Source organism: Andrographis paniculata, unplaced genomic scaffold (genome assembly GCF_009805555.1).
Source record: "Andrographis paniculata isolate CXL003 unplaced genomic scaffold, ASM980555v1 Contig66END, whole genome shotgun sequence".
NCBI lineage: Eukaryota > Viridiplantae > Streptophyta > Magnoliopsida > Lamiales > Acanthaceae > Andrographis > Andrographis paniculata.
Window position 1 is genome coordinate 1,433,291 of NW_026137602.1, and position 71,904 is coordinate 1,505,194.

The 71,904-nt window shown below is 35.7% G+C and overlaps 5 protein-coding genes across 32 annotated transcripts; 4 read left to right on the forward strand and 1 right to left on the reverse strand.

Moving 5' to 3' along the window:
- The first annotated feature begins 6,651 nt into the window (after nucleotides 1–6,651).
- LOC127262766 (uncharacterized) lies at nucleotides 6,652–7,702 on the forward strand. The gene is made up of 3 exons (XM_051291576.1): nucleotides 6,652–7,375; nucleotides 7,471–7,543; nucleotides 7,696–7,702. The coding sequence occupies exons 1-3, from the start codon at nucleotides 6,652–6,654 to the stop codon at nucleotides 7,700–7,702; spliced, it is 804 nt and encodes a 267-aa protein (XP_051147533.1).
- A 3,216-nt stretch (nucleotides 7,703–10,918) lies between these two features.
- On the reverse strand, nucleotides 10,919–15,653 carry LOC127263165 (uncharacterized). 20 transcript variants are annotated; one of them, XM_051292154.1, is made up of 9 exons: nucleotides 15,197–15,653; nucleotides 15,044–15,093; nucleotides 14,636–14,786; nucleotides 13,346–13,398; nucleotides 12,734–12,810; nucleotides 12,088–12,153; nucleotides 11,961–12,014; nucleotides 11,745–11,818; nucleotides 10,919–11,550 (listed from the first exon to the last, which is right to left on the reverse strand). In XM_051292154.1, the coding sequence occupies exons 3-9, from the start codon at nucleotides 14,647–14,649 to the stop codon at nucleotides 11,532–11,534; spliced, it is 357 nt and encodes a 118-aa protein (XP_051148111.1). In that variant the 5' UTR covers nucleotides 14,650–14,786; nucleotides 15,044–15,093; nucleotides 15,197–15,653; the 3' UTR covers nucleotides 10,919–11,531. The 20 variants fall into 20 exon arrangements, 17 of the variants coding, with proteins under 17 accessions (XP_051148111.1, XP_051148128.1, XP_051148126.1 ...); XM_051292171.1 differs by lacking the exon at nucleotides 14,636–14,786 and having other exon boundaries at nucleotides 15,222–15,653; XM_051292169.1 differs by lacking the exon at nucleotides 14,636–14,786 and having other exon boundaries at nucleotides 13,346–13,408; nucleotides 15,222–15,653.
- A 10,747-nt stretch (nucleotides 15,654–26,400) lies between these two features.
- Nucleotides 26,401–29,285, forward strand: LOC127262767 (uncharacterized). Its single transcript, XM_051291578.1, has 3 exons — nucleotides 26,401–27,855; nucleotides 27,934–28,272; nucleotides 28,977–29,285. The coding sequence occupies exons 1-3, from the start codon at nucleotides 26,401–26,403 to the stop codon at nucleotides 29,283–29,285; spliced, it is 2,103 nt and encodes a 700-aa protein (XP_051147535.1).
- A 4,490-nt stretch (nucleotides 29,286–33,775) lies between these two features.
- Nucleotides 33,776–39,510, forward strand: LOC127262794 (uncharacterized). 9 transcript variants are annotated; one of them, XM_051291620.1, is made up of 5 exons: nucleotides 35,144–35,184; nucleotides 36,109–36,268; nucleotides 36,463–36,612; nucleotides 38,125–38,196; nucleotides 39,293–39,510. In XM_051291620.1, the coding sequence occupies exons 1-5, from the start codon at nucleotides 35,171–35,173 to the stop codon at nucleotides 39,323–39,325; spliced, it is 429 nt and encodes a 142-aa protein (XP_051147577.1). In that variant the 5' UTR covers nucleotides 35,144–35,170; the 3' UTR covers nucleotides 39,326–39,510. The 9 variants fall into 9 exon arrangements, 4 of the variants coding, with proteins under 4 accessions (XP_051147577.1, XP_051147576.1, XP_051147575.1 ...); XR_007841261.1 differs by lacking the exons at nucleotides 35,144–35,184; nucleotides 38,125–38,196; nucleotides 39,293–39,510 and adding exons at nucleotides 33,776–34,031; nucleotides 34,477–34,543 and having other exon boundaries at nucleotides 36,463–38,113; XR_007841263.1 differs by lacking the exons at nucleotides 35,144–35,184; nucleotides 38,125–38,196; nucleotides 39,293–39,510 and adding exons at nucleotides 33,776–34,031; nucleotides 34,477–34,543 and having other exon boundaries at nucleotides 36,109–36,227; nucleotides 36,463–38,113.
- A 12,168-nt stretch (nucleotides 39,511–51,678) lies between these two features.
- LOC127262768 (uncharacterized mitochondrial protein AtMg00810-like) lies at nucleotides 51,679–52,146 on the forward strand. The gene is made up of 2 exons (XM_051291579.1): nucleotides 51,679–52,020; nucleotides 52,102–52,146. The coding sequence occupies exons 1-2, from the start codon at nucleotides 51,679–51,681 to the stop codon at nucleotides 52,144–52,146; spliced, it is 387 nt and encodes a 128-aa protein (XP_051147536.1).
- The last annotated feature ends 19,758 nt before the right edge of the window (nucleotides 52,147–71,904 follow it).

Below are 71,904 nucleotides of genomic sequence, written 5' to 3' on the forward strand. Positions count from 1 at the left end.
TACAAATATCGTCATTTGGGGTATGTGGTCTTGGCCTAGGGTTTTATCGACATCCAATTACAGAATTTATTCATCTGAAGTATATTATTTAATTTTTTGGGTACATGTTCTCCTCAGCACATTTGTGCATGTGATTTGGGTGTCCAAGTAATATACAGAGGTATATATTAGAAAGTTTGAATTACCTATCATGTATACAGACGTATACATGACCATAATCTAAATACATATAAACAATCTCTTAAAATATCATGCGTTAGTTTAAAAAATCTCTTAAAATATCTGATGGTAACAAATCACATTCCAAACATTCAAATTGAATTAGACACACCCTATGGTGCCTCTGCTAAAATTCTTGTAGCAATTTTAGTCCAACAAGCCTTGATATCATCGAATTCGGACACCCAGCTGCTTGGTGGATTATCTAAAGCGTAACTCTTAGTATACATGCATACAAGTGGCCTATAATCGAGACTCTCACATTGGTATCTGTAACGGTCTCTTTACTTCGGCATCTATAAAAACTCCTCCATATAACCAAACGGTGTGAGTTGCAAAGCTTTCAGTTGTTTTTCGTTCATCCAAACTTTAAGTTTAACCATCTTTGTATAGAATAAATGTATAGAAAATCTGGAGATAAGCTCTTTGTATTTTTTTTTTTTTGGATTTGTCATCATTTCAAACAAAAATATGTGTTTATGAGTATACCAAATACAAACACAAGTTTATGGCATAACTACGAAGGTAAGTAATATTATATTTGAGACATATTAATTAACAATCAAGACACTCAAAAGACAATGGAAGACACTTGTAAACAATATAAAGAACAAACAAAATTTTTACTAATCAATAAAATTAGATACATCTATAACCAACCCCATGACAGAGACATCGCCCAACACCTTCGTACTTAGAAAATCATCCGAAAAGATACAATTTGCCTATGGTATTTGAAAAAAAAAAAAAAACACCATCTGCCTCACATCTTAATTATTTTACTATAAATATAAACTTAGAAAACTACACATTAAGGTACTTCTAAAGACAACAAGATCATTTATAATTTCAAACACATCAAAATAACTCATATTCGACCCAATACCATGTCAAAGTAAAATGACTCATTGCCAGAACTTGTACAAACTCAACCGACACACAAAATAAAAATAAATCTAAGTGCAACATGAACTCAAAAACTTGATCCTACGAAAATCATAAACTTTAACTTACTTTTTTCAAACTATGTTTTGAGAAGGAGATTTTTTTCACATCTCGAACGAGAATGGAGCTCTAGTCATTGAGTGGAGACTTCCGAAGGCGACGAATGTTTCTGCAAGAAGGCTCAATGATTATTACTTTAGTAGGGGGTTTCGAAAAAGAGGGGCAATGTGGGAGAGGACGAGTTTCGAAGAAATGACCAACCAAGCCACAATTCGGATTGTGGGTTTTAATAGAGTTTTATTTTATTTTTTAGTTTAATTTACTTTAACTTATTTCAGTACATAGATAAAATTTTCAGGTACATGACTTAACATTTTCTTTGTACAGACGGATAATTTTAGAGTATATAATTCGATAATGTAGGTTTATATTAAAATAACGGGAGTACATATAGTATTCGTTATATTATATAATAATTTCAAGGGTAAAATAGGTATTAGAGAGTCAAGTGTGAATGAAAATCAAAAGTAGAGAGTGCAGTGTACTTTGAAAATGAAGAGGGACTGAATTTAAATGTGTTATAGATTCGAGGGATTTAAATCCAAGTGTCCCTAAATAAATAGGATTATAATATTTTAGTATATATCCTCTCATTCCATTATATTAATGGATTATAAAATAATAAAAATATTTTTTAAAAATATATAAATGAATAGGAGTTAATGAAATGAGAGAAAAATTTTAATAAATTAATTGTTTAGGTAATTATGGTATAATTGATAGCTGGAATGATTTGTACTTAAATTTTTTTATATTTTGGAATTATTTGAGTTGATTTGATATAAATTCTATTATTTTTTGCATATTTAGATAATTTACATATTTAGAAGTCAATTGAATAAATTGATGAAAAATAAAGATAATTGAAAAAAAAAATTTGTTAAGTTAAACTAAATTCAGTCTTATTATTATTTTAAAGCACAAGAGTTAAGATATATATATATATATATATGTATATATAAGATTCTATCACAAAATTGGAAGTCGGCGAGTGAAAGAGGGCGACCAAATCGTGAAAAAAGAACAGACATAGAACAAAAGTATGCAATATGGTTCAAGAGTCTTTTGACAGTCCATTTGACATCAAACCCACGACACCAATAAACTTTTTTCATACTCCTTATGTCTATTTCACTTGTTTTCTTCATTGTCACGAAAATTGAGTAGACACTTCTAGTTGAAGGATTGATTATGATTGAATTATATATATATATATATTTATTGTATGAGATTTTATTTAATTCAATAGTTTAATGTCAATTCGAATAGGATACCTGTAACTAATTTTATTTGAATAGATGACACACTGGTTCTCGTAGATTAAGCAATCGAATTTTAACGGCTACTTGCAGGTAGTAGCAATTCTAATTAGATTTTTCTATATTATAATGCAATTAGGCAATTAAATTTTTACAGTCCTATATAAGATTGTTAGCCTAGTTAGGAGCAATTAGCGGATGTACATTGATTGTCTACATAACAAGAAAGATTGGATTTAAGAGCTTATTGATGTCTATAACTAGTATATCAATCACCATAAGAATTTTTTTTTAATTAAAACAATAAAATCTCATTGTGAAATCATTTATTGGACTAGGCTTCTAATTATATAAGTTTTTTTTTTTTTTTGTCTATTGCATTTTAATTCTTTAATTTATTGAATTTTAGTTTTTTTTTTAATTTTTTTTCTCTAATTAGGTTAGTTTTAATTCAAAAATCCCATTTCTTACTTTTGATTCATCAACCATGAAGAAATTATTATTACGCAAATTTCCATGGACGATCCCTTTCCAATTATCACATTAATTTTGTAATTGTAGATAAGGAGAATTATTTGATAGACCATGCGACCAATCAATTTTTAGCGTTGATGCCAGGGATTTTGCGTTTGATTTTATTCTTTCGTGTTTTTTTATATTTCTTTCTACTATCTTCCCCGCTTTATCCCTCATTCTTCTTGTGCAGATAAATTAGTATTCGATCAAGAAATCAAGAGAAATGCACGCAATTTAAAATTCTTATGTAGTTGGGAGACGAATGGAAAACAAAATTTAAAACCAAGTTTAGGTTGTACGAGTTGCTAGTCATGCCATTTGGGTTGACAAATGCGGCCAGCACTTTCATGCGATTGATGAACCATGTGTTAAGAGAATATATTGGAAAGTTTGTTGTGGTATACTTTGATGGCATACTTGTCTATAATACATGTTTGGAGGATCATCATAGACATGTTAGGTAAGTTATTTATACTTTAAGAAATGCTAAATTGTATGGTACGTTAAAGAAATGCATATTCTGCACTAATAAAATTATTTTTCTTAGTTTTGCTGTAGATGTAGCTGATCTTAAGGTTGATGCGATTTGGGAATGAAAAAGAATGCACAAGTGTGGCTGAAGTTCGGAGATTTGTTCGGATGTGTGGATTCTTTAGGCATGTTGTCCTACATTTTAGTGTGATAGTAGTCCCGCTAACCTCCCTTTTGAAGAAGAATGTTCCATTTAAGTGGGAGACAAGTCATATGACATCTTTTGAGAAACTTCGAGACATCTTGACACGCTCCAGTTTTGGCATTACCAAACTTTGGGTGGGCTTTTGAAGTTCAGTATGATGCTAGTGGAGTTGGCATAGGTGCCGTGTTGTTGCAAGAAGGACGACCAATTACATACTATAGTGAGAAGTTTCATGGGGCAGCCGTGAATTACTCGACATATGACAAGGAATTATATGCGGTTATATGCGGTTATGCAAGCTTTGAGAGTTTAGCAACATTACTTGCTGCCAAATGAGTTCGTAATTCACATCATGAGACCTCAAGCATTTGCATGGGCAGCAACAACTGATCAAGCATATATTGTCATATACTTTATAGTTACATTATAAATTATAATTAATATATTGGATAAGATTTCTAGTAATTTTAGTATAATCTCGATTAGTGGCAAGATGAAGTGATGTGCCACTTTTCCAAATTTTTGGGTCAACGATTGAATGAATTTTGGGTTTAAAGATGAAAATGAGCAGCAATCAAGGAGTAATCAGGGAGCGATTAAAGAGCTAATTGAATGCTTGATCGAGTATAAAAAGGGGGTCAAGACATTGGATAAGAATCACAACTTACACTCACATTTCATTGCTTGAAGGATTAGGCGGGGCATTAAAGAGAATTAGCCACCGGGAGATCATAATTATCTTATCTTATTGCTTTCTTTTATTTTGAGCATGAGTAGCTAGTTTTCTTTATTCTAGTCCAATGTTGAATTTAGATTTCGGATTTGGATTTGTGAGATTATATTTAGATTTAAATTGCATCTTGTTTATGAAATTGATATTTGTGCAATTATGTGATTCATAATTACAATTATTTTATTTAATCTTTTATAGTGGACGAATTTTAGATTGGTTTAGCAATTGTGTGCCAATTGAACATTTGCCTCCGTAATTGTGCGCTTGTTTGATAATGTGGTAAATAGGTTGACAAGCTTAGCCTATGAATTGCATGATCAAATAGTTTCATTTTTTTGTAATTGATTAAATATTTGAAATGGGTTTTTCTCGGGATATTTTCAATTGGGAAAATTAATTTATGGTCGTACCTGAATTATTTCTTTAATTAGGGATGCAGTTAATCGACGTACCATTTCCGCCAATAAATAAAGAAAAAATTGAGCGTTATGATCGTATCTAATGTCTATAACAAATTTATCAATTGAATAATAATATTATTGAAAATTGATGATCGAATCTTTAATCTGATTTATTATTCACTCATCAGGCTAGAAATTTAATTTTTTTGGAATCTAATTTTCAGTTGCTTGTTTTAATTATCTTAGTGAATTGCTATCTATTCCCCCAAATATTTGAAATTGTGACAAAACATGAATTAAAATTCACAGTCCCTGTAGATCGACCTCGGCACCACTTGCTACGCGACAGTTGTAGTGTTAGAGTATTTTTATTGGAAGCACCAAGGTTACCAATTTTTGGCGCCGTTTTCGGGGACTGACGTTTGATTTATTTCGTAGTTTTGTCATTCAATTATATTTTTTTACTTTATATATTATATATTTCAATATTTTATGCCCCGCTCTTCTCGCAGATGAAATTTGATAATGTAGCGGAAATCAAGGGGTTAGCGAAGACATTGCAGAAAGAAGCAAAAAGAGGGCTGGAATTTCATAAAGCTTCGAGTTTGCAACCGAGCGAATCAAGTAAGCGAGAACCCGATATGGCGGAAGAAGATAACCACACGCTCAGGGAGTTGGCCGTGCCCAATTTAAACTTACAACGGTTATGCATTACTTTTGTGGAAATTGAAGGTAACACTAGTTTTGAATTACGATCCAGACTAATACATTTTTTGCCCTTGTTTCATGGCCTTGCAGGAGAGGAACCACATAAACATCCACAAGAATTCGATGTGGTTAGCTCGAGCATAAAACCACCAACGGTTATGGAAAAGCAAGTAAAGCTACGGACATTCCCCTTTTCACTAAAGGATGAGGCGAAGGAATGGCTTCTTTGCCTACCAGTGGAAAGCATTACCACCTGGATGGGCAAGAAAAAGAAGTTTTTGGAAAATTATTTTCAAGCATTGTGGGCAGCGACATTACGCAAGGAAATTTGCGGCATCAAGCAACAACAATAAGAGACGCTGCATGAATATCTTAAGAGGTTCAACCAGCTTTGTGTGTGATGCCCGCAACATCAAATTGCAGACCAATTGTTGCTCCAATACTTTTACAAAGCATGTAAGACCGGAACAATATTGATGCCGCTAGCCAAAGTGCATTAGCGGATAAAACACCGAAATCCGCATGGGAGTTGATTGCGAGGATGACAGAGAATTCGCAACAGTTCGGAACTAGAGGAGTCGAATATTTGGAAGGTAACGATTCTCGTCGACAACAAATTTCTGAATTTACAAAAGTTGTTCATCAATTGGCTATAGGAAACACACACCATATGAGAGCGTGTGGCATTTGCACGAGCCCGGAGCATGCCACCGATGTATACCCTGCCTTGCATGAAGGAAGTCATGCCGATGTGAATGTAGCCGGTTTTAGTCCACCGAGACAACCACAATATTATTCTTATTCAAACACCTACAATCCGGGGTGAAAGAATCATCCGAATCTCAAGTATGGAAATCCGCAACATCAAGGGTTCCTACCGCAAGCACCTCCGCAACAATTCTTCCAGTCACCACCGCCACCACCTTCGCCAAACCAATCTATCATGGCACTAGAGAAAAAGATGAAGACCATGGCTGCCAACACAATCCAATTCCAACAAGATACGAGGGTGAACATTCAAAATCTTGAGACCCGCATAGAGCAAATGACGGCGGATCTTTGCCATGTCAAGGAAAGGGAATGGGGAAATGGTTGTCACAACCGTAAAGGAACACAAAAAAAAATATTAGTGCCATGACTTTACAAACCAGAAAGATAGTGGGGGCTCCCGAACCAATCATCCCGAAGGACAAAGACGAGAGCACCATTGATAAAGAAATCGAGAAGGAAAATGTGAAGAAAAATAAGGTAATTGATGAAACTGTCACTAAATTAAATACTAATCTTGCCTCTTTTCCATCCAGGTTGGCAAAGCCGAAAAATCCGAAAAAGAAGAATGAGATTTTGGAGATTTTTCGAAATTTCGAGCTCAATATACCCCTATACGCAATCCACCAAATTCAAAAGTACGCAAAGTTCTTAAAGGAGTTATGTACCAATAAGCGGAAGTTGAAGGGCGACGGAAGTATCATTGCAAGTGAGAATGTCTCGGCACTACTTCAAAGAAAGATTCCACCAAAGTGCAGAGATCCGGATATGTTCACTATCCTATGTAAAATAGGACAATTAAAAGTCAAACGTGCTATGTTAGATTTAGGCGCAGCAATTAATGTCATGCCGAAATCAATATATAATTGTTTGAATCTTGCACTACTAAAGAAAATTCAAGTTGCTAATAGGACACATGCATATCCTGAAGGTATTATAGACGATGTCCTTGTCCAAGTTAATGATTTGATTTTCCTAGTCGATTTCTATGTCTTAGAAATGCATGATGAACAATCACCCAACCCATCACCACTACTCTCTGGGAGACCTTTTATGTCTACGGCGGATACTAAGATTGATGTTAAGCATGGTATTTTGACGACGAAATTTGATGGGAAAAAAAAATAGAATTCAAAATTGATGCTATTGAACATCCCCCAGATTCTCTCTTGATTTTCTCGTTAGATGTTATTGACTTTGAAGTGCATGATGCTTTTGAGGTAAGAGACAAGGAGGCGCTAGAAGTGATTTCGCACAGGTATGTCCATGCTCCTTTATTCTTGTCCGAGACTAATACATATTTATAAATGGTCAAATTTATACTATTAGAAATATGGTCATTTGCAGAAGATTATTATAAATGCTCATTTTTTTCAACACAATAAATCTTTTGTGTCGGCTTTGTAACAGAGTTTGACCGTTACAAGAAATCGAGTAACTGACTCTCTCTAAAATGCATGGGGAAGTAACCATTCAAATAATTTTCTGTAACGAAAATATCCGTAACAAAAAAACCAATATGAATTCTCTTTGGTCGTGAAAATAACATTGTGTTATGAAATTTTCCGTAACAAAAGGACCGTTGTAAATACTTAAAACTCATTATAATAAGTATTTGTTACAAAAAAAGAATGTAACAAAACCACTATAAATTCCTACTGATTGTAACAAAATTTTTTGTTACAAAGCCCAAATAAATGACAATATTAATAGTATTTGCTACCAAATAAATTTTATCTCAAATAGTATGATACCTGTTTTTATATCAAATAAAAACATCATAATGAAACATGCAAAATAACATCAATCCAATGACGTTTTCCGACACAAAAAATATAAATACAATGTTGCTCCCACGACAACCATGCCAAATGAGCACCACATATCCAAAATATCCAACATTAGAAAGATAGAAAAATATACAAATGTATTAATGCAATATTAATTGATAATATGTTATCAATTCAAGTAAAGACAAACTAATAAAGAGACATGGTCGTGACTGCTGCAATCTACGATGAGGCACTCGAAGACGGTGAAGCAGCAGCAGTGAGATGCAAACTTAAATAAGAATTTAATTTCTAAATGAATTAAATTAGATCTAAAGAAAATATAGCTTAAAAGAAAAATTACATATCCTTATATGTCACTCGATCGGATCAACGTGGATTGCCTCGCGGAAAATATGTGCGCACCAGCTACATACTATAACTCCATAAACTGTTGTCCGGACCATCTACGAAATGAACATATAACAACATATAAACCAAAATATAACATCGCACTGTCCAATAACTATAACCAACCTTAAACTTGAGTAATTATAGCTCTTACAACGTAATATGAATTTTTTCTAATATCCAAACAGGCCAAGCCCAAAAATAATTTCTTAACGGTAACAAAAACTCCCAAGCAATAAAATATTTCTAAAACATACCAAAACAAGATCATACGTTATCCTATCATGTGAAGTAAGTATTTGAACAATTAATAGACATTTTTTAACATTGGAATAGCCGGTATGTTGTTTATCTTTTTTGTCCATTATTATAGATGATTGTCTTGCATTGCATTGTCTATTTCAAGATGAAGAATATTATTATTAGCACAATCACATTTTACTAAACAAAAAATATCATAATTTAATAATTAGTTAGAATGAAGCTAATATTTTGCAGCTCCAAAAGTCAAATTGAAGACAACTTCATGCTAAATATATAATTGGCCAAAAATAGTTTCCGTTAGTGTAATATAAACCTCAATTTTAGCACGAAAGCAATTTGAATTGATAGTTGCATCTTAAATGTCTTCTGTCATCAAAGTCTTTAATCTTTTATAAATATATATCCAATGCTAATATGAATGCAAATATTTTTTCATACTATGTACAACTTTTTTTAACTGCACAAAAACAAACTTTAAATTATATCAAAACGGGCTACATCAGTTAACATTTAGATTTCATTTTCTAACAACTAAAATCCATGCAAATATCCATTTTAATCTAAATTACAACAATACATTGCAAACTAAAACTACACTACCCAGTGCGCACTTTCAGATAGCGGTTGCGGGTTCTCACGTCATAAAAAAATAACTCATAAGTGTAGGAAACTTTCTAATTTTTCTTAGGTAAAATTGCTTATAACTTCCATACTTTAAAAATTGCATAGCACTCTGTTATACTTTAAAAAATGTTGCATGATACCCCACCGTCATGAAACTTATCTTGTGTAATGAGAAAATGATTTCATATCTATATATTTTGCATGGTGGGGGGTTTCATGAAATATTTTTTAAGTATCAAGAGGCGTCATGCAATTCTTAAAGTAAAACTGGGTATTTCCGATGAGAGTCGAAACTGCAATGGGGTTTCATGCAACGTTTTTAAAGTATAAAGGAGGGCAATGCAATTTTTAAAGTCAATGAAAAATTTACATTGAATTTCAAAACTACAAGAGAGTTATAGACAATTTTTCCTTTTTCTTACGTAGTTGTTTTGTTGTTTTTACTATATAATCAAATTATGTCTTAATATATACTAAAAACAAGTAAGTACACATATATCAAGTAGCCATAGATTCATTTGGATTAAACAGGAAGCTAATCAATTATATTAAATAACAATATATCCCCCAAACTCAATTGAATGCTGGACACATTTCCTAAAACTTAATATAACCTACACAATGGTGGCTCCAAAAATGAGAAGCCCATGTTAAATTTTAAGCTCTCTTATCAAAAAAGAAAAGGATACAGTAAACATATCTTGAACTATCAATTAACTTATACAACAAACTTTTCTAGAATTTAGCTAAATAAACTTATCATAATATTCCAAAAAAAAAAGATTAAGACCACCCCTCACATGTGAATAACATCAATTAGTATTCATGTGTAATACAAAAGCTTATGTACCTCGTGTTTACTTTCACCCATTGTTGAATAGTTAATGTATAATTGAATTCTCCCAACTTGTTCATCCTATGGTTACATTTATATAAAATACTGGCGGAGCTTCTCAACCTGTAGTTCGAACCATCACCAAAATTCAATCATAATGCTCAACTATCATACCTACAATTGGGAAAGTGAAAATAAAGCTTTGATTCCAGATAGGGTACCGATTCTTTAGCAATATCAACCACTTGAGCAACTGCATGCCCATAGTAAATACCCTTGGAATCATGGATATCAGTTATTATGTGAAAAGTTACTTTCGTATCAACAAACTATCAACTTGAACAAGATACAACCAAAGTTTTTAAAATATTTTAAATTGTTAGAGAAAATCAATCAATTCAACATCATCCTTTCTTGCATTCTCCCAACTTGTTAAGTATGACACTTTGGCATTGTGTGATGTTATCAGATCGAACAAGATGACATGATAATTAACTTATTTAGGAACTACTACAGGCTAGACTTTGGAAGCATTCAACAAAAAATACCTGAGTGAAAAGTTTTCATGTGTTTTTTCTATTTTTTTTAATACGCGGTTAAGGCATTTGAAACAGGGTAACTCTATTTTTTAAGTTTTTGCAGTTAAGGCATTTGAATAAATAACTCTATTTTGTGTAGAAGAAGGGTGGTATCATGTAAAAATATGAGAAAGAAGATTATTTGCACTGGCTGAGAGAAAAATAGAATTTTCTATTGGTATTGAAACATTAGAATTGTCTGCATTCTCTAATAATTAAGTCACATAAGCTTGTTAGAAGGATGTAGTACTTTTATCCTAGATTTGAAGCGTGCAATAACAAAAAACATATTCTTGCAAGCTAGAAAAACATAGAATTTCTTTCTATGTTACAGGTGTTAGGATGTAGCTTTTCTCTCCGGTACTCCTTGGCTTTAGCTAGCTTCTTTTTCTTAGTATTTATAGCTTTCGGAACTTTATTCTTCCGAGCCTTTCTTTTTCTTCTTGTTCACTTTCCTGGCTGCTTTCCTGTCCGTTGCTGTCTACTTAACATTTTCAGCAGATGAATCGCAATCGGAGTCATTAGTATCTTGATTACTTTCATTACTAGTTGTTTCAAATTCTTCCTCAACTAAGCCATGAGAGTTTGTGAGCTCATCTTTCGCAACCTTTTTGTTACATTCCAGCTACTGTTGCTGCTCCTGCTCCTGTGCCTCGGATGGATTGCTCAAAGAAAGAACCTTCTTAAGGCCTATTACCGTTTGATAGTACATGTCATTAGTGTCATCTTCACTGATGATATGTTGCACATCCTCCTCAGCATTCCTCACATCATCCAAGGTCTTCTGAACGATAAACCAAGTGAAATGAACAAAACTTTACTTGTTTGTTAAGAAAAAAATTTCTGTGGCACTAATATTCGATCATCTTCTTGCCAATTATTACAATACAAATTATATTTGAATGCAAGCAATGCCATACTACTGCTGAAAAGAGAGATTGTGGTCTATTGAAATCACTTATTTTGTTGCTTACATACTTGCACAAACCCAGGTCCTCGATTTCTTCCTCAACAAAGATTACATCACCTCTTGTCAAAATCATTTGTTGAATCTGTGGAAATCATGAGAGAACATGAAGATAATAAACATAATTTAGGGTCCTTTCACACTAAATAACCAATAGATAAAGTAGTAGTTGTGAACAGTTACTTAAAAAGAATTACTACTTTATCTTCTCGAAGGAAGGCAACTACCTGAGAATGGTCAAGATCAACTGCTTGTGAAACAACAATTATGTAAAGGTGACCCTGCATACAAAACAGGAAGTCTCTAACTATGCTCAGAACGCCATTATTAAAACAAAAGAGAATAAAAGCGCACCTCAAAATAAAGTATGTTATACTCACTGAGGTAGCCATGCACTAGCTTGCACTTTTGATGCAACGTCCGCATTGCCATAATTACCCGGCACAAGAAATTTACACTATCAGACTTTTCCATTTATTGTTTAAAGAAGCTTGAAGACTGTATGAGTTTGTTCACCCAACAAATGTTTTGACACAATTTCCGATAAATATTCACAAAAGATACAAGATATACACACATCCACGTAATATAAAAAATATATACTCTATTTTCCTACAAAAAATCAACAATTCAATACAAAATATTATTTTTTATATTATCAAAATACAATTTCTCATATCTTATATAAAAAAAATAAATAAATAAAATAAAAAAAAAAAAAACACGTTAAACCTTTCCATATATTGTTTAAAGAAACTTAAAGATTATATATTCCTTAAGCCTTTGAAGAAAACTATTTAAACCGAGCACATTTAGCCATGGAAATGACAAGCATTGCGCCATCTCAAGCAACCAGTTAATGAAAACATAAGCTATTCACAAAATTTGTGCGTAAAAGGACTCCCATTGTTTGGGTTTGATTAATAATAGATTGAGTAATAATTACCAAACATAATACTTTCTAATGACCCAAGAATGTAACATAAACATCCAAACTCACCTCTGCATAACATTCGCGCAACTTATACAGGGATAAGCTAGCATCTTTGAGTCTAGAAGCATCCCAACCTGACTTGCCTAAGAAAAATTAAATAAGAACTTTATTCCAGATGCAGAAAGCTCTCATATCACAAAATCCACAGCCATTTAACTTGACTCGCACTTTAGAAGTAACTTTTAAATAGTTACAACTAAGCATTATTATTTCTTGGGTTTCTACATCTCCTTGACTAACTTAAGAACACAAACAAAATTTTCCCGATATTTAATAATAATTATCATTTGAATAGCAATCATAATATATATATATCTATATATATATATATCTATATATATATATATATCCAGACCACCTCAAATATGATAAGGCCAAAATTAAGGTGAGCAAGCAGGTGTTCATTCATTGTAAGGTTGACATTATACAATACAGACAAAGCATACCAAATGATTATTAACATGCTCAATAACTACCCGAATATTTATTTGTGCAGATTTTGGAATTCAAAATTACGTTCAGAATTGTTTTTGGATAAAAAGCAGACACTATAATTTAACAGCCTAAAAAGGACACAAATAATAAATATAATTGTAGCAAACAAGCAAACATAAGTACCTATAAATTCCATGACCAAAACGTGCAGCCTCAACAGTAGTGGCACTGGACATCTGATTCATGCTGCTCTTAGTTTTCATGTGTAGAAAAATAATATATATACAATAGATTGTCAGATGGTTTAACTCATATATAGCCTAATTCTATAAAAAAAACACATTGAGTGACAATATGATAAATATTAGGGATATATGTGAGGAAGAACTCTAACATGGTGTGTTACCAAATTTTTATAAACTTGAATCTTTGTGTCCTTGATTTTAGTACAAAATAAATGCTTTTAATATAACTTCTATAATTTCAAGATATCGGTCTTACAAAAAAAGTATAACAATGTATTATTGATATAGTATAGTCCCGTAGTATCCGTGTTTGTGTCTAAAAGATGACATGCAAGAGAATACATCCTTAAGAAAATGAAATGTCTTAAAAGGAGCAAAGAAACCATTCAATACAGGTTTGTTTTTATTCAATATGCGTAAATAAATACTTACTGTATATACCTTTTAGAATGCACAAAAATTCAGAGAAAATAACATATCGAAATATTCGGCAACAATTTCAATGAATAATAACCCTTGTGTTAAAAAAGAACCATCCTGAATTTTATTTCTGTTAATTGTGCATTCTATAGGTAAACATAAGCAAAGTGAGTCTCTAGTATTTTTTTAGCCATGATTTTAACAATATTTTAATAAATTCAAACATTTCCAAAAGCCCTTGAAGTAAAAGAATTGATTATCATCTATATAATTTACCTAAAGTAATTGAAATATGTGGTTGGCTGTACCATAAGAGTTTCTCAAGATGATATCATAATCAAGAGATTATGCAATAACTCAATGTAGACGATGAATGCATTGAGCTGGCAAGTGTCAAAAAAGTATTCGAACTGAGACTAATCTAAAGTCAGAGGCTCATTTATAAAGGTTATGCCAACTCATTACTAGAATATGAAGAGAATTATTGAAAATCTAAAACAAAGAAATTTGAGCCTAAGATAAGTGTGTCTAATTATTGTACTGGAAAGTAGTGTCTTCTTGTTATATTAAACAAAATTAACTAAAAATATTTCACTAACTTCGTGTTTATTTTCCGTGAAATTAAGAATACATTATCCTACTTTCCCTATCCAAGGAGCACTCAAATGGCATGAACACATTCAAAAGGATAAAGCACCACAATTTTAATGTTAAGTATAAAAAAATTCATGAATATCAAAGGATGTGAGGTCTGCAAAATAATGAACATACAAAATAGTACCAATGATTGGCTAGAACTCTCTCCAACCTTATGAACTGCATGAACACTTTTACACGATTCCATCACGAAGGCTTTCGGTAAAGGCACCAGGGGGTACTCATCAGTTAGTCCGAACTCAAAAATAAATTTGAGAGATATAAGTTGTTGGTGCTTACTAATAAGCTTTCGTATATAATATCTGTTTGAAACAACATATACAGTTGCTCATACCCAACTTTCAGCAGAGATGCATATAAAAGTGCATCATAATAAGTGCCAAACATATCGAGATAGATCGATCAATAAAGTAAGAAACACAAAATGAACTTCCCTACCACATTGCAATTGGCTGATAATAACAAGCTAACTACAATACAACCTACGAAATCTACTAAAATGCAATAACACTATAGCATATAAACTCAGTTATAACAAAACAAAGAGCTTCAAACTCACCAGAAACCTTATCCTCTAAACCAAGAATTCGGCACAATTCGACGGCTTGCCTGTACTTAGCACTCAAAACCACACAATCAGTAAAAGCTCATTTACATCAAATCCAGCATCCATGAACAACCGGTATATGGTGAGTAACTGCAAAAACCAAACCTCTCCAAACAGTCCCATCTTTTACCTCTTCATCCCTATTGCCACCATTGTCGTTCTGCTGAGCTCCCATCCTTGCCTTCCACAATGCAGGAGAAAGGGAAAGCAGAAAACTTGCGCACAATACGCCGGCTCCGGCGCCGGCCAACGATGGTCAGACGGAAAACAAACGCTGCATATACAAGCAGCCAAGACGTGAATCACTCTACACCTACTCTACACCTAGGGAGAGACCGAACGGAGGCCACACAGTGGAATACTAAAAAAACACAGGGCTGAGCCTAGGATTATACTCCGGACCACGATGGCCGGCCATCGCTGGCGGAACTGCGGCCGACAGCTGAGCAATTGCTCGATTAGGGTTCACCAGGGATGGAAATCGATTTGGAGGGAGAAAGGATAATCGAATTGCTTTTAATTTGTATAAAAGTTCAGACTAACGAATTCTTCGTTGTGTTTGTTAGGGGGATTTCCGCCCGAATCTACTATTCATCGAATTCTTTTTCAAAAACATATAAAATTAAATTTTTATTTTTTATTTTTATATTATAATATAAAAATCAATTTTATATTCAAAACATCGCATCAAATGCTGTTTATATTACATCATATAACTATTCCAATTCAAAATTTTTACTATTCAAATTTCAACTCAAAATCTAACCCGCAAACAAACACACCCTTTGTGTATGTCTAATTTGTGAAAGCTGTGTATCACACTTTTACAATTTCTTAAAAATATATTTTTTAGTTTTTTAATTTTTATTTATTTAGAATTTTCATATTTTATTTATAAATATATTATATATTCTTTGTTATGGATCGACATGCCTAACAAATATATTTAGATGTTTCGTCATAATTGTATTTATCATTAATAAATAATTATCTTTTGCTATAAAATTATTGTTGCAAACTATAAAGTGCTATAAATAAGTCATTTTCTCGTAATGTTAGTATACTAACGGGTTAAATCAGTGCGGTGTCGACTTGCATAAGTCAATACCTTAATCAGTGTTGAATCACAATGTAATTGACCATCTATCATTATCGGGGCATTCAATTATTATTATTATTATTATTATTATTATTATTATTATTATTATAGTATGCGTTGTCGTAAACAATCGTCAGTTTAATTAGAAAATTCTATCGGAATTGATTTGTTCGAAAGATTTTCCGGCCTCCTCAAAAAAAGATCCTGGCTATCTCACAATATCCGAATAATTAATGTAAAAAAAAATAAAGTTAAAGACTAATAAAATAAGAATGAAACTGAAAAAAAAAATTGAAATTAATGAAAAAAAAATGTAAAAAATTATATTGTTCTTGAAAAAAAAATTAAAGAAAAACATGCAGAGAAAAATATTGTAAAAGATGATTTTGAATTGATGTGTATTTCGTGTGTTCTCTCAATTTGATTTTTTATCTCCCTCAATCTTGTTTGAATAAGATTTTATCCCCAAATTTTCTCCAACTTTTCCAACTTTTTTTTTTTCAAATCATGCCTTCTCTGTTTGCTTGCTAGCTTTGATCACTGGGTTGGTCGGATCCGGAGGCAAACTTGCTGATTTGAACCTTCTGTTGGGCCGCGAACCTCCCGGAGCTTGGGTTGCACTTGTACTGGGCTGGTCCAATTAATTTTGTGTTTGTACAAATGCCCCTCACAAAATTTATCTAAACACAACTTAATTTGTAGTATGGATAATTTTGTAAAATCTCCCGTAATTAGATCGACTAGTGCGCGCGAGTTTTAAATTTTCCATCATAGCCAATTCATCTGTGTTGAATCATGCATCGTACCAAGGTCATTTTCACCTCTAAAATCCTCTTTTCCGATGCTATGTCCACCTTCTGGTTACCCATTGGTAGCCAAAATCCAAGATCTGCGTTCAGGAAGGTCGATTTTTGCTAATTTGGCCTGTCCCATAGTTTTTTGCCTTCCATAAGGTCGTGGTCAACCGCAGTCTGCTCGTGTCTTTCTTTCAGCTCCCAAATAGAAGGATAGAATCTTTTAAGATGTTTTCCATTAATAAACGTCTTTAGCTCCTCCCCTTCGGGCTCCGTCAATCTATATGCGACGTTAGATAACTTGGCCGATATGATAAACAGCCTTTCCTGTGTGAGGGATCACTTCCCGAACTTCGCATCTTTGGGGCCTTCCGAGAGGATGGCCTTCTAGACCATGTCACCTTCCTTGAAGGTCTGAGGCCTCACGCGCTTTCGGAATATCGATTCGGCTTTCCTCTTTTGATTTTAAATGCGTTTAAGAGTCTGCAATCTCTTTTTGGGTAGAGCGTCGAGCTCCTAGAGCAAGGTCTGGTCCTGCTCTCCTATTGGCAGCTCCATCTTCAAGATCTGAAGAGAAGACACTGTAATCTCCAACGGAAGCACAACGTCATGGCCGTAGGTCATCCTATAAGGAGTGCTCTCGATTACGGAGGATTTGGCATTTCGATATGCCCATAAAACCTCTTCCAAAGTATCATGTCAGTCCCTCGGGTTGTCCTCCAGAGTTTTCTTGATAATGGAAATCAAAATTTTGTTCGTCGCCTCGGCTTGCATGTTAGCCTGAGGGTAGTACGAAAAGGAATGGAGCAATTGGATTCCGTATTGGGCTGTAAAAGCCCTGACCTTTGCCCTCATAAACGTAGTCCCTTGGTAGGTGGTTATCGTCTTTGAAATGCCAAATCTGTGAATGATGTTATTCTTAATAAAGCATGTGACATGATTATATTGTACCTTGGCCAATGGAACGGCTTCCGCCCACTTTGTGAAGTAGTCTATAGCTACGAGAATGAAAGAATGTCATTTGGAAGATAGAGGATGAATCTTGTCGATGATGTCCATCGCCCACCCACGGAAAGACCAAGGTTTGATAATGGAATGAAGTTCTTTTACAGGGACTCATCGAAGTGGTCTATGGCGCTGACACGCTGGACATCCTCAAGCATAATCCACGTAATCCTGCGAGATTCGTGACCAAAAATAGCCGTAACAGAGGATTGTCCACTTCATAGCGAGTCCAGCCCTATGGGCACCTCCAACACTTTCGTGGACCTCAGCCATGACCTTCATAGCATCTTCGTGACCCAGGTAGCGTGCTAAAGTTCCATCGCATCTCCGTCGATACAACTCCCCATCGATTTGAGTGTATTTTAGAAGTTGATGGAACACTGCTTTTGAAACGACCTTTTCCGGGGTCTATTAGACCTTCCAGCAACGGGGTTTACCAATCTAGGTCCTTGTCAGCCTGCAAACATTTGTATTTTGGTTGTATTCCATTTCTTTTAAACCCGAAAGCCCATTGCTCCAAATCGTTTGTTTCTAAATTCGTTTCCCGAGGTAAGTTCTCCAATGTTACCTCCGCGAGTTGCTGAAGAAGGTTGTGGGTTTCTCGAAGAAGGTCCTGAAGTCGTTGTTCCTTGCACTTGAATTCTTTGAGGGCCTTTCAGATAACTAGCTGAGAATCCCCTCGAATAACGACATTCTTAACATCTCTTGCGACCAAGAACCGCAACGCCAATAACAACGCCTCATATTCGGCTTGGTTATTCGTGATACCTTGCAAAAGTTGGTTGGCGAAGCACCATATTTCTCCTTCTGGGCTGGAGATCACCACGGCTGATCCGACTGTTCCCGAAGCGCTGGAACCATCATAAGTCAGCAACCAAGGTTCCAACCCCACGTAGTCCAAAGGAACAGCCTGAACCATCCTAGAATGTTCGGCCAAGAAATCTACAATGGCTTGTCCTTTCATGGCCTTAAGGGGCTGGTGTGTCAAAGAGAATGATGCAAACTTTAATGCCTATTTAACTAAACAGCCTCGGAGGACTGGCATGTTTAATAAATAGCGTAGGAGGTCGACTTTGCATATGACTTTAGTTTCAACCGGCATCAAATGATACTCTAATTTCTTGCATGTATTATATAATGATAAAAAAAAGTTTTTCAATGCACGAATAGAGAATTTCAACATTATTTAATGTCCTACTAATATAATAAATATCGTGTTCCTAACCTTCATCATCATCTTGGGCAAGGAGGTAGCCGGTCGTGTCGTCTGTCGTGGCTACGTACAACTTCAACTCCCTTCCACTGATTGGCGGCATTAACACTGGGGGAGATGCTAACGCCTGCTTAATCTGATCCAGGGCTTCTTTCTGGGCTGCTCCCTACTCGAACATGTCTTTATTTCCACGCAACAACACTGAGAAGGCCTTCATTCTCTAAGCCTCATTGGCGATGAATCTTCTCAAGAAATTGACCTTCCCCATCAAGCTTTCCAACTCCTTAATATTGCGTGGGGGCCCAAGGTCCTGGACAGCCTTGGCCTTATTTTTGTCAACTTTGATCCCTTTTGATGGACCAAAAGACCTAAGAAATTTCTTGTTTGTACTTCGAGAGGGCACTTTGCCGGGTTCATCTTGAGGTCGTGTTGTCTCATCTGCAAAAAAGCCTTCTGAAGATCCAACATATGGTGATTGAATGCTCGGGACTTCACGACCACATCAGGTTGTGGAAAATTGCATTCATCGCCCTCTGGTAGGTCGCTCCGGTATTCTTGAGGCCGAAGGGCAATACCATCCACTCGAAGATTCCAATTGCTCCGTGGCAGTGGAAAACTGTTTTATAGGCGTCTTCCTCGGCCAAATATCCTTGATTATAGCCGGAGCAGTTGTCCATAAAAGAAAGGATCTTATATCTATCCGTAGAATCTACGAGCATGTTCTCAATGGGCATCACGTTTTCGTCCTTCGGCATCGCTAAATTGAGATTCCGGAAGTCAATACAGATCCAAATATTTCCATTCTTCTTCACCAGTGGAAAAATGTTGGAAATCCATTACGGGTACCTGCATGTTCGAATAAAATTATCTTTAAGGAGTTTTTCGACCTCTTCCTTTCCTTTCGGCAACAATTTTTAGTTGAAACGCCTAGGGGGCTGTTTGTGTGGCTGAAATGAAGCTTTAGTATGTAATCGGTGCTCCATTAAGCTCCTTGATAACCTCAACATCTCATGGTAATCCCAAATGAAACAATCCTTGAATTCTCGGATCAAAGCAAACATTTGCTCCTTCTTCTCGACATCCAACAAGGTGCTGACCCGTGTCATCCGAGGGGCTATCTTATCCCCTAGGTTGACCTCCTCCAATGGATTCTGCGCTTCGAAATGTGGAGTAGCTATTTGAATCGGTAAGTGAATATCCTCTTCGGCTTGATCGCAAATTGGCGGCTGGGAGGATGTTCTTGCCTGCCCGTCAAGAGGTTGAGCAGCATGACTTCCAGCCCGTATAAATGGACAGGCGGACCTGCCTGCTCTCGCCTCCAAATCCTGTAAAATAAGGATGTTTGACATGATAAATACTTGAGTTATTAGGTCGTGCATCGGCCTCGACTTTGATTTTGAACCCCTTTATGGTTATATTGCACTCTTTCCATATTCCGGCGTCCTTCAGCATTATGGACAATGGGTATACATCGAGGGAATAATAAACAGCTTTTGAGGAATGCACCTCCATAGCTGGATCAGCCTCTGCCTCTACCGTCTCAACTTGGACTCCGTTCCAAAATATAACTTTTAGCTGCAATGTCGAAGGGACGCATTGTATAGTGTGGATCAAATCCCTCCCAAGAATGGCTGAATAAGTTGGCTTTCCTTCGATGACGAAGAAATCCATCTGGTCCGTCTTTGTTCCGACCGTCACTTTCTCCACCGATACGTCTGCTGCCGTATGCACATTTTCGGCGAAGTCGGTAATTCGCATGGTTGTCGGGACGAGATCGTTTATGTTTTTCTTGATATTACTTATAATAGACAAGGTCATGACATTGGTGGAAGCTCCTCCATCGACTAGGACCTTGCCGACCATCCGCCCATCGGGATATACAGTGAGGAAAAAAAGCTTCAAATTACATTTTTTTTTTCATCCGTTAATTTTTGGAACACTACTGGTTCCGGACCACTTTTTTGAATGTCGGAATTTTGTTCCACCTTACATAATGAACCGGCTCCATCCAATAGAACATCTCCCTGGAGATAGTCGGGTTGGATTGGAGGAGCTTCGAATTCTCGAGGTAACACACCTATCGTATTAACCTTGAGGTCTCCCCCATAGTGCGAAGGTCTTTCAATGTCTTGGTGGGAAGCAATGATATCCAAGCTAGCCTCCGACGCCTCATCATAATCGAGAGCACCGATCATCGGCTCACCTTCAGGAATATGACCAATCCCGAGTGTTGCAATAAAATGAGGTTCGATAGGGTATTCAACCATTGAAAAAACTTCTTTTTATCTCCATTCCCTTCGGACCTGAAGCTGGTGACAAAGATCTTCTCGACCAAGCTTAGGCCTTCCAGCGACAGCTCATTCTGGATCCTGGGCTGCTATCCCGGCTTAATCCTCGTGGTTATCAGTCTGCTGCCCCCTAACCTGGTAGTCTTGGGAAAGGCGAGCGGCCAAGTGTTATCGCTGCATTCTTCTCTTTGGAATTTTATTAAGAGGTCACAACATCTGCTCCTTCTTGTTCCTTGTCCAGTTTCCATCGTTTGGAGCCTTCCCAGGAACGCGGGTTTGATGGGGTGTGATTACCACCTGATCCACGGAGGTCACTCGCCAAACCTCACATTCCTTTTCGAAATTTACTTCCGCAACCGTGTTCGTGGGGAAAGTTTATCCCACACTGAACTCCTCATCGGAGGTTTGATCGATGTTTCAAGTCTTTCAAACACTGGTTTTTTACGGCCTTCTCCCCTACTATCTACTCCAAACCCTGAATTTGTCTTCCTGGACCTGTCTGGACGCACTCCGACAATGTTTATAGGCGCGGGGAACAGCTCTGTGTCTACATTCATGTTAGGTTTTTTTGGCCAGCTTGAGACGGCCTTCTTTGATGGCTTTCTGGACTATATTTCAGAAGGAAATGCAATTCACGATCTGATGGCCATATACTCCATGCCACTTACAAAATAATTTTCCATTCAGCTCATCTTCGGTTAGCAATTTGTGACCTTCTTTGAGGCGGAGCTGGTTGTCTTTCAACAAATACTAAAAAATCTGCTTCGTCTTCGCGATGTCGAACTAGCAAAATACCTTCGGATTCACCTCCTTCCGTCGGGTAAGCTTAAGAGCCGGGCATATATATGTCTTCCTTTGTGAAAATTCAGCCAATAAAGTCTCCTTTTGCTCCTCATCAACCTTGGCAGCCCCTTCTTGAGAAAACACGCAATTATTTCCACTCCAGAATTTTTTATATTTAAAAAGTATAAAAATTCTGATTCTCCTTCCGAAGCCAACACTATGGGACTCGAAAATTCTAAAACTTTATAAACTGTGATTTTTTTAGATATTTTAAAAGTATAGAAAGTTGAACCTATTCCATGGTAAGTGCTATCTCTTAAATATAATATTTTTAATATTTAAATAAGTCTCAAAAATTTTAAAAGTAATATATTTAAAATCTTAAAAAATAAAAAATTTCAAGTCTATTCCGAAGCCATACTACGAGTCTCGGAAATTCTAAAATAATTTATATAATAATATTTTTTAATATTTTATTAGTATAAGAGGTTTTTGAATCCATTCATACAATTAAAATATCTTCAATTTCTTTTGATTAATAGTATTATTTTTTATTTCTATATAATAATTTAAATAATAAAAAAAAATCAATCCTAATTTAAACAAATCAAACCCTAAAATAACCTATCTTTGCCGTTGTGCACCTTCTTCCTCTTCCATTTTTTTGTTCTTCGTTTCCTTCCTCTTCCCTACCTTCTTTCTTCTTCTTTTTCAATCATGTGGAACTAAGATAGAACATTTCTTCGTAAAAATGAATATGCCCTATAGTGTCTCCGGTTTGTGGCACAATGTTTTAAAAAATAAAACGATGTTCATCTCCGAATTAGGTGGCACTCCAATATTTTGGAGCTCTAATGAACTGACCGGAAATTCGTTGGAATACCTATATATACTAAATATTGGTATATATTAGTATCGTAATATATAGTGAACATCGATATGGTATCGATAAACTATGGTATGCAAAATTTATACCGCTACCACACCAAAATTAATGGTTAACTTTTGTACCATTGCAAAATTTACAATATACTGGAAACACGATTTAATTATGTACGATATAAATGGTATACTGTATTTTCGGTATTTTTTCACCCTATAATTTAGAATATAAAATACTCGTGCATAACACGGATTACCTGCTAGTTGTATATTTATTTGTTTTTATTTGAATATCACATCAATACTTATTTATATTACATTAAATTATTATTTTAAATTAAAATTTTTCCAAATTTTAAAATATAGCAAAAATCAAAATACAAAGAGTGTATTCATCTAATACTATTTTTTCTAATATAATTCTCAATTAATACTATAAAGAATAAAATTTATACACATATGCACACAGTAGATATACTCAACTTACTCAAATAATAATAATAATAATAATAATAATAATAATAATCTTAAATAAAATATTAATTATTATACTACAAAAATGCCTTTTCATCCTAAAAACACACATCTCAAACTAAAATACTAAAGAAACCTACCTATATATATAACCAAGCAAATCCTAAAATATAATGTAAATAAAAAATATAATAGTAAATAAACGATGGGGCTTACAACCAAGCAAATCCTAAAATATAATGTAAATAAAAAAATATAATAGTAAATAAACGGTGGGGCTCACAAAAAATATTAAAAAAAAGAAACAGAGAATCACACATCTCAAATGTCAAATATATATACACACATGAAATTTTAAATTCTAATTAGACAACAATCAAACCTCACATAATAGAAAAAGTCTTCATGGACTAAGCTTCATTAATTTGATTTGAGAATAGATTAAATATTAATTATTATTTGATTTATTTAAACTTTTAAAATGAGAATTTCTACAATCTTCCATATGTGTAGAAATAGAAAATGATAAAGTTACAAGGACACAACTCTCCTAAAAAATATGTTATCACATAAAGCAAGGTAACTTTTAACATTGAACCTTCATTTTTCAATTTCGTCCGGTACACAGGCAACCTAGTGAACTTTGTCTTAAACTATTCCGCCACAATGTTCACTTAAAGAACATCATCGAAAGTTAACACCTCACCTCTCTGTCTATTCTCACATTTGTTCATTTTGGGTCATGAAAAATATTTTTGTCTTCATAAATACTTTACTTGAAGCGGCCCCCACTTCGCACTTGCATAGGTGACTTCTCAAAAATATCCTGTCGTACATTGCCTATGATCAATAGGGAGTCATTAAAGTTCAACGCTTAGCCTTCACTACTAACAAGATAATCAACGTTCATTGCTTGCTCTTTTCATTCTCGAGGAATGGTGGAAAACATATCTTCCAAATGTTGTAACATGAACTTATGTAATTTAGTTTTCTTATCGAACCAAGTTTGTGGGATTTTCACTCTTCTAGGTTAAGTGTCCACTACAATCGTTCTTAGTTTTGGTTTTTCAAAATTATTCGTTTGAGCAACTTCAGAAGTTGATCTCCGTTTAACCTTTACGTTAGCATATTCGTTAGGTTATTCAAAGACTTCATGTAGTCTAATGAGATTACCCTTCATGAAATCAATTATCGCATGATATTATGGCGACGATGGATGTATTGTGACTTACCGTTGTACATCACATTTTCTATCCTTTTAATTACCGCAAGGCCATCACAATGTATCATTACCGTAGGCACAAATTTCTTCCAATATGGAATATCCCATAGTGGTTGTCAAAACCATTTGATATATGCGATATTAGACAAATATTTTGCTATATTTTAGACGGTTTTTGGATGCGAATTTTGTATATATGCTCCTAATGATGTGTTTTTGAACTTTCTACTTGGCGTTGAGGAGTTGACAAATTTTGGGCATATTGGAGAGAAAAGCAGAACGCAGAAAGTCCTTAAGCGTGATCACGAAGCAGAAAAAAATGAAAATTGCAAAAAGGTCCTCCGGGGTTAATTAGCAATTTTAGAATTGTTTGGTTTAAAGTGCAAAGGGGATCTTGGGATAGACTTGAAGAGACACGATTTTCAATTGAAGAGAAGAAGAGAGGGGACTACCACGTTCTCTACCACGATCTCTCACCTACAACCCATTTTCTGAAAGAGAAGAGAAGCGAAGGAAGATACTACGTACGGGAACTTTGGAGAGCAACGCAGAAGAACTTCCGGGCACCATTTTTTTCATTTCTAGAATTGGTTTGTTGTCGATTTTTAAACTTGAAGGCATGATGAACTCTTTGATTTATTTTATATTTTTAATTGCTATGGATTGTGAGTAGTTTCATTTCTAGTGTAGGTATGAATTGATTTTCGGGATTGAAATTGTGAGACTTGGTTTCGATTAAAATTGGTGTTCATCGATGTTGGGTATTTTTAATTCTTCTAATTGATGAGTTTAGAAATCTTGAATTGATTATTGCGCACGTATCAATTTAGGATTTCATAGCTATATTGGGGATTGACATATGTAATTGTGTAATTTTCCAATTGGCGTAGCAACCTAGAGAAGAACACTCTAGGGAAGAATTAAGATCAACTTTAAAAAAATCCTCGTAGGAGCTTGTTAAATTGAATTGGGCCTTTCTAGTTTTTACTGCTGTCGAGTTAGAAAACTACGGTCGTACCTAGGATTCTTTCCCGATTAGAGAAATAGCTAACGGTCGTACCTTAGCTATTGAAAAATTAAGGAAAGGTTTGTTATGAACGCGTGTAGATCAACTTTAACCAATTTATCCAACTAGTCGATGAATTTGACTTTTAGTCGATGATCAAATTTCATATCCTGAATGAAAAATTCATGCCTATGCTAGAGTCTAATCATCTTTGGTAATCTGCCGTGCATTTTATTTTATTTTATTTAGTTGAGCGAATTTATTTTCTCTTATTTTAGTGTGATAAATTCAACCCCACCATTATATATATAGTATAATTTTAGATAACCGAATATTCAATATTATTATTATTCCCTGCGGAGATGACCCTACTCACCGAACTACTACATTTTGCAAGTTTTTTTGTGGTGTAGGAACTGATACTTTATTTTGCAGCTTTGACAAGGCAAGCAATTTTGGCGCCGTTGCCGGGGATTAGTATTTTGATTTTTGATATTTGGTTGTTTCTTTTATTTATTTAGCTCTAATTTTGCTTAATGGTTTATGCCTCGAACTAGTCGTACAGGTCAATTAATCTTTGCCTCAGAGATTGAAAGAACTGCACGTCGTTTGCGGAAAGAAGCTAAAGAGCGAAAGAGGGCCGAGAAAGAAGTTGAGTCACCGGGACTTAACTTAGCTATCCAACTAGCGGATACCTCTAGTTCTGAGGAGGGTGAAGAGCATAAGGAAGTTGAAGAAGTTTTGATAAATCCAATGGCACAAAGAACCTTGAGGGAGCTAGCTGCTCCCGACTTAATTCAGCACCCTTTATGTATTACTTTTCCTGCTATAGCCGATAATACGGCATTTGAACTTAAATCTGGACTAATTCATTTATTGCCGTCTTTTCATGGCTTGGCAGGGGAGGAATCACACAAGCACTTGCAGGAATTCGATGTGGTATGTACGAGTATGAAACCTCCGGGAGTCACTGAGGATCAAATAAAGCTCCGGGCTTTTCCATTCTCTTTGAAGGATGCAGCTAAAGATTGGTTGTTTAACTTGCCGGCCGGGAGTGTTATCACATGGATGGATATGAAGCGCAAATTTCTTGAGAAGTTCTTTCCCGCATCCCGGGCTGCGAATTTGCGAAAAGAGATTTGTGGCATCAAACAAGCATCAGGGGAGTCCTTATACGAGTATTGGGATAGATTCAATAAATTAATTGCTCGATGTCCCCAACATCAAATTTCTGAGCAACTTTTAATCCAATATTTCTATGAAGGACTAACTTCTATTGACATGAGGATCATCGATGCTGCCAGTGGAGGAGCTTTAATGAATAAGACTCCGAGAGAAGCTTGGGAATTGTTGAATGATATGGCCATGAACTCTCAACAATTTGGGCCGAGGGATGTCGTGGGAGTGAAAGAAGCTGTTGAGGTAAGTTCTCCTATGCAACAACAATTGAATGAGCTAACTGTTTTTGTGAGGAAACTTGCTATAGGTAATGCTCAAGTGAAGCCGTGTGGAATTTGTGGGAGTGTTGAGCATCCCACGGATGCTTGTCCCACACTAAGAGAAGAGGTGGAAGTGAGTGCTGCAGGTTTTGCACCAAGAAGGGCTTATGATCCATATTCAAACACATACAATCCGGGATGGCGAGACCACCCCAATTTTCGATATGGGAATCAGAATCAGCAATCCTTTGGTCAACAACAACCACCGGGTTTTCAACCACAAGCACAACAGCAGCAACAAAGGACTATGCACCAAGCTCCCGTTCCTGGTAACTCTTTGCATGATATGGTGAAAACAATTGCCTCTAATGTTTTGCAATTTCAGCAAGAGACGAGAACAAACATAAAGAACTTGGAAGATCAGATGTCTCAAGTCGTGAAAGAGGTGCGTGAGATGAAAGAAAAGGAAAAAGGCAAGCTGTCAGCTCAAACCCACATGAACCCGAGCAATATTAGTTCAATGATCTTGCGGAGTGGTAAGGAACTGAAGGGTTCGAAGGTGATTACTGAAAAAAAAAGAGGTGGAGAGGAGATTGAGAAGGAGATTGAGCATTAAGTGAACAAGACTACTGATCAGGTAATTTCTGATCCTCTTATTCAATCAAATGCTAATGTTGCTCTATTTCCTCACAGGTTAGCAAAACCGGCTAAAAGCGATAAAGACAAGAAGATCATGAAGATGTTTAAGAAAGTGGAGCTAAGCATTCCTTTGCTTGACGCAATTAAGCAAGTCCCCCGTTATGCGAAATTTCTGAAGGAGTTGTGTACCAAGAAGAAGAAGTTGAGAGGAGACGAGAAGGTGCTAGCTGGAGAGACTGTGTCCGCCGTGCTGCAAAGAAAATTGCCACAAAAATGCGAAGATCCAGGTATGTTTGTCGTCCCGTGCAAAATAGGTAAGATGGAAATTAAAAGAGCTGTAAGACGTAAGACGATGTTTTATTCACAACAAACCTTTTATCCGTGCTAAAACTTTGAATCTCAACTGTACCACACGGAAACACATTAGTTACTACAAATGGACCTATCCAATGATAACGAAGTTTACCCAGAAAAATCTTAAGATGAGAATGATGAAGCAAAACTTTTTGACCAACCTTAAAATCTTTTCCCAAAATATTTGGATCATGAAATTTTTTACTATTTCCTTTAATAATTCTCGCATTCTCGAAAGCTTTTTTCTAAATTTCCTTCAACTCTTGCAACTGCAATTTCCTTCTTTCTCCAACTTCAAAGACTTCCTGCACATTTTGATCAAGGACATCTACATAATACAAAGCATGAGGTTCCACGGGATCATTTGATTCATCAAAAATATTGATATGAAATTTTACACCTTCAAATTCCATGGTAAGTGTCCCTGTCCTAACATCAATTTTTGTGTGTGCAGTACACATAAAAGGGCGTCCAAGCAGCATAGGTGAAGGATTAGGCGAATTTTCATATTGCTATAATTAAGTCCTAATTTTTTTTATTTCCATATTGCTATAATAGTTATCCGTTATTATTATTATTGCTATATTTATTATTATTATTATTATTATTATTATTATTATTATTATTATTATTATTATTATTACACCCTTTAAACCCTAATTATTTTTGTCTCTCCCTCTTTCACAGCCGCCCGATGCGCTCTTCTCTCCGCTCTCTCCTCAGGCCGGTTCGAACCGTTGCGCCTCCGCTAGCCGCCGCAGTCCAGCCGGTTCGTGTATTACGCCGCCAGTAGCAGCCTCCTCCGCCAATCCTGCGCACCTCCTCCGCCAAGTCGGCGCGCTGAAGCCGCCTGCCAGTAGCAGCCTTCTCCGCCGCGGGCTGCTCCCGATCTCAAACTGCTGTTGTTTTGCGCTGCCGCTGACCATCCGCCGCGAGTCACCGGTGGAGATTTCAGGGAAGTCATTTACTCTTGATCTATTGCATTCTCTTGGTTAACCTCTATCGATTATTGCCTAAATATTATATAAAATCAGTTGATGATGAAGAATTTTAATTTGGGCGATTTTCATAGAAGTTCTTTGATGCAATCGATAAATAGATGCATATAGATGATTGAGAATGATGTTGTGATGGTGAAATTGTCGACACATGGAATACATATTTGAGATTTATGTTTGGTGTCGGGTATAATTGCTAGTGCAAATGTTTTGTGGAATTTATTGAGGAATTGTAATTTTATTGTTGAATTCTTTTGCGTGAAGGCACGATGGGCAAGGTGCAAGAGTTGGATCCCTCTTACTGCCCCGACCAGTGCGAGTCTCGGGTCTTTTTCTAATGGCCGGTCGCCCCCACCTATTCCAGGGAAGTTTCTTTTCTCCTTTCCTTTATTTCATCTTTGTTCTTGCAATAGGGACATTGCCTCAATTAGGTGTGGGGGGAGATTAGAACTTTTGATGCTCTATAATGCTTTATTTTGATATACTTCCATGCATGTCCTCTTGCGTATGTCGAGCTGAGATTTTTGTGCTTTACTTAGTTCATTAGGATCTTGCCATGTTTGTTGATGAAGTTAGATGACGAGTGTGCTTAGCCTTCTAACAAAGAACCCTTAAGGGAGTTATTTGAGCCTTATTTGAGCAAATTCACTCATATATATCATATATACGCAATTTGGATTGTGTGAACATATGTTGTATTTGACTACCTAGAACTTGCTTGCTTATGCTTATTGACTCCGCGTTTATTGAGAATTGATGGGATTAAAATGATAAGGCACTAGGTTTACCCTTGTTGGCCTTAATTTCATACCTTCACCCCTATTATCCCCTAGTGAACCAAAGTTTGAGCTTAATGTTATTATCATATTTTTCTTGGTTCATATTTAACCCAAGCCGATATGCCTTTTTTTTTGGAATAAGCCGAATATTTACTTGAACCTATGGGAACTCGAGGGATTGTTCTTTGATTCATTACATTATATTATTTAGAGTTGCATATCATCACTATATTATTCGATAGTTGCATTTGAAAGTTCTCATATATGTGGCACAATTATAAATTCATATATATTTTTGCCAAAAGTATTTCATTGACCAACCTCCTATATAAAAAAAAACACTAAAAAAAAAGAAGGTTGTGTGTAAAAAAAGAAGAGAAAAAAAATATATTCCGAGTCCTAAAAAAAAAAAGGACTCGTGAAAAGAAAAGTGAGTATGATGTTGTCTTGCATTGATCAAATCTTGGGAAGTATTGTGTTGTTCTTGTTATGTTATTCTTATTCATACGTGTGTGCGACTTGCGTTCATTTTGATGTGATGAATTGATAGATTAATTCCTCGGTCCCATTAGCCACTAATATCCCTTTTCCTACCCGAACCAAAGCCCCATTACAACCTTTTATTAAGACCTTTGATTATGAACATTGATTTTTTGATGAATTGTGGAGTTGATTTGATTTGCTTGCAAGCCTATGGGGTTCGTTGTTTACTTCATGTGCATTGAGTGAATATAGCCTAAACACTTGAGGGTAAGAGCTTTTACTTATATACATTCCGAGGTTAGTTGGTTCTTGCATGCTTTGAATCCGACGTAGTTGGCGGCATGGTTGAGTGACTTTTGCGCTAGTGAGTATTTCAATTCTTGGTTTGGATATATGCTTGAGGACAAGCATGTGATAGGCGTGGGGGAGTTGATATATGCAATATTAGACAAATATTTTGCTATATTTTAGATGGTTTTTGGATGCGAATTTTGTATATATGCTCCTAATGATGTGTTTTTGAACTTTTTACTAGACGTTGAGGAGCTGGCAAATTTTGGGCATATTGGAGAGAAAAGCAAAACGCAGGAAGTCCTTAAGCGTGATCACAAAGCAGGAAAAAAATGAAAATTGCAAAAAGGTCCTTCGGGGTTAATTAGCAATTTTAGAATTGTTTGGTTCAAAGTGCAAAGGGGATCTTGGGATAGACTTAAAGAGACACGATTTTCAATTGAAGAGGAGAAGAGAGAGGACTACCACGTTCTCTACCACGATCTCACCTACAACCCATTTTCTGAAAGAGAAGAGAAGCGAAGGAAGATACTACGTACGGGAACTTTGGAGAGCAACGCAGAAGAACTTTCGGGCACCATTTTTCTTCATTTCTAGAATTGGTTTGTTGTCGATTTTCAAACTTGACGGCATGATGAACTATTTGATTTATTTTATATTCTTAATTGCTATGGATTGTGAGTAGTTTCATTTCTAGTGTAGGTATGAATTGATTTTCGGGATTGAAATTGTGAGACTTGGTTTCGATTAAAATTGGTGTTCATCGATGTTTGGTATTTTTAATTCTTCTAATTGATGAGTTTAGAAATCTTGAATTGATTATTGCACACGTATCAATTTAGGATTTCATAGCTATATTGGGGATTGGCATACGTAATTGTGTAATTTTCCAATTGGCGTAGAAACCTAGAGAAGAACACTCTAGGGAAGAATTAAGATCAATTTTAAACAAATCCTCGTAGGAGCTTGTTAAATTGAATTGGGCCTTTCTAGTTTTTACTGCTGTCGAGTTAGAAAACTACGGTCGTACCTAGGATTCTTTCCCGATTAGAGAAATAGCTAACGGTCGTACCTTAGCTATCGAAAAATTAAGGAAAGGTTGGTTGTGAACGCGTGTAGATCAACTTTAACCAATTTATCCAACTAGTCGATGAATTTGACTTTTAGTCGATGATCAAATTTCATATCCCGAATGAAAAATTCATGTCTATGCTAGAGTCTAATCATCTTTGGTAATCTGCCGTGCATTTTATTTTATTTTATTTAGTTGAGCGAATTTATTTTCTCTTATTTTAGTGTGATAAATTCAACCCCACCATTATATATATAGTATAATTTTAGATAACCGAATATTCAATATTATTATTATTCCCTGCGGAGACGACCCTACTCACCGAACTACTGCATTTTGCAAGTTTTTTTGTGATGTAGGAATTGATACTTTATTTTGCAGCTTTGACGAGGCAAGCACCATTCGATTTCCTTTCTTGCCTTATTCAAGGCAATAGACACAGATTTCATCGAGGATCAGATTATTTATATATATCTACTTAGGGTGTGTTTGTTTGAGGGATTTGTTTGGATTTCCACTATTCATCCTATTTTTTTTTCCCAAAAACATCAAATCAAACACCTACTTTCATTTTTTATATTATACTAAAAATCAATTTTACATTCAAAACATCACATCAATACCTATTTATATCACATCATACAACTATTCAAATTCAAAATTTTTACTATTCAAATCCCAACTCAAAATCCAAACCCGCAAACAAACACACCTAGTCGATTTTCATGACACAATATCTCTTCCGATCGTGAACGCATATCTACTTGTAGAAAATGAGTCATTTTGATTTGATATTCAGTCGGCAATTAAATATCCTTCAAGCACTAAAAAATATTTTGAATAACATAGCTCTATATTTTCAGTATGTTTTAGATACCTAAAAAATCTCACAGTTGCAATCTAGCAATGCTACTTGGATTGCTATAGTATCTCACTTTATTCACTGAGTAAACAAGATCAGGACGAGTGTAGTTCTTTAGAACACAAATCTCTCAAGGATCCTGCGTATTTCTCTTGAGTCGTAAGGTTACCCAATAATTTCGTCCATTTGACCTTTGGGTCAAGTGGATTTTCAATTTATTGTCCATCATATAGCACTAAACTCTCTCCATACTTAAATTGCATAGTGATATTGTGTTAGGAGAATTCTCTCTTGGTCTATAATCATTTTAATCTCAAGGATTACGTCATTCAACCTCAAAACCGTTTATGTCATAATTTCTTTTCAATATTTATTTAGTCCATAAAATGAGTCGTTGATCACTTTCTATAATCAATATATCAACTAAGTAGAAGCAGACTAGCATAAGGTCACTTAGATTCCCTTTAAAATAAACGCAGTTATTGTATTAAAACCACTACAAAAAAGTAACGAATTATTTTCATAGTAAAACCTTATCATTTAACTACAAAATTTAATTTTGTTACTAAATATCAATTATTAACTACATCTTATACTTTCATAATAATTTGTGACTTAATAGCAACGAATAAAGAAATATTTCGTAGTTAAATTTTCTTTCCAAGAAAATAAATTGTCAATTTTTTTCTAAAAAGATATGTATTATTAACTTGATAAAATTCCAAAAATAAATTCAAAAATTATAAATATATAAATTAAAAATATTATTTTTTAGAATGATCAAATATTAATTATAATTTTCCTTTTATCCTCATTGATTATTTGATGTCCAATAGAATAAATTGATTAATATAAAACTTTATCAAAATAAACCATATATACTAATTATGAAAATCAACAAAAAAATGAAATATATTTCAAATTTAAATATTCCTAAAAAATAAAATACTAGTAAATAAAGTATCTTTAAATAAACCTAATTTTGAAAGCGCCCAGTAGCTGTCGTCTATGTGCTTTCCGTCCACCGCCACCATTCACCATGTCTTCGCCTCCCACAAGCGTTCCCATCCCCATCCTTGTCTTTGTCGTAGCCGTAATCGTTTCGCTCATCCCCGTCATTTGTCTTTGCCGCAGCCTTAATCTTTTCATTCATACTTATTATTATTCTACTCCAACTCATCCTTATTCTCAACTTCATCGACCTCCTCTTCGTCAAATTTGTATTTGCTATCCTGAACGCCTGTAGCTAAGTTGAAGGTACAATACTATTTCCAGCTTTCCAGCGAATCATTGAGTTTCTTTTTTCTGTTGGAAAACTTGATTCGGATATCCATTTCCATTTTGTGGTGGTGGAGTGCTGATTGTTTTTAAATGTTGGAAAGGAATTCGTGTTTTAGAATTCTATACTTGCACCAGAAGATTCTAAATTCAGTTTTGATCATGTCCATAGGTTAAGGTACTTCTGCATCAGTTCAATTTATTTCACATGTGTTTAGACATAGATTTCTATCCAAGCAGTTTGTTTCTTCTGAAATTTTGCAATCGAACAAACAATAATGTGCAAGTTGAATGAAATTATGGTCATTGTGCTGATCTGCTGCCAGAGAGGATTTGATGTTGCTTTTGATCGAGTAGAATGCAATCTTCTAAACTATAGTTAAATTTCAGTCTTAATGATTTCATTGTCATCATCATTCCTCAGCCAGTGTACTTTTGGTTTTATTTGTCCACCGCCAGTGCTGTGAAGCCCTCCAGATTTCGCAATTTAGGTATTTTATCTTTTTTTAATGTTTCAGTCATAGCTTTATCAATTTTGACGCATTTCTTTGCTTCTTTTTTTGAACTCAATGTATAATTCCACTCTTTTATTCTCTATAATGTAGATGGTTGCAAGCTTTTATAATAGTTTCTCTTTTATTCTTTATAATGTAGATGGTTGCAAGCTTTTACAATAGTTTTAGTCTAATAAGAGGTGAGTGGATATTTGGATATAGACCAAACAAATACATGCTACATATAAGAGTACTGGTGTGCATTTTTATCTTTAGATAGAACTCAAAAGTGGTGAAATAATTCAACTAGAGGCATAGTATGATGTTAAATTTATAAAATACATTGGATGTGTGTTAAATTTTATGTTGTTCAACAATGTGATACATTTAGATATGAAGGTTGTGATTAAATTATTTAACACATATTCATTTCATATATTCTGGAAAGGTTACTGATTACTTGATGCAAGACTTGAAATAAACATGTGTTTATTTGATTGCCTTTGTTGTGTTTTGTGTTGTTTGATTTTTTTTTTTTTTTCTGTTTTTGTGCATATCCAATCCTTTCCTTGTTGATTGAGTGAAACCTATGTTTGGGTGGCGCAAATTCAGAGTTCTGAGATAATGCACAAGGCTAGGTGGATTTTTCGTCTTTGGTTTCCCTATTATTATGCTGTGTAATACCAGTCATATGTAATAAGAAGTTGGTCCTACAGAGATTGACGATGGATTCTATTTCATTATGTCTAATATGTTTAGATATTTGGATATCGCATATGTGAAATGTACAATATTCATTTTGCATACATATTGGTATCAGGTTCTCAAGTGTCATTTGTATTAGATTGTCTTTCTGTAATTGCTTATGCATGCATATTAGCTTGTAGATAATTGGTTACAAAAGTTTTTTGTTTTTTTTTTTGCTAAGACCTATAGAAGTCAAGCGGTGGGAAGGATTAATATATAACTATATCCGCATATGTAATTATCAAAACATTTATACCCTCTCAATTGCTAAATAGAATCCGGTGCAAAAAATTTAATACATTCATCATCTACTATGCATAAATGATGACAAAGGGAAGGGAGTGCGATTATGTAGTTAGTTTGTTAATTTTGTGACATATAATATTGGTTACTGCTGAAGGTTGTTGAAAACTTTGTTCTTTGTCAATTGAGGATATCATATAAGAGTAGTTATGATTTCTAAACAAGACATTACATTTTTTTTAACTGAATCAAAATACTTAGCATATTGTGAATAGTTGCACGACTGTGTGGGTGTTGTTTCTGTATAAGTGAAACCATTGTGTAATGTGCTACTTTTTGTTCACAGGAAAGAACCTTATTATATTGATGTTTATGTATATATAAATATATATTTGGAGAGATTCTTTCTATTGTGGCTTTTGTTTTTGTAACTATTATGCACCATTGTTTCTTTGTTCATCACACGAGTTATACTGCGATTATTTTTTGGGGCTTTATTCCAAAGGTAACACTACATTTTCTTTGTTGATCTTTATGTTGCATCGTCTGTGTTTTTTTTTTTTTTTTTTCAGATTGTTGTCTGGAGATATCTACATAGCTCAGGTGTTTTCCCAAAGATTCATCAGGATTTTACCTCTAATTTCAGAGCTAAAAAGAACTTCTGGTGTCTTTGCGGAAATCGCTTGGGCTGGTATAGTGTCCTATTTGCTGCTATACATGCTTGCGAGTCATGTGAGCCTTCTTAAATTATTGTTTTGTTTCATGCCACTAGTTTGGTTTTATCATCTGAAGACATTTTTTACTTCAATATGATGATTGCAACTTCAGAACATGCATAATACAACGCACAAGTGTCCTACCCTTTGCCATTTCCAGCTACTGAAATGATCTGATTTTTTATTTTTTATTTCATACATGCGTTTCAGAATGCTCCAGGAGTTTCCAAGAAGCAAAGTCGTCCAACATCATCGATCACTATCATTCATGATCTAATTCAGCAAGCAATGGTCCTTCTAACATATCGAGTCAAGATGGAGCAAAAGGTGCAACTACTAACTCCGATAATGAATTGCAAGGTAGTTCACACTTTTTTTTAGATACATATGTTTTTGTAAATCGTAAATAAATCTACTTGTTTTAATAGTCAAATGTTGTGGAAAGACTAAAGGAAAAGGTACAGATAGATATGTTAAAGCACATGGAAAAATTCCTGTACACATCCCTGAAGAAAAAGGAAGGCCAACAAATAGGATAGTGTCAACAATGTTCTCAAATGAACTCGGCATCGCACTATTCTTGAAGGAACACCTTATTTAAGCAAGTTGGTGGGAAAATACAAGGATGTTATATTAGAGCGCATAAAAGTATTCTTATATGCTTCAATATGATAGTATTTGTTTCAATTTATAATAAAACTGCATTTAGAAAAATTTAATAGCAGTTTGATAAATATTTTTAGCCGTCATTCAAGTAATCTTTATGTTGTTTGCGCTATAATTTTTGTGCTAATTTTTCAATAGTTGTAAATGCATCATTTAGTTACCCTTTCATAGTTTTCATGAAGTTTTTATCGTTTTTCTTAGCTTTATTTATAGTATATTTGACTTAGAATATATATGTTTGAACTGAAATACTGGATCGATTTGATTTGATTGACGAAGGGCCATATGTTGCAAGGTTTGTAATACCATGCTTGGCAATCATTATAGAGATCATAAATGTAGGCTTCATAAAAAATGGAAAACTTGCATTAAAGACGGAAACTCATATGATTGGGCCCGTGCTAATCCTCCTAAAGAAATAGATTCAAAAGACTAGGAACTATGTTGCAATTTATGGGAAGATCCAGATTATTACGTATTATTTTCAAAATTGCAAACTAAATTGTAAGCTGTAGTTCTTAAATTTTTTTCTAAATAGTAATGTCAAATGTCATTACAAAACACTATTTATTCAATATGCTCCAAAATATTTTATGACAATGTTTCTTAATTTTGTAAACATAGAAAAAGTGTGCTCAGAATACTAAAAATAGGGCAAAGAATGATTCAAAGCACTGTATGGGTTCTATGTCATTTGTTGCCGCTCGTCATGAAATGGTAGCCTTTCTTTTCTATATTATTATTCTCTTTATAGCATAGGCAAAGAACACTAATCTAGAATATATGATAGGGAGATCCTGATCGTATTAATTCTTTGGAAAAATATATGGTGGACCGGACAAAAATGCATTTAAAACTGAGTTGGCAAAGGATAAATACGTATGAACTACATTTCTTTACTGGTTAAATCATTCTTACTTTTCAAATGGTTGTTTACTAATACTTGTAATTATTGACACTAAAAAATAATGGTAGTCAAGTATGCAAGAGTTGAGAGATTGTTTTGAAGAAATGAATGCAGATGAAATTGTTGACACTGTTCTTATGAAGAAGTTAGGGCGCATAACTGGCCTTGGTTTTGGCCCTAGGCCAATAGATTTCAAATTTGGAAGAGATGAATCTTCTAAAATTTCTGATCATTTAACACATGAGCTTGAAGCAGTCAAAACTGTAGCGCAGTCCCAGTAACAGAAAATTAATTCGCAGGACCAAAAAATTAATGAGTTGAATGATATCATGAAAATGTTATTGGAGGGAGTGAAATGCAAACGATTCTTGGTAAGTAATAAGGTTATTTCAAAATTTTTCTTAAGTTTGTTTATATTATTGATAGCATCTTTATTGAAGAAACATTACAATATGCTCTATTTAGAGTTACTATGATATGCACGTAATGCAATTTTTGTAGGACATTTTATACTATATTATTTGTTAAAGTCTATAAAATATGTTTGTGTTGGTTTTGCTATGATGAGAATTAGTTTATTTTGTATACTAGTGAGAATGTATTTATAACTAATTGGTTTAAAGTGGGAATTGATAATATAGTGCTAATGACATACATGTATATTTATGACTATTTGGTTGGATGCTCTTATTCATAATCTTTGTGTGACTTCGTGGTTGATTTTGCTTATAATTTTGGTGTTACTTCATGGGAAATAATGAAAAGTGGTTTATTTTGTATAATAGTAGAAATATTTGTGGCACTAGTTATTTATATTAGCAAAAATGTTTGTAGTATGCTTATTTAAAGGGAATATTGCAAAAAATATCCCACACGTATACCCCATTATTACTTTTGTCCTGTATTATCTCGCTGGCAAAATATATCCCACATGTTTGCAAAAGTCGCTATTTCTATCCTTTGGCCGCGCGTGATTGCGCGTAAGGGCGCGTGGTGTGAATTTCACGCGCGGACAAAGGACATAAATAGCGACTTTTGTAAACATGTGGGATATATTTTGCTAGGGAGATAAATACATGACAAAAGTGATAATAGGGTATAAGTGTGGGATATTTTTTGCAATATTCTCCTTATTTACATATAATATAAACGAGTAAATTGCAAAAAATATCTCACACTTATACCCTATTATCACTTTTGTCCTGTATTTACTCCCTGGCAAAATATATCCCATATGTTTAAAAAAGTCGCTATTTATATCATTTTTCCGCGCGTGAAATTCACACCACGCGCCCTTACGTGCAATCACGCGCGGTCAAAGGATAGAAATCGCGACTTTTGCAAACATGTAGGATATATTTTGCCAGCGAGATAAATACAGGACAAAAGTGATAATGAGGTATACATATGGTATATTTTTTGCAATTTTCCCTAATATTAACTATTTATGTATATTATATTATGCAGATTCCTAATGCACTTCAATGGATTACTTGTTGATGCTTCAAAATCGTGAGCTTCAAGGATTGTGGCATCATCATTTATATGAATTTTGAGTTAGATATACAAGATCATAGTCATTTTTAATTTTGAGTTTGCAATGGTTATGTTTGGATTGATTAGTATGTCTGTGATAATTTTTAGACTTTACCATTTATTTTCAATATAATCATGGACTTTTTCTAGCATTATTGATTTAATTATTTTCTAGTTTTCAATATGAAAATATATTGTTATAATGCAAGAATCCCATCTAATGTCATTTTGCTCTAAAATCTTTTTTTCGTAGCTAACACTTTTTACTACGAAAATAGAATTTTGTAGTGAAAACAGTTTTGTTATGAAATATTTTTTGTTGTAGCTAAAATGATTTTATTATGAAAACTATATTTGTAGATATAAGCTTTTCTTCTACAAAATCCAATTTTCGTAGATAAAACTTTTGGTTATGAAAATCATATTCCATTGCTAAAACACTTTTTCTACGAAATCTTATTTTCATAGCAAAAGAATTTTAGCTACGAAATTATATTTTCGTAGCTAAATCTCATAACCACACTTTCATCGCGAAAAATTTACCTTTCTCTAAAAGACAAAAAACCTTTAGCTACGCGGTATAGGCGACGAAACTCATTTTGTCATGAAAGCTTTTTTTCTACAAAATTATACATTTTGCTACAAATTATTTTCGTAGCTAATTCTCAAAAGTTTTGTAGTGAACCATTTGACAATATGACATGAATGACTAGTCCAGTTCAAATGCAAACTCTTTTATATATTAATTCAATGTTTCGTTGCATATTCGATTGTGTTTTGATCGATCGGCTTTAACATATTACATTTTAAAAAGAAATTACATTTTAAAAATATATCAAAGGAAGAAAAATCCATCTCTCGATCCTTACCAATAATAGCTCACACAATGGTTATTGAAAAATTATTTTGGAACAAGACAATATATTCAATCTCATGTATCATAAAATACTACTTTCTTAAAAAAAGAATGATACGTAATATTTATTATTTATTTAATATATAATGCATAATATCGATTTGGATGAATTATACAACATTCCCTAGTGTTTTAGTAAAATATTTTTGAAATAGTTTTTTTTAATAAAATAAATACTCCTACTTTACCATCACATAAGTAAAATTGTCTTTACATTATTTTTAATTATTCATTAAAATACCATTATTTCTTAAACTCGCTAAAAGTAAATATATATTTTTAAGTGGACGGAGGGAGTATATAATTAATAATAGAGTCCATATTTGAAAAACAATCTGAATTTTTTTTCTTTGAGGTGGATCTCACTATTTTATCTTCATCTTGAAATTCTCACGGTGAAATGTTATAATTCGATCGATTAGAATGATAGAGGATCATTAAGGATGAGATCTATGCAGATTTTTTTTAAAAAAAGAAGAAAAATAAAATAATTAAAATAAAAAGTAGACTCCACAGAAAATAAAAAAAATAAAAAAATAAAAAGTTTCGATAAAAGTAGGTCTCACAAAAAAAAAAAAAAAAAATTAAATAGTACTCCCTTCATCCTATAACAAATAATATCATTTCAATTTTAGTCTATCCCAAAACAAATGACACATTTCTATATTTGATAAAATTTATTAATTTAAATTATTAAGGATGAGATCTATGCAGATTTTTTTTTAAAAAAAGAAAGAAAAATAAAATAATTAAAATAAAAAGTAGACTCCACAGAAAATAAAAAAATAAAAAGTTTCGATAAAAGTAGGTCTCACAAAAAAAAAAATAAAAAATTAAATAGTACTCCCTTCATCCTATAACAAATAATATCATTTCAATTTTAGTCTATCCCAAAACAAATGACACATTTCTATATTTGATAAAATTTATTAATTTAAAATATATTTGATAATATAAGTCAATTTAATTAATTTTATAATGTATACCATTATAACGGATCCACTCAAAACTCTTTTATTTCTATATATCTCCTCAATAAACAAATATTTTTATTTGTATTTAAAACTAATCATCATTTATAAAAATAATTTATATTAATTATAAATAAATATATATTTTCATATTTGTATTATATAAAATTTTATTATATATAAAATAATTTTCATATTGTATATATCTTTATTGAGACATTATTTTAAAAATATTTTAATACATATAGACCTGTATTCCCTTGACGGTGGCTTTCATATAGACTGGAACATCAATCGTCATAGGCCAAAAATGTATCTAGTTCATGTGTACAAGTAGAGGAACCGGGTCTGCAGATTTGACACGATATATAGTTACAACTATGTTTTCACTTCTAGTGATAAGTATATGTAACACGTGAAGGCACCAATATTTTTTTGTTCTCTTGCCCAAACGGATCTCGAAGAGAGTTTTACTCATACATTACCTTGTCTGTGGTGTCCAATAAGTATTAGTGGAACTTGGTGCGCACTGGGATGAAAATGTATCTTCATCCACTCGCATTTTTTTATTGAATGCGACCAATTTCCTTTGAAATAGTTTCCTAAAGCGAAGCATAACCAGGACGTTGCTCTATTTTATGTTCTCCTTTTTGGACCTTTCTTGCATCTATTCCATTCACTATGGTTTTTGTGTATTTTATTGTAAATTCTGGATAAATTTCAAAATTTTGGTGTGAAAAATGAATCATTCAAATAACAAATACTAACTTACCGAAATAGTCCAAGGTACACAACCGCACCGCACTTTGCCATTGTGCTGCTGCTGAAAGGTAGAACTGTAGAGGTACTATAAAAGTATGTGTCAATACTCTCACCTTTGATCAATTGATCAAAAAACATTTCAATTATGTTATTAGAATAAACGAATACCAACCCATGTTCCCACACAGTCTCCCTACAAAAGGACATGGTTAATTGATAATAATCAACCCATTGACCAAAAATAAATGCACCTTGTGATGGTGATGGAATTGATTGTCAATTCTTTCTCACCATTTTTCAACAAGGTAGGTTAATGGAGTTTGGATGTTCTGCAGAGACCGCGAGGGAAGATATAAGAACTTTGATTGAAATTGAAAGATTTTAAAAATCGTGGGCGGTGGTTTCCCTCCTTCACTTGCATGGTAGAATGTGTCTTTAAATTTTGTATTCTATTTTTATTTTATTTTTTATTTTTTTCAAAATGAAGGTACACATAAAGTAAACATAGATATTTAATTTGAACAATTGAGATAGAGCGAGATGTTTATAAGTATATAGAAGAATATTGAGAGTATTAGAATATGTTTTAAGAGTACAAAATAAGTATACTACGCACATTAATAGCAGAATATGAAATAAGGACTAATAATCAACCAAACAGGTAAAGTAGAGAGTGCAAACTAATTATTTCTTATTCAGGAGTTAATTAAAACTTAGCAGTGAAAAATCGACACCTGCAAGTTCTATCTAAGAATGTGATGTTTCATAAACAACATTGGAAGGGAGATACAGAACAAGCGGTTGCATTTTCTATGAATTTCAAAATCTCACTCGTACCCCGACATACCTTGGTATTTTGAGAGAGACAGCCTTTGGGATGGATTAAACTCAACATCAACGGGGCTTCCAAAGGAAATCTAGGCAAAGCTAGAGCTGGAGGATTATCCCGAGATGCTAATGGAGATCCTTTATATGCATGCATTCCAGGAATATATCGGTCAGAAAACAAACATGTTTGCAGAGCTATAGGTGATTAATAAAGGATCAACAATTGCTATTGAAAAAAGCCTCTCACCTATGTGGATTGAGATGGATTCAATGACATGCATTAATATTCTAAATTTTGGAGGTGCACATTGGTCTCTATAAGAGCTGTGTCAAGTTATGGAAAGAGAAGAAAAGCAGAGAACAAAGAAGATTGAAGACAATGGTGATAAATTGGGATAGGTTATAATGGGCCTATTTCTTTTGTTGTTGTATTATTTGGTTGGTTTAGGTTTATTTTTCTTGGGCCAGCCTATTAGGTTGTCAGAGTTTTTTAGAGGTAGATTCTTTGTATATATCGTCTTCTTTCTCGGTTAATCACTGTAAGATACACAGTAGTTGTATTTTCCATTTTCTTCATGGTATCAGAGCGCGCAGGGCATTGGGATTACTGCTCTGTGTTTAAAGGATTATTATTTGTCTTTATCTGATCGGGAGTTCTCAACCTTGAATCATGTCAACTGATTCTTCCGCCTCTGATGTACAGAGCTCGAATGCATCGGCTCAAGTGGTAACATCTATGGCACATTTGGAGTTGCATCCATCTGATCAACCTGGTATGAGCTTGATTACTACCCAGATCAATGATACTAACTACCTACTGTGGAGTAGGGGGATAATGCGTGCCCTGATTGCAAAAGGAAAAGAAGGTTTTATCACGGGTGAAATTTCTAAGCCAAATGATGCAGCTTCAGCCATTGTTTGGAGAAAGACTGACAAAATGATACTACAATGGATCCTCAACTCTATTGCATCTCACTTGACTGATGCCTTTGGGTATGTGAGCACCAGTCATGAACTGTGGGAACTGCTGAAAAAGAGATACAACCAGTGCAACGGTCCCCTAATTTACCGTCTTCGAAGGGAAATCTCTTGCTTATCTCAAGGTGGACTGAGCTTGGCTACCTACTTCACAAAATTGAAGAAACCAAAGGATGAATTAAGGTGCTTGGCTCCCATGCCTGAGACCAAAAATGAGATGGATGAATACATCAACAAACAAAACATCATTGATTACTTGCTGGGGTTAAATGACTCTTATGATGCTGTAGAGAGTCAGATTCTGATGATGGACTCCCTCTCATTTCTCAACAAAGTGTATGGAATACTATCAAGTGTAGAAAAGCAACAAGAAATACATAGTATGCTTCATGAAACACATCCCACTATATTGATGAGCTCTCACAAGCATGCTGTTAAAGTTACAGATAAGAGAAAGATTGACAAAAGAAGCATAATATGTGAGCATTGCAAGAAGATAGGTTACAACAAGGATACATGTTTCAAGCTAAATGGAACACCTGACTGGTATAAGGCCATACAAGAAATGAGAAAGAGGGAAATGTAGGGAGCTTACACTGTCACAGACCAACAGGCTGCAATGCAAGTTGCTGATGATAGTGGTTCTTCTGTCTCCAATCCATTGCTATCCACTGATTCCCTAGCTGAGTTAATTCAGAGAGAAATTCAAAAGGCCTTTATGAAGGCCAAAACTCCACTTGATCATTTGAACATCTTGAGGTGGAGCATGCTGGTAAGGAGTTTGTGAATCTTTATACAAATTTTGATGATAAATGCTTATGGATTCTTGACTCAGGTGCTACATGTCATGTGAGCAATAACTTATCTCTTTTTAAACATTTAAAACTCTTGAAGAATCCAGCTAAGATTCACTTACCTAATGGAACAACTCAGCTTGCAACACACACAGGGAGTATAGAGCTAAGTCAGTCAATTACTCTTTATGATGTTTATCATATCCCTGACTTCAAATACTGTTTGATCTCAATTCATAAGATGTGCCTGGACTCTGATCTATGTGTGAACTTTGTGGCTAATTCTTGCTCTATTCAGGACCGGACAAGTAAATGTGAGATTGGAAAGAGGAGACTAAAAAAGCATCTCTATTACTTGTGGTTAAATCCCTCACTGAAAGTTATGGCTACTGATGAAGAAGTTTCCTGACACTTCAGGTTAGGTCATCCATCCGATAAAGTGTTACAACACTTATCCAAACCCGTTTCTTGTTGGGGACTCCCGTTTGCGGGATATGTAACTAATGGCTTAGTTTCTCTAACAAGTTCGAGCTTTTAGGTGAGACGGTCATTAGTTTCCGACATGGTATCAGAGCCTAGGTTAGGTCTCGAGTTCGAGTCCCGCCCGTCCCCATTTGTGGCATATGCATGTGCAAGTTTGATTAGAATCTGAGGAATACACGAGTGAAAAGAGAGAGATGTCGAATGAAGGGCAGAACCTACTGACGATCCCAAAATTCGACGGTGACTACGACCATTGGAAGATGCTGATGGAGAACCTACTCCGATCAAAAGAATGGTGGCATCTTATCGATCCTGGCTATACGGAACCTGCAGAAGGAGCCAAGGAGACCGATGAACAAAAAAGTGCAAGAGCAGAATTGAAATTGAAAGATCTGAAGGTTAAGAATTATTTATTCATAGCCATTGACAAGAGCATTCTAAAGACAATTCTTCAGAAGGAGACGGCTCGGGAACTTTGGGAATCAATGAGAAAAAAGTACCAGGGAAGTCAAAGGGTACAAAGATCTCAATTACAGGCATTGCGAAGAGAGTTCGAAATTCTCGAGATGAAGGAGAGCGAGACAATCACAGAGTACTTTGCCCGGGTGATGTTGGTTGCCCACAATATGCGCAACAACGGCGAACGCTTGGAAGATACTCAGATCGTCGAGAAAATATTGCGAACCCTCACCGAGAGATTCACCTATATTGTGGTGTCCATTGAAGAGTCAAAAGATATTGATCATCTAAGTGTTGATGAACTACAAAGCTCTTTAGTTGTACATGAACAGAAATTTCGCAGAATCATAAAGGAGGAAGAACAGGTACTAAAGGTGACAAATGAAAATTTCAGAGGAAGAGGTCGAGGTAGAGGTCGATGTATGACAGGAAACAACCGAGGAAAAGGACAATGGAGGCACCCGGTAAACAAAGCGACCATTGAGTGCTATAATTGCCACAAATTAGGACACTTCCAATATGAGTGTCCTACTTTGGGAAATAAGGCAAACTTCATTGAAACTGATGCTGAGGAAGAATTGCTCCTTATGGCATGTGTTGAAGGGAACAAGGCCACGAGAGATGAGGTATGGTTTCTGGATTCTGGATGCAGCAACCACATGAGTGGTAATCGGGAGTGTTTTTCAGAATTGGACGAGGATTTCAAACACACTGTGAAATTAGGGAACGATAGCCGCATTGCAGTTACAGGAAAAGGGAGTGTGCGCATGAAAGTAAACGGGTATGTTCAGGTCATTTCAAATGTATATTATATACCTGAACTTAGAACCAACTTGTTGAGTATAGGACAGCTTCAAGAGAAAGGCTTGTCAGTGCTAATTCAGAATGGAACATGCAAGGTCTACCATCCAAAGAGATGAGTGATTATGAACTCAGACATGAGTGGTAACAGGATGTTCTATTTCATTGCTGAAATGGAAACACAGTTCCCCATGTTAATGAAGGCTGAGTCTTTAGAAGTGTCACACCTATGGCATTGCCGTTTTGGACACTTAAGCTACAAAGGGTTGACTGCTTTATCAACTAAAGAAATGGTGGAAGGGTTGCCCCAGATAAAAATTCCACAAAAGCTATGCTCAAGTTGTTTGGTAGGAAAGCAACATCGGGAGAGCTTCCCAAAAAGGAGCGCGTGGAAATCAACACAGAAGCTGCAACTGATCCATTCAGATATATGTGGTCCCATTAATCCAACATCAAATGGCAACAAGAGGTATATTTTGAGTTTTATTGATGATTTCTCACGCAAAACTTGGACGTATTTCTTGAATCAGAAATCGGAAGCTCTTGATGTCTTTATGAGTTTCAAAGTACGTGTTGAAAAAGAAGCCGGAACAAGCATACTCTGTCTTAGAACAGATAGAGGAGGTGAATTCAACTCAAATGAGTTTGCCAAATTTTGTAAAGACCAAGGAATCAACAGGCAACTAACTGCAGCTTACACACCTCAACAAAACGGTGTCGCCGAGCGGAAGAATCGGACTGTAATGAATATGGTTCGAACTATGTTGGATGAAAAACAAATGCCAAAAGAGTTTTGGGCAGAAGCCGTGAATTGGTGCACTCACATTCTCAATAGATGCCCAACGTCAGCTGTAGAAAATATGACGCCTCAAGAAGCTTGGAGTGGCAATAAACCAAAAGTTGATTATTTTCGGGTATTTGGTTGCCTAGCACATGTACACGTTCCAAATCAAAAACGAAGAAAATTGGATAACAGAAGCAGACCTCACATATTCATTGGTGTTAGCAAGGAGTCTAAAGCATACAGGCTCTTTGATCCGACAACAAACAAAATATGTATCAGCAGAGATGTTGTTTTTGAAGAAAACAATGGCTGGAACTGGAAAAAGGGTACTGCTGAGGTGATCCCAAATGCAATTACATGTGGAGATAATGGTGACGCAGATGATGAGAAAAGGCCAGTTGACGTCTCATCGGAAGGAGAAAGTGATTCTGGCACAACACCAGCAGAAAAATCAGCAAGCTCATTAGAAGAAACAGGTTCAGGAGAAGAGGAGGAATGCACTACTCCGAGTGCCCCGGAAAGAAGGCCACGCACAACTCCCACATGGATGGTGGATTATGTTTCTGGGGGAGAACTATCTGAGGACGAAACAGTCATGATGATGATAGAAGATGACCCTGTAACCTTTCAAGAAGCTGTGAAAAATAAGAAGTGGAAAGAAGCAATGGCAAAGGAAATGAAATCTATTGAAAAGAATGGCACTTGGACGTTGTGCACACTACCAAAGGAGACCAAAGCTATAGGAGTGAAGTGGGTGTTCAAAACAAAGTTAAATGAAAAAGGAGAAATAGAGAAACACAAAGCAAGATTAGTGGCTAAGGGGTATGCGCAACAATATGGAATTGATTACACAGAAGTTTTTGCCCCAGTAGCTCGTTTGGATACCGTCAGGCTTATTCTAGCTATAGCGGCAAAGAACAAGTGGGAAGTACTTCAATTTGATGTCAAAAGTGCATTCCTTCAGGGAGATATCAAGGAAGAAGTGTATGTGCAGCAGCCAATGGGATTCGAGAAGCAAGGAGAAGAAGAGAAAGTCTATCGACTACACAAGGCGTTGTATGGTCTTAAGCAGGCGCCGAGGGCTTGGTACAGTCGAATTGAAGCCTACTTTGCTCGTGAAGGATTCAAGAAATGCACAAATGAACACACTTTGTTTATTAAAGTGAAGGAGGGAGGTGAACGTTTAATAGTAAGTCTTTATGTTGATGACTTAATCTACACAGGGAATGATCCAGCTACGCTCGAAGATTTTAAACGTTCAATGATGGGTGAGTTTGACATGTCTGATTTGGGAAGAATGAAGTACTTTCTTGGAATCGAAGTTATACAAAATGATCAGGGAATCTTCATTTGTCAGCGCAAATATGCAGAGGAGGTGCTGATTCGTTTTGGAATGGAAAACAGTAATGTGGTAGCAAACCCCATAGTGCCGGGAACAAGACTTTTGAAGGATGAGGAAGGTCCAAAAGTTGACCCAACAATGTTCAAACAAGTTGTCGGGTGTCTCATGTACCTAACCGCTACTCGGCCAGACATAACATATGGGGTTAGTCTCATCAGTAGATTCATGTACTCTCCAACAGAAACTCATTGGAGTGCAGCAAAAAGGATATTGAGATACATCAGAGGAACTACTCAGCTTGGAATTTTCTACTGCAATGAAAGAAAAGGTAAATTGGACGCATATTCGGATAGTGATTTTGCTGGAGATCTTAATGATAGGAAAAGTACATCCGGTTATGTTTTCTTGCTTGGAAAAGGAGATGTATCATGGTCTTCAAGGAAACAACCTGTAGTATCATTGTCCTCCACAGAAGCCGAATACATATCAGCTGCATACTGTGCAAGTCAATGCATATGGCTTCAAAACTTGCTTGAAGAACTTGGTGAAAATGGAAGAAGAGGTACTGTGATCAATTGTGATAATACTTCGACTATTCAATTATCTAAGCACTCTGCTTTTCATGGAAGAAGCAAACATATAGATGTGAAGTTCCATTTTCTAAGAGAGCTAGTGGATAAGGGATCAGTGCTACTCAAGTATTGCAAAACACAAGAACAGGTTGCAGACATTCTGACGAAGCCGATAAAGGTAGAGCAATTCGTGAAGTTGAAGAAAATGCTTGGAATGATTGAAGCAACAAAGATAAACTACTTGCTGCCGCATTCAGTTTAAAGGAGGGATTGAAGGGTCAACGAGATTTATGGGTGGATCTTTTATTTATTTTTCTGCATAATAAGTGACCGGTAGAATAGGTCTTCTTGTTGAGTCTGTTGAGACTTTTTCGAAACTGCTATTTCTTTTGTAGTGGCTATTTAACGCCCAACTCGATTACTGAATAAACTGTCGAAGCTTTCTCGTGCATATTGATTCTTTTCTTCCTTCTTTGCTCTAATATCTGGTATCAGAGCCTAGGTTAGGTCTCGAGTTCGAGTCCCGCCCGTCCCCATTTGTGGCATATGCATGTGCAAGTTTCGCAGACCCACTTGCACCTGAGGGGGCGTGTTGGGGACTCCCGTTTGCGGGATATATAACTAATGGCTTAGTTTCTCTAACAAGTTCGAGCTTTTAGGTGAGACGGTCATTAGTTTCCGACATTTCTCCTAATGCACCTTGTGATGCTTGTCATTATGAAAAGCAAAAAAAAAACTCCCATTCAATAAAAGTACTTTTTATGCTGACTCTTGTTTTGAGTTGATTCATATTGACATATGGGGTCCTTATAGTCAGGCATCTTTGAATGGTAGTAGATACTTCTTAACAATTGTGGATGACCATAGCAGAAACACTTGGACTTATTTGATGAAACTGAAATCACAGGCTCCAATCATACTTTCAGTCTTCATTAAACTTGTTCAGACTCAATACAAAACCAAGATCAAAACCATAAGGACGGATAATGGAGCAGATTTTTTGAGCCATAACTTCAAGAATTTGATGAAGGAAAATGGAATTCTACATCAGAGGTCTTGTCCTTATTGGCCGCAACAAAATGGAAGAGTTGAGAGAAAACATCAACACATCTTGACAGTAATGAGGTCTCTACTATTTCACTCATGACTTTATGCTATATTTTGGGGAGAAGCTCTTCTTGTAGCAACTTAAATTATAAATTTGCTTCCTACTCCTGTCATTAACTGGAAATCTCCTTATGAGGTACTCCACGGATTCACTGCTAACTTGGAACATTTAAGAGTGTTTGGATGCTTATGTTATGCATCAAACAATGATCCTTCAAAGACAAAACTTGACAAAAGAGCTGTTAAGGGCATCTCTGTAGGATATAAACGGGGCACAAAAGGATATAGGGTATTTGATCTTGATTCAAACAAAATACTAATTACAAGGGATGTTGTCTTCTATGAGCATATATTTTCAGGTTTCATACATCAATTATCATCGCACTCTTATGCACAACAGACTGATGTCCTTTCTAGCCCAGTGAGGTTATTTGAAGATGATCAAGTAAGAAAAATAAACTTTTCAAGTCCTGCAAATTCTACTACTGATCCAACTATTGAGAAAGTGAGGTATGAGGTCATCTCAGAGTCTGCTACTCCCCCTGAACCCTCACTCTCATCCAAAGATGTTGCTGGTCATGAATCCTCACTCTCATGTCACTTCTGGATCTCCTACAACAGCGACTGAAGACAATGTACTTGCTATCCTTGAGATGGAAGGGAGACAACCAAGAATCACAAGAAAGCCATGTTGGAAAAAAGATTATGTGTGTGCTCATGACACACTTGGAAATGCAACAGAAGAGCCCCTCACTTACTTAGAGGCAACTAAGAAACAAGAATGGATTGAAGCTATGGATGAAGAAATAAAGGCATTAGAGGCTAATGGGACTTGGGAATTAACCTACCTTCCTGAAGGCATGAAAGCAATAGGGAGCAAATGGGTATTCAGAATTAAAAGAAATAAGGATGGCTCTATAAATAGATACAAAGCAAGATTGGTGGCAAAAGGTTACTTGCAAGTGCATGGAATTGATTATGATGATTGCTGTGCACCAGTGACTAAAAGTGTCACTGTAAGGCTTGTGCTTGCCATAGCTATCTCAAAAGGATGGATTGTTCAACAAGTGGATGTCAACAATGCATTTCTTCATGGTACATTGGACGAAGAATTGTATCTTAAACCTCCACTCGGCTACCACACCAAACCAGGGCAGGTCTGCAAGCTGAGAAAATCTCTCTATGGGCTCAAACAGGCTCCTCGTGTATGGTATACAACACTTATTGAGAAAGTACTCCAGTTTGGATATGAGCAATCCACTCATGATCATTGTTTATTCATTAAGCATGTTGGGACTGACCTACTGATTTCAATAACATATGTGGATGACACACTGTTGACAGGCTCATCTCCTAATCTCATTCACAAAGAAAAAATATTTTTACATGAGGCCTTTACAATTAAGGACTTGGGAGAGGCAAGCTTCTTTCTTGGCATAGAATTCAAACATCGAAAGAATGGTTTAGCCTTATCTCAGTTTCCACTCCTCTGCCAGCTGGATTGACGCTATCATTGGAAGATGGTGATGAACTCAAAGAGCCTTCTCAGTACAGGAAGGCTTATAGGAAGACTACTTTATTTGAATTTTTCCAGACTTGATGTTGCATTTGTAGCCCAACAGTTGAGCCAATTCATAGACAGACCTACATCATCACACTGGAAAGCTGCTCTCCATCTACTTCGATATCTTAGAGGAACAATGAATCATGGTCTTGTGTTTGATGCAGATTCCTCACTTCAGCTAGAAGCTTATTGTGATGCAGATTGGGGCACTTGCCTGGACTCTCGAAAGTCTATAACTGGGTACTGCATATTTATTGGATCCAGTCTCATCTCTTGGAAAGCAAAAAAGCAGCCTACTGTAAGTATCTCCTCAACTAAAGATGAGTATAGAAGCATGTGTAACAACATGTGAGCTCCTTTGGATCTCGTACATCCTCAGTGCCTTAAAGGTGACTATTTCATTGCCAATTCCTCAACATTGTGACAACCAATCAGCTCTTCACGTTGCAAAAAATCATGTATTTTATGAGAGAACCAAACATATTGAAATAGCATACCACTTGGTTCGATGCCATCTTCTTAGAGATTTTATTACATTGGTGCATGTACGAAGCAAGCTACAAATTGCTAATATCTTTACAAAAGCTCTACTTGGACCATTATTCAAAAACCTTTGTACCAAGCTGTGCATGGACACGCTCGGTTCGAGGGGAGGATGTCAAGTTATGGAAAGAGAAGAGAAGCAGAGAATTAAGAAGATTGAAGACGATGGTGATAAATTGAGTTATGTTATAATGGGCCTATTTCTTTTGTTGTTGTATTTTATTTGGTTGGTTTAGGTTTATTTTTCTTGGGCAAGCCCATTAGGTTGTCAGAGTTTGTTAGAGGTAGATTCTTTGTATATATCGTCTTCTTCCTCGGTTAATCAACTGTAAGATACACAGTAGTTGTATTTTCCATTTTCTTCAAGCTGCTTCCAAGATTAAAATTAATAATCTCCGCTTGATTCTCTCAAGAATCTCGCACATATACCCCGAAGGGAATGACCCAACAAAAAAAATGCACAAAACACTTGATTGGAGATTAATTTTCTCAGATAAATTATATAGTACTTGTGTTTTTAGTAAAAATGCACAAAATATTCGTGTTTTATTTATTGTTTGAAACCCCCTTGTGTTAATGTAAAGTTTGCACGAAACACCCTCTTGTCCAAAATTAATATTTGATTACGTAAAATATCATAAATATTTTTTTTTGAATGATATAAATAAATAAATAATTGATCAATCATTTATTTTTATAGTTTTTATAAAAATCAAATAACAATTTGTTTCCAAAAACTATAAAATAAGGATTAATCAATTATTTATTTATTTATCAATTATTTATTTATTTATTTTATTCAAAAAAAATTATTTAAGATATGTAGTTTTTTTTTTTTTAATTAAATTTGCATAAGTTAAATCTTTATTTAAAATCAAATATTAGTTTTTGACAAAGAGAGTGTTTTGTACAAACTTTATATTTATATAAGGGAATTCCACGCAATAAATAAAATACGAAGTATATTTTGCAATTTTTATTAAAATACAAAGGTATTATAATTTACCCTATTCTCTTTTATCATGCATGTATTTCATTAACTATGTAATCCTTTCATTGACTGTGTAATCATTAAACTAATAAAATTGTTTGTTTAGTATTTTGTTTTTAGTATTTTTTATGTAATATATAAAAAATTATGTTTGCTAATATAAAAAATGATATTTTATATTAAATATTAAATTTTTTTTTCTGTTAGGATAACAATATATATTATATATTAAGAATTATGTCGGATAAAAATTATTGGACAAATAAAGATACTCTGTATGTTTCAATTCAAATTAGTTATTTGAAATTTTATAATAAATTAAAAAATAATACTCCGTAATATTTTATTAGTTAAAGTATATAATATAATATTGACATTTTTTTCATATAGTTAAATTAATTGTATATGTAATAGTATGTTTGTTATTTACATAAAATTAAAAATATTTTTTATATTAGTGTATTTACTTTTATTATAATAAAAATAAATATTTTTTTAATGAGATAGACGAAAATTAAAAATAGTACTCTCAATTTGAAAAAAAAAAAAGCCTTCTAAGAGAATAATAATAATTTCATAATAAAAAATAGAAAAAAAATTACGAATAAACACACCATAAGTCAAATGCAAAGAGAAACAAACCCTAATAATTAATTATACAGTATTTTTAATCGGAACGATTCTTTCATAAATATTACTTCGTTCGTCCCATATACTATGTCCATGTTGTCGTTTCCGTCCCACATTCCATGTCACTTTTCTTTTTTAAAAAATAATTAATCTCATTTTAAACTTTTTAATTTATTTATTTTTTTAATTTTAATTAAATTAATTAGTTATCTTAATCTTAATTTATAATTATTTATATGATAGGATAATTATTTTCATTAATATATTTTTAATTATCTACTAATTGCACCCCTCCTAAAATACAATACTGTAGACTACGGTTTAGCAGATACGATATATGGGACGAATGAGAGTATTATAAAATATATAATAAAACTTAAACTTTTTATAAATTGATATAAAAAAATACATTTATCCAAAAAAATATAAAGTGAATAAACATTAATTTTTTATTTTTTTTAGAAAATAAATGCGTAACATTTTAAAAATGATAGGTTTTTCGACAACTAATAGTGCATTTGCTAATTTTATAATAATTCTTTGTTTAAAGGAGATTCATTCTCATATATTTGCGTGTGCTTATGTTTTTGGTCCTGTCGACAAGTAATAATTCATTTGCTAATTCTTTATTCGATTTTATCTTGCTTTACTTGTCATCAAGGAATTTTGGCTTTGGAAGAGTCTATTGCTACTGGGTATACGTTCTACTGATGTTATACATCCAAATTTTTTATTTAAGTTTTTCACCAAAAACATTAAGTGGCCCACATATATATCTGTTATTTTTTTATACTCATTTCGTCCATTTACAATGTTTACATTTACTTTGACACGGTGTTTAAAAAATAATATTATTTTAATTATAGTGAATAATTAAAAGTAGTGTGATGACATTTTTGCCTTTGTTTTTTTGTGTAAAAGTAATGATGTGATGTAAAGTAAGAGTATTTGTTGAAAAAAATAGGGTATTTAATGAAATGTTAACTTTGTAATTGAACGTCCCAAAATAGAAATATGTAAACATTGTGTGTGGACGGAGGGAGTATAATACTTCCTCTTTGCATTCTAAATATTCTTTTAGAATTTTGTAATAAATTAAAAAAAATAATATACCTTCGGTCCCACTTAATTTGTCCAACAAAGAGTTTTAGGTTGTATAATTATTAAATAGTTAAAAAGTGTATTAGTAAAAATAATTATAATTTAATAAAAATAACTATAGATTAAGATTGACTAAATAGTTTGATTAATATAAAAAATAAATAAATTATAAATTTAAAAATGTGGTTAAAGTGTACAATTATATTTCTTTTAAAAGAAAAAAACAAATTATGTGGAATAATTATGTGGAAGAGACGAAAAAAGAAAAAATGAACAAATTAAATGGGACGGAACGAGTAGTATTTTATTGGTGAGTAAAAATATATAAGAGGTTTTGACATTTTTGTCCTTCGACTTTATATAAAATTAATTATATTTGTAATAATATATTTATAATTTATATAAAAATTAAATATATTTTACTATTAATGTATAATTATTTTTGTTAAAATATGAAAAAGAAATTTTTGAATGTGATAGAAAAAAAAAACAAACAAAAAAAAGAGTACTTTAAATTGAGAAAGATGAAATAATTGATATTAATTATACTATATAAAATTTTATTTATTTATAAAATAATATTTTTATCGAACATATATTATTAAAATATTTTTTTAATTTATTTTTAAATAAATATACATAAAAGTCACATTCCAACTTACAATCAAGCTAAGTGTTATTACTCAACCACAAAATTAAACTACCAAATACTGTCTCAACTTGTAACCAAGCCATGATTTTGTTTATAGTCCTATCATGGCCACACTATGCACTATTTGGATTAATTAAATTTAAGAGGTGAGCACAATATCGGAAAATCAAAAGTTCAATTCAAATTACGTTGAATTTAAAATTTGGTTCGAATTTTTTGGATTTCGAATTTATTCGGATCGGTATACTAAAAATTTGAACCAATCCAAAATCTAAAATATAATATTTTAATAAATTTTATTATTATATATATTCAATATTTTGATAAAAATAAAAACTTAAAATAATTAATTACTTTCTTTGTTCTATATATTTTGTTTACATTACTGTAGATATGAAATTGTCCATAACTTTCATATGGTTTCGAAACTTAGCGTTAATCCCCCTGTACTTTAAAAATTGTACGACGCCCCTTCTACCTTAAAAACATTGCATGAAGCTGACTTTTTACAATTTTTTGTGTGTGAGAATATAATTTTCTATTTATATATATTTATTTTGTATACCAAAGGGCTTTCATGCAATAGTATAAAGGAATGTTATGAAATTTTTAAAGTATAAAGAGAATTTATGCTGAATTTCGAAATCATATGTAAGTTATGAACAATTTTGCCAAAAATAAATAATTTTTTCAACAAAAAATCTAAATCATTTTAAGCATTAGACATTGGTTTTATGAAAGAAATTCTCCATCAAAGTCTAATTTGGGTGGATTTTTTCCTCATGTCGATGACGAGTAATATTCTATACAAAGTTCAACTCAATTCTTCTGTTGCATTCAACCAAAATATTTATGTGTCACGTCAAGCGCTGGTAAGCTTATATATACATATCGGGGTGGATGTTCGTGTTGGCATATTCAAAATTGCCAAACCCTTTTGTTTCTACTTTTGGCATATGAGCAAGTTGCAGGATGTTGTTGCAGGTTCTGTTTGACACTATTTCGGGAAACCTGCCAACTGCAGAGTTGACCGAGTTACAGCTTTTGGATGCATCTTGTGTGTTCTACACTCAATGGAATAGGACAAATGAATATGCATTGGACAGAGGACGTGCAGGAGAAGCTGCATGTATTGTCCTCTCATACTGGATGGCATTAAATGACCTAGAACACACTGCCCCAAAAGTTGTCACAGTCAACTTTTGTCTTTTGTGTAATGTGTATATATTTGATATGGATGTTTGTTTGTATTCGTGGGTGAGCAACCAGAACTTAGAGAAGTATTCTCTCCACCTGTTAGAGTGTTGAGAGAGCTCATCCATGGAGGATTGAAGACGAGAAGAAGGATTCTTGGAGTCGAAGCCGAAGAAGATATTCATCCGGTAAACAACCTTATTCTTAGCTTGGTCGCTGGCCTGCTGGAGTTGTTGCGGTAGAGTAACAGCCAGTCCATGAGAGTTTGTAAAACTAAATGGAGCTTGGGTAGAAGATAGGTTGGGTAGTTCGGTTTGGTGTCTTATATGGTGTAAACCAAGTGTTTGGTTTAGTTAAGACTCCTGGATTGGAATCCCCCAGACGTAGGTTGGAAAACCGAACTGGGTAAACAAACTTGGTGTGTTGTTTTTTCTTTCTGCACTTATTCAGCCATCGATGCGTGCATGAACACACACCTCTGTTATAACCGCGAGACAACTACGTTGTAAAGCTGTGTTTACGTCGAACGTTTCACAGTTCCGCTGTGCAAGGTACTCGGAGGCGTTGGACCTCTTTCGCGCCCCTCTCCGCGACTTCCAACATCTGGTATCAGAGCAGCGTGCTCAATACCCCGAGTAGATCTGTCCGTGGTTCAAGATGAGTCGTGAAGTAATCTCGTCTATTCGTCCACCTGTGTTCGATGGGAACAACTACACCTACTGGAAAAATAGGATGGAGGCATATCTGTTAACTCTTGGTGATGAAACTTGGGAAGCTGTAGAGCTTGGCTGGACTCCTCCAACCAAAGTTGTGCCTGGAGAAACTCAGAACGACCCCCCAACTATCATTCTAAAATCGAAAAATGAGTGGACACCTGAAGAAAAAATTGCTGCTGGTGGAAATGCCAAAGCCGTAAATGCCATATTTGCTTCTGTCGATGAAGTTCAGTTTCGTGTCATCTCAAACTACAAGAAAGCAAAAGATGCATGGAGAGCCTTGGAAAATGCATTCGAAGGGACTGCTGAAGTTAAAGAAACAAAACTCCAAAGGGTAGAAAGTATGTTCAAAGCCCTGAAAATGATTGATGATGAAACGATGTCTGAATTCTACACTCGATTCAAAGATGTGGTAAATCAAGCATATGCTCTTGGCTTAGTATATGATGAACAAAGGCTGGTTCGAAAGATGCTGAGAAGTGTGAACAAAAAGTTCAAAATCAAAGTCTCTACTCTTGAGGATAAGAAGAAAACCAAGAACATGAATCTTGAAACATTGAATGGTATTTTCATGAATTGGGAGATGAATCATATTGAAGAAGAAAGTTCAAAAGGGATTGCTCTTACTGCCGAAATCCAGAGCTTGTCGGATCTGATGAAGAAATGTCTCTGCTGTCCAAGAAGTTGTCTCGAATGATAAGTGAAAAGCGTGCTCGAAAATACTACAATTCTGGAAACAGAGGTCACTATGGTGGTAAAACAATTGGAGAACAACGAAAGTATCCAGAACACAAAAGTGTTGGTTACAACAAAGAAAAGGGAGCTTATGATAAAAGCTACAAGAAGAAGTTCAACACTGCTTCTAGGCCAGAAAACTCAAGTGATCCGAAATGCTTTGCATGTGGCGGAGTTGGACATGTGAAAGTGGAATGTGCTACATTCAAGAAGAAAGGTAAGCATGCATTTCAAGCTACCTGGAGTGATGAAGAAGGCAGTCAAGAATCTGAAGATGAAAGTGATAATGAAAGCGTTGTTGCTTTTGTTGCCAAAGAAGGAGAATCTAGCAAAGGAAAAGAAAGTGTTCCTGAAGAAGACTGTAATAGCAACGACACAATCGAGATGAATATCTATGAGCTAATGGAAGCTTATGAGGAAGTTGTAGCTGAACAGAAAATTTGTGTTAAGAGAAATAAGGATTTGATCAACACAGTTTACCGTTTGGAAGCTCGAGTTGAAAAAGCTGAGGAAGTGAATCAAGAAATGTTCGAAATCAATGAAGGACTTCAGAAGGACGCCAAGCAGTTGAAAATGAAGTGTGATGATCTGAGAGAAGAAAATAATAGACTCAGAAAAGGAAAAGACAAACTCGATGAAGTTTTATCGATTGGAAAGCCATTTGGAGATCATCGTGGGATTGGTTATCAAGAATCCATGAAGGTGAATCCAACTACCTTTGTGAAAGGAGATTTGCTTACTGATGTGAAGATTCCAGAGAAACCTGCAAAAGGGAAAAACACTGAAGGTCCCAAAGAAAACAGAAAGGAGAGACAAAATCAAAATCGCAGAAGGAACAGACGTGTCAACGCGTCGTTACAACAGAAGAGTAACTGCAAATACTGTTTTCGATTTGGTCATGCTGAATCTCACTGTTTCAAGCTGGCTAGGGATTTGATGTCTGGAAATAAGGTTAATTGGCCCTCAGATGAGCTGAAACAAAGGGTGAATTTTAGAATGGAATGGAGACCTAAGAAGAATCAATCTAAGATGATGTGGAATGTCATCCTATCTAGTCAAGAAGCAACAAATTCATCCCGATGGTATTTCGACAGTGGATGTTCACGCCATATGACGAATCAGAAGCATCTATTGAAGAACTATGTAGCTGACACTTGTGGAGAAGTAATATTTGGAGATGGAGCCAAAGGAAAAATTGTGGGCTATGGTTCTCTCGAAGCCAAAGGTATACCGAAGTTGACGAAGGTATATTTTGTTGAAGGCTTGAGTACTAATCTCATTAGTATCAGTCAGTTATGTGATGATGAGATGTTAGTGAAGTTCACTAAGGATGCTTGTGAGGTTTACAACAACAAGAAAGAGTGCGTGATGACTGGAAAAAGGTCAAGGAACAACTGCTACTTACTTGACAAACCAGTGGATGTTGCATTGATCTCAAAAGATGATGAAGCCCTTCTATGGCATACAAGACTTGGCCATGTCAACCAACAGAGCTTGATGAAGTTGAGCAAGCAAGGAATTATCAGAGGACTTCCAAAGTTTTCGAAGTTACCTAACTTCGTTTGTGGTGATTGTGCTCGAGGAAAGCAAAAACGTGTCTCTCATCCGCAGTCGGAACATCAAAGCAGGAAAACTTGTCTTGATTTGCTGCACATGGATTTGATGGGTCCAGTGGATACACCCAGTCTTGGAGGTAAAAAGTACATACTTGTTTGCATTGATGATTTCTCGAGATATACATGGGTTGATTTTATGAAAGAGAAAGGAGATACTTTTGATATCTTTGAAAAATTGTGCAAAAGACTGATGAATGAAAAGAGATCAAAGGTTAATCGAATTCGTAGCGATCATGGTAAGGAGTTTGAGAATCAAAAGTTTGATGGTTTTTGTTCTGATCTTGGAGTACTGCATGAGTATTCAGCCCCGAAGACCCCACAACAAAATGGAGTAGTCGAAAGGAAGAATCGAACACTTCAAGAAATGGCTCGATCAATGATGCAAGCCAAAGGTGTTGCAAAGTACTTATGGGCTGAGGCGATCAACACTGCATGTTATGTGATCAACAGAGTATATTTGAGACCTCACACTGAGATCACACCGTACGAGCTATGGAAAGGAAGAAAGCCGAATGTGTCATACTTTCACACATTTGGATGTCGATGCTATATTTTGAAGGATATGAGTCATCTTCAAAAATTTGATGCAAGATCAGATGAAGGAATATTTATTGGTTACTCTCATAACAGCAAAGCTTATCGTGTTTATAACAAGAGGACGAAGAAAGTTATGGAATCGATGAATATAACTTTCGATGATTCTCGTGTGGAAAGGAGATCAATCAATCAACAGGATGATGAAGACTTGATACCTCTTCCTACTATTCAGAATCAGAATATCTTACCTGAGATTCAGAATCCTCTACCCCAGATTCCAGAAACAACTCGTGATGAGAGTTCAATGTTGTTCGATTGGAGTGAAGCAGATGAATCTACTGAAGTTACCACTGCTGCAGAACAACCTGGAGAATGTCAATCTAAAGCTGAAGTAAGGAGATATGGTTCAAGAATTTCTAAGAACCACCCTATTGATGTTGTCATTGGAGATCCACAAGAAGGTTGTCGAACCAGAGGAAAACAAATTGATTTTAGAGAATTTGCTGGCATGAATTGCTTTGTGTCTAACATTGAGCCAAAGAACATTGAAGAAGCGCTGAAAGATGAATACTGGATCAGTGCCATGCAAGATGAGTTGAATCAGTTTGAAAGGAACAAAGTCTGGACGTTGGTAGGACGACCAGATGACATCAATGTGATTGGAACAAAGTGGATATTCAAGAACAAATCTGATGAGAAAGGGAATATCACAAGGAACAAAGCTCGGCTAGTTGCACAGGGATACACTCAGATTGAAGGAGTTGATTATGATGAAACGTTTGCCCCCGTTGCAAGAATTGAAGCCGTAAGGTTATTACTCTCAATCTCATGCTCACTTGGATTTTCTCTATTTCAAATGGATGTCAAAACTGCATTTTTGAATGGCTGGATCAAAGAAGAAATATATGTGGAGCAGCCTAAAGGATTTGAAGATCCATTCTATCCAAATCATGTCTACCGATTGAGGAAAGCTTTGTATGGATTGAAGCAAGCACCCCGTGCTTGGTATGATCGATTGTCTACCTTTTTGATTGGAAAGGAATATACCAGAGGATCCACAGATAAGACGTTATTCATCAAACATAAAGGTACTGATGTTATGATTGCTCAAGTTTATTTCGATGATATTGTCTTTGGATCAACGGCAAAGAAGTTGAAGGATGAATTCGTAGAGTTCATGCATTCAGAATTCGAGATGAGTATGATTGGAGAGCTGACATATTTCCTTGGATTACAAATTAAGCAATGTCCTGATGGGATATTTCTGAACCAAACAAAGTATGCAAAGAATATGGTTGAGAAGTTTGGTATGAAAAGTTCTAAGACTGTTAGAACACCGTTGGGACAACAGGACAAGCTGTCTAAAGATGCTGAAGGAAAGGATGTCGATCAGAAGCTGTATAGGAGCATTATCGGAAGTCTGTTGTATCTTACAGCTAGCAGACCCGATATCACATTTAGTGTTGGTGTTTGTGCTCGATTCCAATCAGCCCCGAAAGAATCTCACTTGAAAGCCGCAAAGAGAATTTTGAGGTATATTAATGGAACATCCGAACTTGGATTATGGTATTCAAAGAGATCATCACTTGATCTAATTGGATTTACTGATTCCGATTGGGCCGGATGCTGTGATGACCGGAAGAGTACGACGGGAGGATGTTTTTACATTGGTGAAAATTTGATCAGTTGGAGTTCCAAGAAGCAAAGTTCGATTGCTTTGTCTACTGCTGAGGCGGAGTATGTAGCCGCTGGAAGTTGCAGTGCACAATTGTTATGGATCAAGCAAATGTTGAAGGATTATGGAATTGAGAAGGAGTCGTTTGTACTGTGGTGTGACAACACTAGTGCAATCAGCATATCGAAGAATCCAGTTCAACATGGTCGAACGAAGCACATAGAAATCCGATATCATTTTATCCGAACGCTTGTGGAAGCTGAAGTGTGCAAATTGCAACACATTGGAACTAATTTTCAAAAGGCAGACATCTTCACCAAAGCATTGGATTCAGAGAGGTTTGAGAAATTAAGAAGAGAATTAGGTATGTGTTCATACCTTAACTAGTGCGGATTATTGAAGGAATTAAGTCCAATATTCATGGGATTTTATCTGGATATATTTTGGAATATTGGGTAAATATAAGGAAAGGAGAAATACGTGGCGGAATATTATTGGAAGGGAAATTTATAGCCTTTTTAGGGTTGCAGAGTCTGCAGCCTTGGACAGTGTTCCGACGTCAAAACGTCGCTCTGACATCCCACGCGCCTGGATTGATGGGAATTAATGGAGGTTGCGTGTGAAGGGTTTTTGATTCCCCTGTATCTATATCTTCGGATCAGAGTGCACATACATCACTCATCCTTTCTCTCCAAACCCCAATTTCAACTTGTGAAGGAGTTTTTCTCTCAAAATCTCCAACCATTGTGAAAACACGTTCCGGTGGAGTTGCCAAGGATGTTAAGCAGAAATCTATTTCAAAGAGGAAAGTTGGAACTACAAAGAAAGGGAAAAAGTTGCCTGAACGTTTTTCCCCTGTTCTTGAAACTGTTCATGAACATGTGATGGAAAAACCTGATCGTGAAGTTGAGATTCCAGCAACTGATGTAGCCCATGATAAGGGAACCGCTGTCTCAACTGCTGAAGATCATTCTCTTTCTGAAGGACTTGAAGGTCATGTAGCGAAACATGCTGTTGTGCATGAAATTGATCTAAATGAAGTCGCACCCATGGAAACTGCAAATGAAGATGAAGTCGCTGTTGAAATGGCTGGCGCACAAGAAGAAAATACTGAGGAGAACTCTGTTGATGTTCAAGAAGTTGAAACTGTTACTGGTGGTGATGCAGAGGATGCTACAATCACAAAAGAGGTTCCTGCTGTCGATGAACCTGGAAGTGAGGCTGTGCTTGAAGAGGTACCTGATGAAGACATTGAAGGAGTTGGAACAGAAGTACCCCAACCCGTGGATATGAATTTTGAAGCTACAGAGGTAGAACAAGTCATTCCTGAAAATGTGATTGAGGAAGAAGAAGCTCTTCCTATGGAACACCCCGATATTGATGAAGAAGAAGAAGATGAGTTGGACTCTCTTCGTCTGTCCTCTGCTTTGGACAGACTCCGGAAAAGAAAACATGGCAAATCATCTCGCAATGCCCCTGCCCCTGCTAAAAAGACTTTCAAAAGGACTAAGGCAAAGAGTCGAAAGTCTAAAGGAGTTTCTGATCCTCCTACTGTCCGTGAAGATAAAGCGTTGAATGAGGCATATTATTATGCTTCTGGGCGTTGCTATGCTCAGGATATTCTTGCTGGAAGGACTGTGATTTCAGAAGCTCAGTTTATTCGGAGAGCGTATACCGATGTAGGATTCCGTGCGTTCCTTGAGGAAAAACATTTGTTGTTTTGGGCGACCGGATTGGAGCGTTACTGTCCTCGCCTTGTCAAGGAGTTTTATGCCAACTTGAGTGGGAAGGTACTCGATCCAAACTCTCTATGGTATCATAAGATATATATTCGTGGCAAAATTTTGGAACTTAGCCCTGCAGTGATCAATGAGTTGTTACAACTGCCGGCGAATGATGAAAATAAGCTGCCATCTGAGCTGATTGATGAATCAACAAAGGAGGTTGCCAGAACCATATCTGCTGGAAATGCTTCGTCATTTGGACGTTCTGGAGTGACTGGAACAATGCTGACAATGAAATATCAGTGTCTCTTTAGACTTTGTGGATGCAATATCTTACCAACCGCCAACAATACAAGTATCAGCACTGATATGGGTACTCTCATCTTCTCTATTGATAAACATTTTGAGCTAATTAATTTTGGCTATTTGGTAATCAAGAAGATGATTGACTTTTATTCGGATTCAAAAGTGGAATGGACACGATTGCCCTATCCCGGTTTAATTTGTTTGTTCTTGAGTTCCAAGGGAATTCATCCAGAACCGGATGAGGAGGTGTTTCCCATTCGATCATTTATTGCCCAGTCCAATCTCAAAAAGCTTCACAATGACTTTCTTCTCGGTGCCCCATTGGATGCCGATGCTCGCATAGAGAAGTGTAAGGCGCTACTGACTGAAGTCATGAGGGAACAATCTGCTCTGTCTGTTGCTCTCATTGCTCAGAATAGAAAAGTGGCACAGGCCATGAGGTTGATGCCTCGCGAACCTGGAAGCGTCGATGATGAGGACGTTGATGCAGATGATGATGGAGATGGTAATGGTACGGAGGAAGCCGACCCTTGACCACCTCTTTTTGGCCTCTGCTGCAATGCAAGGGGGAGAATGCAGCAAGCCAGGGGGAGTGTATGCTGTTGAGGAGGAATTTGGTATTACCATCTATTGTTTTCTGCCTGTTTTTTGTTAATAAAGCCGCTTGTGGCTTGTTAGAATTGATGGTCTGTAATAACTCTTAACCGGATTGTGATTGTGACTGTGGATGTGTGAATGGTGTGTGTGTTTGCTGCTTATTATGCCTTGCTGCATATGCCAAAAAGGGGGAGATTGTTGGCATATTCAAAATTGCCAAACCCTTTTGTTTCTACTTTTGGCATATGAGCAAGTTGCAGGATGTTGTTGCAGGTTCTGTTTGACACTATTTCGGGAAACCTGCCAACTGCAGAGTTGACCAAGTTACAGCTTTTGGATGCATCTTGTGTGTTCTACACTCAATGGAATAGGACAAATGAATATGCATTGGACAGAGGACGTGCAGGAGAAGCTGCATGTATTGTCCTCTCATACTGGATGGCATTAAATGACCTAGAACACACTGCCCCAAAAGTTGTCACAGTCAACTTTTGTCTTTTGTGTAATGTGTATATATTTGATATGGATGTTTGTTTGTATTCGTGGGTGAGCAACCAGAACTTAGAGAAGTATTCTCTCCACCTGTTAGAGTGTTGAGAGAGCTCATCCATGGAGGATTGAAGACGAGAAGAAGGATTCTTGGAGTCGAAGCCGAAGAAGATATTCATCCGGTAAACAACCTTATTCTTAGCTTGGTCGCTGGCCTGCTGGAGTTGTTGCGGTAGAGTAACAGCCAGTCCATGAGAGTTTGTAAAACTAAATGGAGCTTGGGTAGAAGATAGGTTGGGTAGTTCGGTTTGGTGTCTTATATGGTGTAAACCAAGTGTTTGGTTTAGTTAAGACTCCTGGATTGGAATCCCCCAGACGTAGGTTGGAAAACCGAACTGGGTAAACAAACTTGGTGTGTTGTTTTTTCTTTCTGCACTTATTCAGCCATCGATGCGTGCATGAACACACACCTCTGTTATAACCGCGAGACAACTACGTTGTAAAGCTGTGTTTACGTCGAACGTTTCACAGTTCCGCTGTGCAAGGTACTCGGAGGCGTTGGACCTCTTTCGCGCCCCTCTCCGCGACTTCCAACATCTGGTATCAGAGCAGCGTGCTCAATACCCCGAGTAGATCTGTCCGTGGTTCAAGATGAGTCGTGAAGTAATCTCGTCTATTCGTCCACCTGTGTTCGATGGGAACAACTACACCTACTGGAAAAATAGGATGGAGGCATATCTGTTAACTCTTGGTGATGAAACTTGGGAAGCTGTAGAGCTTGGCTGGACTCCTCCAACCAAAGTTGTGCCTGGAGAAACTCAGAACGACCCCCCAACTATCATTCTAAAATCGAAAAATGAGTGGACACCTGAAGAAAAAATTGCTGCTGGTGGAAATGCCAAAGCCGTAAATGCCATATTTGCTTCTGTCGATGAAGTTCAGTTTCGTGTCATCTCAAACTACAAGAAAGCAAAAGATGCATGGAGAGCCTTGGAAAATGCATTCGAAGGGACTGCTGAAGTTAAAGAAACAAAACTCCAAAGGGTAGAAAGTATGTTCAAAGCCCTGAAAATGACTGATGATGAAACGATGTCTGAATTCTACACTCGATTCAAAGATGTGGTAAATCAAGCATATGCTCTTGGCTTAGTATATGATGAACAAAGGCTGGTTCGAAAGATGCTGAGAAGTGTGAACAAAAAGTTCAAAATCAAAGTCTCTACTCTTGAGGATAAGAAGAAAACCAAGAACATGAATCTTGAAACATTGAATGGTATTTTCATGAATTGGGAGATGAATCATATTGAAGAAGAAAGTTCAAAAGGGATTGCTCTTACTGCCGAAATCCAGAGCTTGTCGGATCTGATGAAGAAATGTCTCTGCTGTCCAAGAAGTTGTCTCGAATGATAAGTGAAAAGCGTGCTCGAAAATACTACAATTCTGGAAACAGAGGTCACTATGGTGGTAAAACAATTGGAGAACAACGAAAGTATCCAGAACACAAAAGTGTTGGTTACAACAAAGAAAAGGGAGCTTATGATAAAAGCTACAAGAAGAAGTTCAACACTGCTTCTAGGCCAGAAAACTCAAGTGATCCGAAATGCTTTGCATGTGGCGGAGTTGGACATGTGAAAGTGGAATGTGCTACATTCAAGAAGAAAGGTAAGCATGCATTTCAAGCTACCTGGAGTGATGAAGAAGGCAGTCAAGAATCTGAAGATGAAAGTGATAATGAAAGCGTTGTTGCTTTTGTTGCCAAAGAAGGAGAATCTAGCAAAGGAAAAGAAAGTGTTCCTGAAGAAGACTGTAATAGCAACGACACAATCGAGATGAATATCTATGAGCTAATGGAAGCTTATGAGGAAGTTGTAGCTGAACAGAAAATTTGTGTTAAGAGAAATAAGGATTTGATCAACACAGTTTACCGTTTGGAAGCTCGAGTTGAAAAAGCTGAGGAAGTGAATCAAGAAATGTTCGAAATCAATGAAGGACTTCAGAAGGACGCCAAGCAGTTGAAAATGAAGTGTGATGATCTGAGAGAAGAAAATAATAGACTCAGAAAAGGAAAAGACAAACTCGATGAAGTTTTATCGATTGGAAAGCCATTTGGAGATCATCGTGGGATTGGTTATCAAGAATCCATGAAGGTGAATCCAACTACCTTTGTGAAAGGAGATTTGCTTACTAATGTGAAGATTCCAGAGAAACCTGCAAAAGGGAAAAACACTGAAGGTCCCAAAGAAAACAGAAAGGAGAGACAAAATCAAAATCGCAGAAGGAACAGACGTGTCAACGCGTCGTTACAACAGAAGAGTAACTGCAAATACTGTTTTCGATTTGGTCATGCTGAATCTCACTGTTTCAAGCTGGCTAGGGATTTGATGTCTGGAAATAAGGTTAATTGGCCCTCAGATGAGCTGAAACAAAGGGTGAATTTTAGAATGGAATGGAGACCTAAGAAGAATCAATCTAAGATGATGTGGAATGTCATCCTATCTAGTCAAGAAGCAACAAATTCATCCCGATGGTATTTCGACAGTGGATGTTCACGCCATATGACGAATCAGAAGCATCTATTGAAGAACTATGTAGCTGACACTTGTGGAGAAGTAATATTTGGAGATGGAGCCAAAGGAAAAATTGTGGGCTATGGTTCTCTCGAAGCCAAAGGTATACCGAAGTTGACGAAGGTATATTTTGTTGAAGGCTTGAGTACTAATCTCATTAGTATCAGTCAGTTATGTGATGATGAGATGTTAGTGAAGTTCACTAAGGATGCTTGTGAGGTTTACAACAACAAGAAAGAGTGCGTGATGACTGGAAAAAGGTCAAGGAACAACTGCTACTTACTTGACAAACCAGTGGATGTTGCATTGATCTCAAAAGATGATGAAGCCCTTCTATGGCATACAAGACTTGGCCATGTCAACCAACAGAGCTTGATGAAGTTGAGCAAGCAAGGAATTATCAGAGGACTTCCAAAGTTTTCGAAGTTACCTAACTTCGTTTGTGGTGATTGTGCTCGAGGAAAGCAAAAACGTGTCTCTCATCCGCAGTCGGAACATCAAAGCAGGAAAACTTGTCTTGATTTGCTGCACATGGATTTGATGGGTCCAGTGGATACACCCAGTCTTGGAGGTAAAAAGTACATACTTGTTTGCATTGATGATTTCTCGAGATATACATGGGTTGATTTTATGAAAGAGAAAGGAGATACTTTTGATATCTTTGAAAAATTGTGCAAAAGACTGATGAATGAAAAGAGATCAAAGGTTAATCGAATTCGTAGCGATCATGGTAAGGAGTTTGAGAATCAAAAGTTTGATGGTTTTTGTTCTGATCTTGGAGTACTGCATGAGTATTCAGCCCCGAAGACCCCACAACAAAATGGAGTAGTCGAAAGGAAGAATCGAACACTTCAAGAAATGGCTCGATCAATGATGCAAGCCAAAGGTGTTGCAAAGTACTTATGGGCTGAGGCGATCAACACTGCATGTTATGTGATCAACAGAGTATATTTGAGACCTCACACTGAGATCACACCGTACGAGCTATGGAAAGGAAGAAAGCCGAATGTGTCATACTTTCACACATTTGGATGTCGATGCTATATTTTGAAGGATATGAGTCATCTTCAAAAATTTGATGCAAGATCAGATGAAGGAATATTTATTGGTTACTCTCATAACAGCAAAGCTTATCGTGTTTATAACAAGAGGACGAAGAAAGTTATGGAATCGATGAATATAACTTTCGATGATTCTCGTGTGGAAAGGAGATCAATCAATCAACAGGATGATGAAGACTTGATACCTCTTCCTACTATTCAGAATCAGAATATCTTACCTGAGATTCAGAATCCTCTACCCCAGATTCCAGAAACAACTCGTGATGAGAGTTCAATGTTGTTCGATTGGAGTGAAGCAGATGAATCTACTGAAGTTACCACTGCTGCAGAACAACCTGGAGAATGTCAATCTAAAGCTGAAGTAAGGAGATATGGTTCAAGAATTTCTAAGAACCACCCTATTGATGTTGTCATTGGAGATCCACAAGAAGGTTGTCGAACCAGAGGAAAACAAATTGATTTTAGAGAATTTGCTGGCATGAATTGCTTTGTGTCTAACATTGAGCCAAAGAACATTGAAGAAGCGCTGAAAGATGAATACTGGATCAGTGCCATGCAAGATGAGTTGAATCAGTTTGAAAGGAACAAAGTCTGGACGTTGGTAGGACGACCAGATGACATCAATGTGATTGGAACAAAGTGGATATTCAAGAACAAATCTGATGAGAAAGGGAATATCACAAGGAACAAAGCTCGGCTAGTTGCACAGGGATACACTCAGATTGAAGGAGTTGATTATGATGAAACGTTTGCCCCCGTTGCAAGAATTGAAGCCGTAAGGTTATTACTCTCAATCTCATGCTCACTTGGATTTTCTCTATTTCAAATGGATGTCAAAACTGCATTTTTGAATGGCTGGATCAAAGAAGAAATATATGTGGAGCAGCCTAAAGGATTTGAAGATCCATTCTATCCAAATCATGTCTACCGATTGAGGAAAGCTTTGTATGGATTGAAGCAAGCACCCCGTGCTTGGTATGATCGATTGTCTACCTTTTTGATTGGAAAGGAATATACCAGAGGATCCACAGATAAGACGTTATTCATCAAACATAAAGGTACTGATGTTATGATTGCTCAAGTTTATTCGATGATATTGTCTTTGGATCAACGGCAAAGAAGTTGAAGGATGAATTCGTAGAGTTCATGCATTCAGAATTCGAGATGAGTATGATTGGAGAGCTGACATATTTCCTTGGATTACAAATTAAGCAATGTCCTGATGGGATATTTCTGAACCAAACAAAGTATGCAAAGAATATGGTTGAGAAGTTTGGTATGAAAAGTTCTAAGACTGTTAGAACACCGTTGGGACAACAGGACAAGCTGTCTAAAGATGCTGAAGGAAAGGATGTCGATCAGAAGCTGTATAGGAGCATTATCGGAAGTCTGTTGTATCTTACAGCTAGCAGACCCGATATCACATTTAGTGTTGGTGTTTGTGCTCGATTCCAATCAGCCCCGAAAGAATCTCACTTGAAAGCCGCAAAGAGAATTTTGAGGTATATTAATGGAACATCCGAACTTGGATTATGGTATTCAAAGAGATCATCACTTGATCTAATTGGATTTACTGATTCCGATTGGGCCGGATGCTGTGATGACCGGAAGAGTACGACGGGAGGATGTTTTTACATTGGTGAAAATTTGATCAGTTGGAGTTCCAAGAAGCAAAGTTCGATTGCTTTGTCTACTGCTGAGGCGGAGTATGTAGCCGCTGGAAGTTGCAGTGCACAATTGTTATGGATCAAGCAAATGTTGAAGGATTATGGAATTGAGAAGGAGTCGTTTGTACTGTGGTGTGACAACACTAGTGCAATCAGCATATCGAAGAATCCAGTTCAACATGGTCGAACGAAGCACATAGAAATCCGATATCATTTTATCCGAACGCTTGTGGAAGCTGAAGTGTGCAAATTGCAACACATTGGAACTAATTTTCAAAAGGCAGACATCTTCACCAAAGCATTGGATTCAGAGAGGTTTGAGAAATTAAGAAGAGAATTAGGTATGTGTTCATACCTTAACTAGTGCGGATTATTGAAGGAATTAAGTCCAATATTCATGGGATTTTATCTGGATATATTTTGGAATATTGGGTAAATATAAGGAAAGGAGAAATACGTGGCGGAATATTATTGGAAGGGAAATTTATAGCCTTTTTAGGGTTGCAGAGTCTGCAGCCTTGGACAGTGTTCCGACGTCAAAACGTCGCTCTGACATCCCACGCGCCTGGATTGATGGGAATTAATGGAGGTTGCGTGTGAAGGGTTTTTGATTCCCCTGTATCTATATCTTCGGATCAGAGTGCACATACATCACTCATCCTTTCTCTCCAAACCCCAATTTCAACTTGTGAAGGAGTTTTTCTCTCAAAATCTCCAACCATTGTGAAAACACGTTCCGGTGGAGTTGCCAAGGATGTTAAGCAGAAATCTATTTCAAAGAGGAAAGTTGGAACTACAAAGAAAGGGAAAAAGTTGCCTGAACGTTTTTCCCCTGTTCTTGAAACTGTTCATGAACATGTGATGGAAAAACCTGATCGTGAAGTTGAGATTCCAGCAACTGATGTAGCCCATGATAAGGGAACCGCTGTCTCAACTGCTGAAGATCATTCTCTTTCTGAAGGACTTGAAGGTCATGTAGCGAAACATGCTGTTGTGCATGAAATTGATCTAAATGAAGTCGCACCCATGGAAACTGCAAATGAAGATGAAGTCGCTGTTGAAATGGCTGGCGCACAAGAAGAAAATACTGAGGAGAACTCTGTTGATGTTCAAGAAGTTGAAACTGTTACTGGTGGTGATGCAGAGGATGCTACAATCACAAAAGAGGTTCCTGCTGTCGATGAACCTGGAAGTGAGGCTGTGCTTGAAGAGGTACCTGATGAAGACATTGAAGGAGTTGGAACAGAAGTACCCCAACCCGTGGATATGAATTTTGAAGCTACAGAGGTAGAACAAGTCATTCCTGAAAATGTGATTGAGGAAGAAGAAGCTCTTCCTATGGAACACCCCGATATTGATGAAGAAGAAGAAGATGAGTTGG

What these genes read in the sequence shown, in the direction of transcription:
- LOC127262768 (XM_051291579.1), top strand. Translation starts at nt 51,679, where the DNA reads ATGGTGATGAACTCAAAGAGCCTTCTCAGTACAGGAAGGCTTATAGGA. An exon ending in AAGCAAAAAAGCAGCCTACT is followed by an intron (nt 52,021 to 52,101) that starts GTAAGTATCTCC and finishes GTACATCCTCAG; the next exon opens with TGCCTTAAAGGTGACTATTT.
- LOC127262766 (XM_051291576.1), top strand. Translation starts at nt 6,652, where the DNA reads ATGACTTTACAAACCAGAAAGATAGTGGGGGCTCCCGAACCAATCATC. An exon ending in TAAGATTGATGTTAAGCATG is followed by an intron (nt 7,376 to 7,470) that starts GTATTTTGACGA and finishes TTTTCTCGTTAG; the next exon opens with ATGTTATTGACTTTGAAGTG.
- LOC127262794 (XM_051291618.1), top strand. An exon ending in TATACATGCTTGCGAGTCAT is followed by an intron (nt 36,269 to 36,462) that starts GTGAGCCTTCTT and finishes CATGCGTTTCAG; the next exon opens with AATGCTCCAGGAGTTTCCAA. An exon ending in CTCCGATAATGAATTGCAAG is followed by an intron (nt 36,613 to 36,697) that starts GTAGTTCACACT and finishes TGTTGTGGAAAG; the next exon opens with ACTAAAGGAAAAGGTACAGA.
- LOC127263165 (XM_051292154.1), bottom strand. An exon ending in TTTGGTCATGGAATTTATAG is followed by an intron (nt 12,811 to 13,345) that starts GTACTTATGTTT and finishes AATTTTTCTTAG; the next exon opens with GCAAGTCAGGTTGGGATGCT. An exon ending in TTGATCTTGACCATTCTCAG is followed by an intron (nt 11,819 to 11,960) that starts GTAGTTGCCTTC and finishes TGATTTCCACAG; the next exon opens with ATTCAACAAATGATTTTGAC.
- LOC127262767 (XM_051291578.1), top strand. Translation starts at nt 26,401, where the DNA reads ATGCCTCGAACTAGTCGTACAGGTCAATTAATCTTTGCCTCAGAGATT. An exon ending in AGGAACTGAAGGGTTCGAAG is followed by an intron (nt 27,856 to 27,933) that starts GTGATTACTGAA and finishes ACTACTGATCAG; the next exon opens with GTAATTTCTGATCCTCTTAT. An exon ending in AGATGGAAATTAAAAGAGCT is followed by an intron (nt 28,273 to 28,976) that starts GTAAGACGTAAG and finishes CCTCTTTCACAG; the next exon opens with CCGCCCGATGCGCTCTTCTC.